The 66,096-nt window shown below is 49.5% G+C and overlaps 1 protein-coding gene and 1 pseudogene across 5 annotated transcripts; one reads left to right on the forward strand and one right to left on the reverse strand.

Moving 5' to 3' along the window:
- Positions 1 to 17,632: 17,632 nt before the first annotated feature.
- LOC103349363 (adenomatous polyposis coli protein 2-like) lies at positions 17,633 to 21,788 on the forward strand (annotated as a pseudogene).
- Positions 21,789 to 29,422: 7,634 nt separating this feature from the next.
- Positions 29,423 to 60,233, reverse strand: LOC127486470 (neuroblastoma breakpoint family member 6-like). Of its 5 annotated transcripts, XR_011379432.1 has the most exons (14): positions 53,724 to 53,892; positions 53,416 to 53,622; positions 51,258 to 51,357; positions 49,198 to 49,412; positions 48,115 to 48,163; positions 47,067 to 47,281; positions 45,812 to 45,866; positions 45,391 to 45,557; positions 44,553 to 44,610; positions 43,367 to 43,422; positions 40,515 to 40,569; positions 33,712 to 33,767; positions 32,148 to 32,539; positions 29,423 to 31,189 (listed from the first exon to the last, which is right to left on the reverse strand). XR_011379432.1 is itself a non-coding variant. In XM_070050460.1 (11 exons), the coding sequence occupies exons 3-11, from the start codon at positions 53,588 to 53,590 to the stop codon at positions 43,170 to 43,172; spliced, it is 1,287 nt and encodes a 428-aa protein (XP_069906561.1). In that variant the 5' UTR covers positions 53,591 to 53,622; positions 57,927 to 58,028; positions 58,161 to 60,233; the 3' UTR covers positions 40,186 to 43,169. The 5 variants fall into 5 exon arrangements, 4 of the variants coding, with proteins under 4 accessions (XP_069906561.1, XP_069906564.1, XP_069906563.1 ...); XM_070050460.1 differs by lacking the exons at positions 29,423 to 31,189; positions 32,148 to 32,539; positions 33,712 to 33,767; positions 53,724 to 53,892 and adding exons at positions 57,927 to 58,028; positions 58,161 to 60,233 and having other exon boundaries at positions 40,186 to 43,422; XM_070050463.1 differs by lacking the exons at positions 29,423 to 31,189; positions 32,148 to 32,539; positions 33,712 to 33,767 and having other exon boundaries at positions 40,186 to 40,569.
- Between the last annotated feature and the right edge of the window lie 5,863 nt (positions 60,234 to 66,096).

Here is a 66,096-nt window from a genome sequence, read left to right on the forward strand (position 1 = left end):
TTAATGATTTGGATATATATTTCATAAAATTCTAAACACATGCAAACCTTTCAAAAATCTGTACCTCTCCGTGGAAGAGTGCATTATTCGTACACACGTCTCCATCTCATGGCCAGTCTCACATTCCTTCCTTCACTCCATTCTTCCCGTTCTTTCTGGTGCTTTCTCCTTCTTCAAGTGGCATGTACTTAAATGAGCCAGCAAAATACTTTCAGGTGGGGCCAGCACTACGGCGTTCAGGTAAAGCCTCCACCTGCGATGCCAGCATCCCAGTGTGTGTCCCAGCTGTTCCACTTCCAACCCAGCTCCCTGCTGGATTTCCCTGCCTGGGAAAAGCAGTGGAGGACGGCCCAAGCGTTTGGACCCCTGCACCCACGTGAAGGACCTGGATAAAGCTCCCGGTTCCAGGTTTTGGCCTGGCCTATTCCTGGCTGTAGCAGTCACCTGGGGAGTGTACTAGCAGATGGATGGTCTTCCCCCCAACACCCTGCCACCTCTCTGTAACTCTGCCTTTCAAATAAGTAAGTCAAGCTTTAAAAAAAAATAGCCCTGTGAGTAGCAGGTACTATTTCCAAAACTTCAGCTGAGTTAATGGGAGCTTTAAAAGGCTTCAGAAGGTCACCCTTGGCCGCCTAGCAGTTAGGCCACTGGTTGAGACACCTGCCACCTGGCTCTGTTTCCCCAATTCTAGCTTCCTGCTGGTGCTCCCTCTGGGATGCAAAAGGTGATGGCTCCTTGCTACCCTCATTGGAGACCCGAACGAAGTTTCTGGCTCCTCGGAATTTTGGGGGTTGGAGATTTTATTTCCCATCTGTTGTATTGCCATTCACCTTTCTTTCAGAGTCACTAGGGAATAGGAGGTGGGGAGGGCCAATTCTCCTGGCACAGCAGGTTCTCAGCCCAACTCTGAAGTCCCTAGCCAGGAGGAAAGAGACGCCTCTGACAGCTCCTCCCTGCGAATGCGGGGGTGGGGGTGGGGGGGCTGGAGCGAGGTGAGAGAGCAGGCAACTCCAGGTAGAAGATCCTCAGTAATAATGAAGAGAGGGGGGCCGGCACTGTGGCATAGCAGGCAAAGCTGCCACCTGCGAGGCAGGCATCTCATATGGGCGCCGGTTCTAGTCCCAGCTGCTGCCCTTCCGATCCAGCTCCCCGCTAATGCGCCTGGGGAAAAAGTGGAGGGTGGCCTGAGTTCTTGGGCCCCTGCACCCACGTGGGAGACCTGGAAGAAGTTCCTGGCTCCCCCACCGCCAACCCCACCCCCGCAGCATCCGACAGGACCCAGACTGCGCCCAGGGACCTCCCGACGCCCCCTTCTGGACGTCCTAGTGATGGCACCAAAGAGAGAATTTTTTACGCGATCTGCGTCCCGGCCTCGCTGGTGGCGCTCTCGGCCACAGACCCGGTGCGGGGAGCCGCTGAGGCGCGGGGCAGTGCTGAGTGCGCCAGCCGGCGAGGGCCCCGTCCCTTTGCTCCCCTGAGCCTGGAGAGGGGCTGAAGCTGGCGATGGATGCTGCGGCGGCGCAGGCGCTAGGCGGCCTGCCGGGCCGGCGCCTGGTGACGGCCGCTCTGCGGGAGTCCGGGCTGCGCAGGAGACCGCGGGCTGCAGGATGAGGGAGAGGGGGCGGCGGGAGCCTGTGTCTGTCCCCGTGGGCGCCGGGACCTTGGCCTCGCCCCTCCGCGGGGCCCCGGGCAGCTGTGGCCGGGGAGCGGGTTCCTGTCAGATCCCGTCCCGGCCGCTTCGCCGGCCGCTGTCGGGAGAGGCGGAGGCGGGCGAACGCAGCGAACCGAGGGCGCCCGAGGTAAATCCCGTTTCTTGAGGCAGAGCGAGCGCTTCGGGAGCTGCGGGGCCGGGGCTGCGGACACAGGAGCGGCTGGGGCCTGGGTTCGCCTGTACGATGAGGTGACCCAGAGCCGTTCTCGGGATCAGAATCGTCCTGGGAAATCCTGTGTGGCGAAGGGTGCCCGGAGAGGACGCTCGGGGCGCCTGTCCTTTGGGATTGGGAAGGGGCATGCGGCAGATCACACGCGCCCTGATGCCTTCTGGGCTCCTGGAACCTTCCTAGGAGCAGAGGAAGGAGGGTTCCAAGAAACCCGAGTCCCAGGTCTGTTCTACAAAACGTAGGTGGGGGTGGGGGTGGGGGTGGGGGTGGAGGTCACTGCCCTAATGTCTGTTTTATGTCCTGTGGTTCCCAAGGAGGATTGTCATGGAGAAAAAGAGGCTTCTTTTATCCTGTGGTCAGAACACTAAAAGCTTTTTAACAGATATAATCACTTCGCTGCCTCAAAACAAAACCAAATCAGCATCCATGGATGTAAGAAACCCAAATCTTAATGCCAGACAACCTTGGCCAAGGTCTATTTGTTGGAGTAGCAATAAGACCTAATTACAAAGTAGCTCTTCCTAAGCATACTTTCATAGAGCAGTAACGTGGGAAACAGTAGTAAATGCACACACTTTCTCTGTAAAACACATACTGATAGAAGGGATTCTGTATGGACTGTGATGCCAGAACCATTGGCCAACAGGAGACCACACCATTCCATGTTTTGCTTGGAAGACGTTTAGTTTTCATTTGGAAGCCTACAAAATACAAATAACTTCCAAGACCTTTAAAGTAATTGCAAGATGTGGTATAAAAAATGAGCCAATGCCTTTCATAATTACTCTAAATTTAAGAGAGTTCTTAGGATCCATCAGTGTGGATTTTTTGTTGCTGTTGATAAAGGAAGTATAGTTTGTATTGGAGGAAAAAATACACGAGGCTGAAAATCTGTGACTGTTTGCTTTATACTGTTTGTTAATATTGAAGAGTTAAAATTGTATATGTGCGGGTGTAAAAAGTTAAGCTTAAGCTTACAGGTTTAAACCTTCCTGGTACAGCTGTAAAAATAAGACAGAGTGAAGTAGCACCTTGACAGTAGGGACTCCATTTTGGAGCACTTGAGACTCCATTCTGGGAAAGCAACCCCCCCACCGTGAGACTCTGGTCTGAAACTATGATCTCAAATAGTCGGACAATAGCAGTGCACTACATCACCCTTGGCAGAGCACAAAAACCCCTAGCATGATTGCTCAAGCTTAAAAATAAAAAGGTTACACCTGGGTTACCTGAGCTAATAATGAAAATGTGATTTGTCTATGTCTTAAGATCACAATTGCTGATTGTAAGATATTAGCAACCGCTTAGCAGCCGTGTATTCTCTCCCCCCTCTGGATTTTGCGGTTTTTGCCTTTATAAACCCTAACCTTTGGTTATTCGGGGCTGCTCTGCTCTTGTATGATCAGACAGCCCCAGCATGCTGGATAATCAATAAAGCTTCCCCATGCTGTTTGCATAAGAGACGTGTCTCTTGGTGACATTTTTCGGGCGGTCAACCCTAACAATATAAGACTTGAGGCAACTCTAAGGAAAAAAGTACAATCCAAGAATGACTCAAGTAGTTCTTTGGAATGATTTATTTAGAACATTCTGTGTGCCCAGTATGATGGCTATGTGTTACAGACACTCTGACACCACAGCAAAGTTAGTAAGAGAACTGTTAGGAAAAGAGGAGCAGATTTGAACCAAAAAAAAAAAAAAAATACTGTGTAAGCGAAGCAGCTCCATTTCCTAAAGCACAGATCTTTTCCTTCCTCCTTAGATGAAAGAATTAAGTAAATTGTCAACAGTTGTAAACTCCAGCAAACTATGTGTCAAATTGATAAGGACACAAGTCTTGACTTCTAGAAAATTAAAATCTACACATCTTAAAATCAGTAAACATAACCCAAATATAGTCAAATTCATTTGCACAAACATGAACAGGGCTTCAAACATTTTGCCTAAGATGCATTATCTCGCTATAGGAGGCTGCTGGTGCCAATTTCATTTCTCTTTGCCCCTTACTCTAAGTCTCTAACTTACCTGCAAGGTGGAATGCCACCTGTATCTTACTCGGGCATCCACATTCTCATGTCAGGAGCAAACTGAGCCAATCAATATAAGAACTTGAAGCACCAATCTCTGCCCTGCATGGAGGCGTCTCTCTAAACACACATAGGAATCTGAACAACATTCCCTAAAAGATTTCACTGTGTAGACTCAACATACAATAGGTACATATGTGTGCACATTTACCCACAAAAAGCGGTTAAATCTCATTTGAAAGTTTTTCTTACAGTCTTTCAGCCAAGATAGGAAGAGAAATAAACTTTCAAATTGTGGTTTTGCAATTTACAGCAGCTGCATGGCAACCAGGACACCCGAGAGCCATCCCTTTGCGGAATGAACATTTAGGTTTGCTTGGCTGATGATGACTGAAGATGATGAGAGTTTATTGAAAAATTAATAATGTAAATGAGGAAAAGTAGATAAGCATTTATAAAAGTTAGTGCCAAAGGAGGGAGATTGAGGGAGGAAAGTATAGCTGTCTTTTTAGAATTGCACCAATGAAATACACAAAATCTATTCTCTTTATATTAACAAAAATTCGTAGAACTTACTTTCTCAAATCAAACTGTTATGTATTTTAACAACATTTATGCCTTGATTAAAATCTTGAGTTCAGAACAATAATAAAATAGCTCTTTTTCCAACACAATTTGCCTGCCACATTTCCCAGGAAAAAACAGGAAACCTACAAGTAATCTTTCAAATCCATTTTTTAAAAATGTTTGCCACTGCATTGATGATTAGATAAGCAACCCATACCAGGAAACAAAGATAATTTTGTTAGTAAAATCAAGGTTGCTTGGAGATTTGGTATTCCAGGTAGTCCCAGCTACAGAATAGACATCTTAGAGTTAACAGACTGAAAAAAAGGAGGCAGAGGGAGGGACACTTAGCACAGCAGTGAAGATTCCCTGTGGGATGCCACACCCCTTCCTGCTAATGAGCACCATGGGAGTTGGTGGTGATAATTCAAGTGCTTGAGTCCCTGCCACCCATGTGGGAGACTCACTGAGTTCTGGACTCCTGGCCTTAGCATGGCCCAGTCCCAGTTGCAGTGAACCTGGAGATGAAAGATCTCTCTCTCTCTCTCTCTCTCTCTCTGGCTCGCTCGCTCGCTCTTGGAGCCAGCGCTATGGCACAGAGTTAACGCCTGGCCTGAAGCACTGGCATTCCATATGGGCACCGGTTCTAGTCCTAGCTCCTCCACTTCTGATCCAGCTCTCTGCTATGGCCTGGGATAGTAGTAGAAGATAGCAGTAGAAGATGGCTCAAGTCCTTGGGCCCCTGCACCCATGTGGGAGACCTGGAAGAAGCTCCTGGCTCCTGGCTTCGGATCTGCTCAGCTCTGGCCATTGCAGCCATCTGAGGAGTGAACCAGCAGATAGAAGACTTCTATATCTCTGTCTCTACCTTTCTCTGTAACTCTGTCTTTCAAATAAATAAATCTTTTTTAAAAAATCTCTCCTCTCTCTCTCTCTCTCTCTCTTTCCCTCTTTCCTCTCTCTCCTTTCTCCTCTCTCTCGCTCTTTCCTCCACCATGCTTTTCCAATATATTAAAAAACTAAAGGCAAGGAAAGTAGGGGAAAGAGGCTTGTTTCATACCAAGCTGCTGTGGGACCTGCTTGACCTGAAAGTTTGGTGGACAGACTTTGTAAGAGTACCTTGAAAGACAAATGAAAATCTTAAAACTTGGCCATATGAACACAGCACCTTAACGTCCCATTTTGAGAGGAATATAATTTGGATTTGGCCACTGAGGTTAGCCTAATGCATTTCTCTGTCTCCTGATTATGGTTCTGGAACGGAAGCACTCACCCTCCTGTCCCTCCTGGCCTCAGACTTGCCTAGTTCCTCTTCCATTGTCTTGTCCCACCTGAGTCACCTTTATCGGTGTCTCAGGTGAACAGTCTCCACCTCCATCGCCTCCCCAGCTCCTGGAGCTCAGACTAATTAACAGGAGGGCCAAATCCTCTGGGGCCAACTTCCCAGGCTGACAGTCAGCAAAGGGGCCCTGGACACCTGTCCCCAAGTCTGATGAGGAAAGCACTTGCTCAAGGGAACAGACTGAAAGCCACAGAAGACATCGTGTTGTCGTTGACAATACGTGAGTTACTGGGGATGCTCATAGTATGCATGGCTGACCAGCAGGAGCATGCACAGCTGTGTCTGGTTGCATTTAGTTGCAGCTCTGCTGAGATGTGCAGCTGGTGCCAGGTGGTGTTAGGTTTGGAATAGCTTAGGATTCTGGCCTTTCATACTCCCAGAAGCAAGAGAAGGGAAAAGGAGATGGAGACCGACCTCGATGGAGCCAGGTTGCTTTACTGAAAGCAAAGAGGGGCTTCCCCGGTGAACTTACCTCTTATCTGTCTCACAGCTGCCCTGGGCAGCTTTCTGTTTTGCCATTTGTTCTGCAAGGAGTCTGGAAGGCTCTGGTTTGGCACCAAGGGTCTCAGCAAAAAGGAGGAAATGGGGCGAGGCGGGAGGAGGAGGGAGAAGAGGAGAAAGGTGCAACATGTCCTCTAGGCAGTGCCTAGTGATGGTTCAGACCCGTCCTATATGTCAGATACCAAAGTTGGTGGGCCCATGAGTTCCAAGAGATCCAAAGAAGCAAAAAGTGTCGATCAGAACTCATTTTGGAAGGGAAAATAAAAATGTCAGAATTTGAAGGTGGGCCAGTGCCGCGGCTCAATAGGCTAATCCTCTGCCTGCGGCACCAGCAGCCCAGGTTCTAGTCCCGGTCCGGGCGCTGAATTCTGTTCCGGTTGCCCCTCTTCCAGTCCAAATCTCTGCTGTGGCCTGGGAGTGCAATGAAGGATGGCCCAAGTGCTTGGGCCCTGCACCCGCACGGGAGACCAGGAGAAGCACCTGGCTCCTGGCTTTGGATCAGCATGGTGCGCCGGCCGCAGCAGCCATTGGGGGGTGAACCAACGGTAAAGGAAGACCTTTCTCTCTGTCTCTCTCACTGTCCACTCTGCCTGTCAAAAAGAGAGAGAGAGAGAGAGAGAGAGAGAGAGAGAGAGAGAATTTGAGGGTGGAGTCAGGTTCTCGGTGTCCTCAGAAACCCAGGGGATAGACAAGATGGATATGATAGCAGGTCTACCTAAATGGACCAAAGTCATCTCTCCTGGGGTAAACAGTTTTGAGACTAAAGATATGTAAAGTAAGAAGGGAAGAGCCTTCCAGACAGGCAAGGCAGTGCTGGCAGAGATAACTCGCGTCTAGGACATGAAGCCACAACGACGGAAGACCTTGATAATGATGTGAAGATGAAGGGCAAGGTCAGTGTCAGATCCCATCCATCTGCCAGGAAGGCAGGTGGGGGACAGAGCTTCTCTTCCAGTTTCATGCAGTTACATTAGTTCAAAGGACCAGGAGGGCAAACCAGACTAGAGGAAGAACTGGGCTGAGGGACCTACCAATGTTCCCAGCCATTCAGATGCCTGAATCATGGACAGAGCCATGGCTACAAAGACATAACCAGGAGCCAAGTCTAGTCCTCTCTTTCAGCCAGGAACTGGGTTTGGGCTTGAGAAAATCAGAAAACAAAGCAAAGCAAAAACCTCTTCCCTCTCCCTGCACAGCCACATTCCAATTAGCTGGCAAGACCTAGGGTCAATGACCCATAGGGTACAAAGTTGTGACTCTTATTGGGATTATTTACCATGGGCATCAATCATTCTCACATGTCTTTTTTTAATTACTAAAAATCATATGTTAAAATAATGCAACTTGGGGCTGGTGCTGTGGCTCAGCGGGTTAATGCCCTGGCCTGAAGCGCTGGCATCCCATATGGGTGCCGGTTCAAGACCTGGCTGCTCCACTTCCTATCCAGCTCTCTGCTATGGCCTGGGAAAGCAGTATAAGATGGCCCTAGTCCTTGGGACCCTGCACCCACATGGGAGACCCAGAGGAAGCTCCTGGCTCCCAGCTTCATATTGGCAAAGCTCCGGCCATTGCAGCCAATTGGGGAGTGAACCAATGGATGGAAGACCTCTTTCCCCCTCTCCCTCTCCCTCTCCCTCACCCTCTCCCTCCCTCTCTCTCTCTTCTGTGTGTGTGTGTGTGTGTGTGTGTGTGTGTAACTCTTTCAAATAAATAAATCTTTAAAAAATAATGCAACTCTATACCTTATTTGCTCCAAGGGGAAAAATTACATAAATACCTAACATTTTTCACTCAGACCCATTCAGAACTAATATTAGATAAAAGAGGGGGGTCTTTGGCAGCCATAAAAGTTGAGACATTTTACCTGTTTCCAGGTTCTGAGGAGTCTACAAGAGCCATTTCAGTTGAGCAGCTATGAACACATATATTCTAGATATGTTTCTTCTTAGAATGTGAGATGGTTACAGCTAAACTGTGTCATCAATGTGTTGGTTTTCTGCTGGAAAGCCAAGTGCAAGTGGAATTCATGTGTTACCAGTTGAAATTAGGCACAGGCTGCTCTCTGCTTGAAAACCGATACTGGAGAGACAAGAGTTGAGGCAAGGGAACAGACTAATTCAAGAAGGCAGGATTCTTGGGGGAAGGCAGACTTGTTTAGTTCCAAATATGCTCTTCCCAAATTGCAAGCTATCAAGAAGACTTTTGAAAAGAACAAAAGAGGAGATAAAGAAGGGTCAGGGATAAGGAGCTCCAGGGAGACGGCGAGCTGCATGCTGGCCTCTAGCCGGATGGTAGGGGCTGGTTGGCGTCACATGGTTACTTTTATCCTGCAGTTGTAACTCTGGCCATGTGAACAGTGAGGGCCAGACTACTTTACAGTCCCAGCCAGCTATCCCAAGGGCAGATTCTGGACTTCTCAAGCATTAATTAGTCATTGAATAAAACAGTCACAAAGCTCAGCAATTGGGGTCGGCACTGTGGCATAAAAGGTTAAGCTGCCAGCTGCCGTGCTGGCTTCCCATATAGGCCCTGGTTTGGTTCGAGTCCCTGCTGGTCCACTTTCAATCCAGATCCCTGGGACGGCAGCAGAGGGTGACCCAAGTGCTTGGGCTTCTGCCACCCATGAGGGAGACCTAGAAGAAGCTCCTGGCTGCAGCTTGGCCCAGCCTCAGCTATTGCGACCATTTGGGGAGTGAACCAGCAAATGGAAGATCTCTCTCTCCCTCTGTCTCTGCCTTTTGAATAAATAACTAAATCTTAAAAAAAAAATAGCTAAGCAGGTAGCTTTGGTTCATCAGAACCTGAGAAAGAGGGCCGGCGCCGTGGCTCAATAGGCTAATCCTCCACCTTGTGGCGCCGGCACACCGGGTTCTAGTCCCTGTCAGGGCACTGGATTCTGTCCCGGTTGTCCCTCTTCCAGGCCAGCTCTCTGCTATGGCCAGGGAGTGCAGTGGAGGATGGCCCAAGTGCTTGGGCCCTGCACCCCATGGGAGACCAGGATAAGTACCTGGCTCCTGCCTTCGGATCAGCACGGTGTGCCGGCCACAGCGTGCTGGCCGTGGCGGCCATTGGAGGGTGAACCAACGGCAAAGGAAGACCTTTCTGTCTCTCTATCTCACTGTCCACTCTGCCTGTCAAAAAAAAAAAAAAAAAAAAAAAGAACCCGAGAAAGAGAAGAAAGATGCATCAGCCAGGCCACATGTGACCAGAGAGCAGCAGTGTGACAGCTGGCACTGACATGTTTCATGAGAGCCTTTCAAATAGAAAACCAGTGTAGTTGAATCTACATAAACATAAACAAATTTTATATATAAGTGTGACTTCCTTGTTTCACCATCACAGGTATGTTTGTTTTGTTTAGTTGCAAGGGGATGGGACTCCAATTTGTCCTGCTTAGAATCAATTTCGAGGGCTTGAGAGACACTTCTTCACATCACTGGGTCTTTGCACCTTCCCATCCCCATCCATTAACCAGTTGTCCTTCTCCTCCCAGCAGCACTTCTGAAGCCTGAGCTGTCCCCGCCGGCAAGTCTCTCTGTGGTGCACAGAGTGTAAACAGAGATGTTCATTCATCACGACTTGTTGTCTTCCTTAGTGACCATTTGCTCTCCTTGGGCAGTGGCCACTTTTGCTCACCACTGTACCTTTTGTACTTGGTTCAGTAACTGTTTGCTGTAAGGGTGAATGTGTATTACGCACCTGTCTCTGTATGCTTGTAACACGCTTTCTTCATGAATGCAATATGTGTATTACTGGGTTATACAAATGTCTGTGTGTACATGCCTGCATGTATATCTAACATGCTTGCCTGCACATGCGCGTGTACAATGTGTATGTATCAGTGCATATCAGAGTGCACGTGTGTGATGTGCATGGCTTCCTATGTAATGTGAACATTGGGGTGTGTAGCGTGCATGAATGCATGTGTGTGTGTGCGTGTTCTGTCCAGAGTGGTCCACGGGAGACTGGAACATTAAAGGAGCACTTTGTTGGAAAGCTCTCTAAGGGGACTCATGTAGAGTGCCAGAGCCCTTCCCAGACTCTGTCAAACCCTGGGTGTGGACTGCAGGAGGATACCAGTGAAGGGCAGATGTGATGAGTGGACTCTCATGAGAGCAGGAGGAATCATATCATTTACGGTTTGATGAATGCTTTTGGAAGGGTTTAGAATTTCCTAAAGATGCATGAAGGGTTGCATTATGAATGTTTGAATCTCAAGGGAAGAAAATCAGTGAACTCCAAGGCAAAAGACCAACGCTGGCAATGGGGCACACCGTGGGAAGGTCTTGGTCATTTTCCTTACATGAAATTATGAAACAGTCATGTTAATATGCACTCTCATGCTTTGTTCATCACATCAGTATTCCTCTTAGATGTCTCACGCCTCCAGGTAATATACTACACTTGATCTTAGACAAAAGGCCGAGAAGTGATCCACGTAATATACAATTGCAACTACTTGTCTTTATTTTAGTGGTGCTTTGAGGAAGAGGACTGCAAGCTGATGCAGAAGCCCTGAGGCAGCTGTGGTCCTGCATTTCTTGGAAGCAAATGTTCAAGTGAAAAGAGACCTAGGTGAGCAGAGAGTGAGGGAGAGAAGCATCTACAAAGTTGTGGAGGTAAAGGAGGATCTGGTAGGAGAGAAGCCTTTATTTTCCCAAAACTATGAAAGGAAGTTGATCTTTGCATAGGAAAGGAAGAAGGGGGGCCAGCTCCGAGGCACAGTAGGTTAATCCTCTGCCTCCAGTGCCAGCATCCCATATGGGCACCAGTTCTAGTCCCAGCTGCTCCTCTTCCAATCCAGCTCTCTGCTATGGCCTGGGAAAGCAGTAGAGGATGGCCCAAGTGCTTGGGTCCCTGCACCTGCATGGGAGATTGGGAAGAAGCATCTGGCTCCTGGCTTCAGATCGATGCAGCTCCGGCTGTGCAGCCATCTGGGGAGTGAACCAGTGGAAGGAAGACCTTTCTCTCTGTCTCTCCCTCTCACTGTCTGTAACTCAACCTCTTAAATAAATAAATAAATAAAAATAAAAATAGGCTAATCTTCCACCTTGTGGCGCCGGCACACCGGGTTCTAGTCCCGGTTGGGGCACCAGATTCTGTCCCGGTTGCCCCTCTTCCAGGCCAGCTCTCTGCTATGGCCCGGGAGTGCATTGGCAGTGGAGGATGGCCCAAGTACCTGGGCCCTGCACCCCATGGGAGACCAAGAGAAGCACCTGGCTCCTGCCTTTGGATCAGCATGGTGCGCCGGCCGCAGCGCGCCAGCCACAGAGGCCATTGGAGGGTGAACCAATGAACTAAAAAAAATAAATAAATAAAAATAAAAATAAATAAAAATAAAAAATAAATAAAATAAAATCTATTTTTTTAAAAAAGGCAGAAGGCTGATGCTTGGTAATGGATGGACTATGAGGGGTGAAGGGATCTGAAGTGGATACAAGGAGCTGTGGCAGGACACAGGACCTCATTGATTTGGCAGCATGGACATGGGTGGGAATGGGGTATGTAGGAAGCTTGATGAGGTTTCAGGTCCTCAGGAAAGCACAGTCAGATCTGTAGCTCAGAGAAACCATCAGGTGGCTACAAGGAACTATGGAGAATGATGTGTGTATGAAATAAGCTAACATGACCAGGATATCAACTGTGGGTGATCCTGTACCTGGCTGGGAGACTGCCTGCCTAGCCCATGCAGGAGGTTAAGAGGGCATGGCATACCATGCCTCCCAGGAAAGACCCTGGTTGGTGACTCAGCACACTGAAACCCACACATGACCAGACTGCTGGCAGGTGGCAGGGACCCCAGGCACATTTCCCCACCCTCACTTCCTGTTGAGAGGACTTGTGATTGTCAACTAGGTGAACAACTCCCATGTGTGGCCCAGACCCATAAGACCACCTGGAAAGCTACATAGGCTACATGACCTTCAAACTGATTGGAGAAGCATAGAGGTGCCAGTATCAGCTTTATCCTATAGAATTAGTGTTGCTACCCTGAACTAGGTACTCCCCTTTGCCTGCCTCATAAAATATGGTGCCTGATTGTTAATAGATGGACACGTCACCAAAACTTGTCTCCAGTGCTTCTTGTTGAAGAACACCATTGCCCACCATCCCGACAGTGTGGACCTCGCAGGATGAGCCCACAATCAATCTACTGGGAGAAAGGGAGTAATGTTTTAAAAGGAAAATTACTTTTATGTAACCTGTAAAAATAAAATTAGCTGTGTATCTTCTTGACAAGGGGAAAATGTCATCTGCACAGTGACCCCATGCATCAAGAGTTGCTGAAGGACACTGGCAGCAGTGAGTCCAGCTTCCATGACTGAGGCAAGGGAGATGTCCCTCCCATCATTGCACTGCACAAAACTGGGCAGACCAGAAAAGGGGACAATAAGTGCATTTAGACTAGTAGAGCAGAGAAAAATCAATTAAAGAAATACATATACATCAGCCCTGCCAGACCCATCTCACACATGGCAGGTATGGCAGCAAGAAACTGCATGATTTCAGAGGGCATCATGTCAACAGCTCCACCACAGGACCTGTAAGGTCAGCAGCTGTCTGGAGCACTGGCTGTGTTCATGAGCATGACTGTGGAAGCTGCATTATATAAACTGCACACATTTAGAAAACAGATCTTGTCCTCAAAGAGCCCAGCTGCTTAAGTAGTTCTCAGCTTCTCTGCAGTGTGTAACAAATTATATGTTGTCTCTTTTTCCTACTTGATTTAAGCATAAACAGCCATCACAAAATGCCAGTTGTTTTTATAGGTTTTTAGATTGATGGTGGTAGAACTCATGATATATGCAGATTTTAGTTACCGGCATTTGATGCTCTATTTGGACAGAGTGTTATCTAACTTAGGTATCTATATGACTGCTAGTTGATTTAATCGTATGCCATGTTATGCGTAAGTCCTGGAAGGCTTTGTGTAGGGAAAACTCAGAGAATCACAGTGAAGTGTCCAGAAGTGTACTATGGTGGGATCCACAATGATTCTCCTTATAGAGTCGGGAGAACACATACCAACCCATTTTTCCAATTATGAACAAGATTCTAAAATTTTTTTCATTATTTCAACTCAGGTCATTTGTGTTATTTCTCCTTTTTCATTAGTGATACTGAGTTGAAAGAATCTGAGTATAATTTACATGACTCTAAATGCTTGCAAAGAAATAATATCTATACTATTAAGTACTTTTTAAATGTTTTAAGTGCTTAAATAACATTGTATCCATTAAAATTAATGTTTTGGAAGAATCTTCAATTTTAAAAAGTAAAAAAAAGATGATTTAGGATATATTTTGTTTGAAAATCATTAAATCAATAGGTAATAGGTAAATAGATGATACACAGATAGATAGACGACAAATGATAAATACTCACCATAGTCCAAATATGTATGTCTGTTCCATGTTGCGGCCTACTTTTTTTTAAAGAGATTTATTATTCATTTAAAAAGCAGAGTTAGAGAGAGAGAGATCTTCCATCCACTAGTTCACTCTCCAAATGACTGCAACAGCCAGGGCTGGGCCAGACAGAAACCAGGAACCAGTAGTTCTTCTGGGTCTCTTATGTGGTGCAGGGGCCATCATCTGCTGCTTTCCCAGGTGTATTAGCAGGGAGCTGGATCAGAAGTGGAGCAGCCAAGACTCAAACTGGTACCCAAATGGGATTCTGGCACTGCAGGCCTCGGCTTAATCTACTGTGGCACAACACCTGGGACCTAATTCTTTTAAAACAAGAACTCATTAAAAACTCACTCTGCACCTTATAAGTTTCCTTGGTGCTCTGCTTAACCTATTTTTGTCAATGACCTTAGTATCTGTCTGGTCTCTCAACTATCCATGGTAATGTTGCCTGTTATTAAGTGTCCACAATCCTACATCTACAGCTGCAAATTACAAACCATTCTCAAGCAATGAGGACTTCCGTGATGTCAGAACCAGCCTGGAATGAACTCAGTAAGCAGTGGAGCCTGCCCTGCTGAATAATGCTTGTGGAATCCTTGGGCTCCTTGTGTGAATACTTAGAGGGTCTTCAGAAACTAATGCATGTGATTGTCGCCTGTGATCAGTTTGTCATGGATCACAATGTGACCTTCCTAACACCTGCAACACCCTGAATTCTCTAACACATTATGTACTGGATGGTTTCAGGTCAGATGTTAAGGGGACATGACCTGCCATTCACTGAAAGGTGCTTGTCCAAATAAAGGGTGGTTCTGCCCATATCCCTTATGGCATAGGCTTTGCCTTGCCTGATTTCATGGCAGTTATCATACGTGGATCTGAAATGCACATGTGCACACCATGTTCAAAGGAGTGAGAGTCTGTTATTAAACAGAGGTGTGTGGCTTTTCCTTTGTGGATTACTCAAGAATCTTCGCTTCCTATCAGATTACAGGCAGAGCACTGCCATCAGGGGCTGACACTTATCGCAGGAGCAAGATCCTATCTTCAGTTAAGCCCCATTCATGCAGGTGCATTATTCAGACAAAATCAAACTACACTAGCAGGAAAAAGCAAATGTGTGCAATTGTGTCTCTGTTGTTTGTCCTTATTGTGTAAGGGGGCTCTTGCCTATTAGGACCAGACACTCAGGAGCAGCCCCAGGATACAGGATTGTTCAGCAATCCATTCTCACAACCCAGATCACCCTCCTGGTTCACCCCGAGGGAGGATGCACTGACCTTCTGTTGATTACAACAACAGCAACCTGGCAATCCTCAACAAGTCACCCTTCATGATGTCTCTTTCCACTTATTTCTGTGAAAATCAGAATCCCAACGAAATATCTGCCTCCTTGATTCATTGTGAAAACTCCTCAACCTCATCCTAGCAAACCAGCAGACCCAAATCTAAGTTCATTGCTATTGTTGAGAAGGGAAAGCGGTGGGCTCCCCTGCAGAGCCTTGGAGCTGTCCTTGCATACTGTATCTGCTCCACCAAGCAGACTGGCAGCTGCTCTGGCACAGGGGATAAAAAGCTTCACTTTTAGCTCTGCAGAGGTGCAGCACCAGGCCTAGACCGTGTCTGAAACAGGCAAGTTCACACCCTACTTCCTCCTGAGCTCCTCCTCAGCCCTCATGGTGCTACTGCCCATTTCCTCAGGGCCCTTGGAAGCTGCCCTGGTTTCAGTGCACACACTCTGAAGTGCTTGGAACTCGATCCACGTCTCCCACGGATCACCACCAGGTGCCTCCCACGGTGAGCATTAGCAGTGGAGCTGAGACTCAAACCCAGATGCTGTGTTATGGGATGTGGGCATCTCCAATGATGTCTTAACTGCTGAGTCAAATGCCTGTCCCCACTTCTTTCTTTCTCTCCCTTCTCCTCTCTTTCTCTTTTATGTGGCATGACAATATTGCCACATTCTTAGCAGCTCAATAAAACACACACATATTATCTCACTAGTCATGTGAAAAGTAAACATCTGGGGGGCTGGCACTGTGGTGCAGCGGGTTAACACGCTGGCCTGAAGCACCGGCATCCCTTATGGGCGCCAGTTCGAGTCCTGGCTGCTCCACTTTGATCCAGCTCTCTACCATGGCCTGGGAAAGCAGTAGAAGATGGCTCAAGTCCTTGGGCCCCTGCACCCGTGGAGGAGACGCAGAGGAGGCTCCTGGCTCCTGGCTCTTGGCTTCGGATCGGCACAGCTCTGGCCATTGCAGCCAACTGGGGAGTGAACCATCGGATGGCAGACTTCTCTCTCTCTCTCTCTCTCTGCCTCTCCTTTTCTCTCTGTGTAACTCTGACTTGCAAATAAATAAATAAATAAATAATCTTCAAAAAAAAAGTAAAGTAAACATCTGGTTCATTTTCAAAGCAAGATGTTTAACTGTGAGTAGACAACTGGGTAGCCTAACAGCTAGGTTACATGCACCTCTGAAATTCCTTAGGCAAACAGGATGTTAGTGGTCAAAACAGCTGAAGCAAATATGTGGGGAAGATTTTAGCCCTGTAGTGCTCGGCCAGTGAGGAACTGGGGCAGACACCTGCATGCTAGGCAATAGCTTGCTGTAAACCATCCCAGGTGTGTTAGCCTGATCTTGCAAAATCATTAATAAAGTCTCGCTTTTGCTGCACTTCCTGGCTCTGAGTCCATCCTTTGAGTGGACAGGTGAGGCTGTTCCTCACAGTCAGGGGCACAGACAGAGCTCAACTGGGGTCTGTGCAAGCCTGCAATCAGGGAACTGTTTTGCAGGGCGGGGCTCTCACACAGAGGCTCAGTGGGGAAGGACCCACAACCAAGCTCAATCGCTCATGCATTTGGTTGGCAGCATTCATTGCCTTATAGCTGAGAATTAACCACCCTGCTTTATGCTGTTTGTCAGCCAGAGGCTTATTTCAGCTTCTAGAGGCTACCTGTAGCTCCTTACCCTCTGGCCTTCTGAAAATAGTGTTAGTAAAATTACAGGAACAGTTCTTTTGGATGGAGCTTCTACACTGGGCCCAACATGAGACTAAAAATCATCATGGAGTCATTCCTGCTGACGTTCTCCACAACCAAAGTGAAATTGAGCTGCCATCTGACCTTGCAAAGAGATTAGGCTGGCCATTTGGGGAGTGAACCAGCAGCACTCTGCTTCTCTCTATATATTCATCTATCTCACTCAAATAAAATGAAAATCAACAAATATTTTAGAAAATGTTTATATATGAATCAGAAATTGTGAGGTATGTGTTTTAAATGCACTTCAGAAATGATTAGGAAAAATCTAGTTTGATTTGAATATTCACTTTTTTGAAAAAAAATCACTCTCCTTTTTTTGTGAGTCTACCAGTGAGCATGTTGAGTACTTGTAGTAATGAACACACATTTTGGTCTAGGAATGATCAAGTGCTTCATTGCAATCATCAATTAGTAGAGAGCAAAGAGCTAAGTGGTCCGTAAGTCAGAGAGGCACAGAATGAGCAAATACATCTACATCTGAAGACATTAGAGACTCAAAACTAACAATCAAAATGCTCTTGACAGTTGGAGTCTCTATCATCCAGAGGTAGCCCTGCAAATTAATCACATTCTTTCTTCTGCCAAGGAACTTGATGTTGAATGCGGCACCAAAAGATGGCCCAGTAAAATGGTCTGTATTCACATTAGGGTAAAATACATGCATTTCTGAAAAACACAGAATTGGAAGACTAAACTACAAAAAATTTCTGACTCAAAGCAAACCCCAAGTGTTATCGTATCATCATCAGCGTGAGCAGTAGTCCCTCGTGACCAGTGTCCCTGGAATGATTCTGGATCCCCAGTGTCACCATCCCCGGCATGAGCAGTGTGACCAATGTCCCAGTATGACCCACGTCACCATGCCCAGTATGAGCAGCCTCTCCGGGGTGACCATCTCTAGCATCCCAGGTCACCAGTGTGTCCAGCATCACGAGGAAGGTGAGTCTGCAGAGGGGAGAATTCAGTCAGAATTATTGTTCTAAGTCATCTTTGGACAACGGGGAAAACTGCCCTCCCTGGTGTTCTTTTGAGGCTTTAAGGAAATTGGTGGCTGCCTTCGTCTGTTTTCTGTTACTGTAATCCAATACCACAGACTGGATAATTTATTAAGAAAAGAAATTCATTTCTTGGAGACTGGGAAGCCCAAAGTTGGGGGCTGCACCTGATGGGAGCTTTCTGGTTGGAAAGGAACTCTGCAGAGTCCTGAAGTTGTGCAGGGCAGCTCATGTTGAGATAGAGAAAGTGTATGAGCTTGGGTCTCTCTTTTCTTATAAAGGCACTAATGCAAACCCAGGAACCCCACTCCCATACCTCATCTAATCCTAATGACCTCCCAAAGACCCTCACCTCAAATACCATATAACATTGAGGATTTTTTTTTTTTTTTTGGACAGGCAGAGTTAGTGAGAGAGACAGAGAGAGAGAGAGAGAGAGAGAGAGAGAGAGAAAGGTCTCCCTTCCGTTGGTTCACCCCCCAAATGGCCGTCGTGGCCTGTGCACTGCGGGGATCCGAAGCCAGGAGCCAGGCACTTCCTCCTGGTCTCCCATGTGGGTGCAGGGCCCAAGCACTTGGGCCATCCTCCACTGTCTTCCCAGGCCACAGCAGAGAGCTTGACTGGAAGAGGAGCAACCAGGACAGAATCCGGCACCCCAACCGGGACTAGAACCTGGAGTACTGGTGCCGCAGGTGGAGGATTAGCCTAATGAGCCACAGCACCGGCCTTTTTTTTTTTTTTTTTTTTTTTTTTTTTTTTTTGAGAAACACAGAGACACCCCACCACCACCACCCTTCCCACCTGCTGGTCCACGCCCCCAAATGCCCACAATGGCCTCCCAATCCCCTGAGGGCGGGTCAGGGCCGTCTGTTCCGGCCACACCTGACCCCGCCCCCACCCTCCCCCAAGCAAGGCGAGTGCTCCGGAACCACAACTGCCTGAGAGGCTGCTAGCAGCAGCTCCTGGCCACGCACAGCCTGACCATCGTGCGCAACGCGTGCGGCACACACTGGAACCTGTGGGCCTGCAGCGCGCGGGACCAGGAGCTGCTGTGGGACCTGGCATCATGGGCATGCTGCGCAACCTGGTGCACTCCAGGCACAAGATGATCACCATGGGTAGCGCCGCTGCCTTGCGTGACCTGCTGGCCCACAGGCCCGCCAAGCACCAGCGGCTGCCATGGCCATGTCCCCGGCACCTGCGTGCCCAGCCTCTACGTGCGCAAGCAGCGGGCGCTGGAGGCGGAGCTTGACGCCCGGTACCTGGCGCAGGCACTGGGCCACCTGGAGAAGCAGGCCCTGCCCGAGGGCGAGGCCGCGGCCGCCCCTGCGGCACCTGGACAGGCTGGCTCGGGACTACACCTCCAACTCGGGCTGCTTTGAGGACAACGACGCGCTGTCCCTGGCCGCCACCACCGCCGAGCCCACCAGCCCAGCCGTGCTGTTCTTCCTGGGCAGCCCCTTCCTGCAGGGCCAGGCGCTGGCCCGCACCCCACCAGCCCGCCGGGCCTGGAGCCCGAGAAGGAGGCCAGCGGTGAGGCGGCCTTGGTGGCCAAGGCCAAGGCTGAGCTGGCGTTGATGGTGGCGGGGATCGACCATCTGGTGGAGGACATCTCGGCTTCAGCCTCAGCTCCGGGGACCCCGGGCAGGAGGCGCTGAGGGAGGGCCGGGCGCAGTGCTACTTGCTCTGCTGCTGCCCCGAGGGCGGCCGGCCGTAGGGGGGAGGGTGGGGGGGAGGGGGGGACGGGCGCACCCCCTGCTCCGGTTCAAGGCGGTCCACGCCACCCTGTCCAACGACAGCCTGTCCAACGATAGCTTCAACAGCGGCAGCACCAGCGACGGCTACTGCCCGCGGGAGCATATGCGGCCCGCTCTGCTGGACCTTGACCTTGACGTGCCGCTGCTGGAGGCCACGGGCAGGGCAGGCGCGGGGGCCCAGGCGGCCCCCCCCCCCGCGGCCCGGAAGCAGGCCTGGCTGCCGGCAGAGGGCCTGAGCCAGGTGCCTGAGAAGCTGGGGGCCGGCCGGCCGCCAGTGGCCAGCAGGGCACTGCAGAGGCTGGTGGCGCAGGGGGGCCCCTCTCGCTGTCCTCGCTATTCTCTGCCGGACGCCCAGGCCCCAGCGAGACCGGAGACCTGGACAGCGACTCCTCCTTCAAGGGCCTGGAGGAGGCCGGCCCCGAAGAGGCGGAGCTGGACGGGGCTTGGCGGGGGCCGGGGAGCCGCCTCCCTGCCCGTGGCCGTCCAGGCGCCCCTGCGGGGCCGCGGCCGGGGCCTGGGCGTGGAGGACGCCACAGCGTCCAGCTAGTCGAGAACTGTGTGCAGGAGACGCCGCTGGTGCTGAGCCGCTGCAGCTCCATGAGCTCCTTGGGCAGCTTCGAGAGCCCGTCCATCGCCAGCTCCATCCCCAGCGACCCCTGCAGCGGGCTGGGCAGCGGCACAGTGAGCCCCAGCGAGCTGCCCAACAGTCCCGGGCAGACTATGCCGCCCAGCCGCAGCAAGATGCCGCCGGCCGCGCCTGCCGGCCAGCCTGAGAGCAGCCAGTTCAGGCTGCAGTGGGAGAGCTACGGGAAGCGCTCCCTGGACATCGCCGCCTGCCGCGAGCGCTGCCCCCTGCCGTCGGAGCTGCACGCCAGCAACGTCGCTTCACCAAGGGGAAGCTAGAGAACTTCTGTGCCTCCAGCCTCAGCGCGCTGGCCCTGGACGAGCACTCCCTGCAGCAGGTCATGGAGCTGCGGCTGCTGCCGCCCACCTGCCCCGACCGCGGCACCGGCGGGGGTGGCGGTGGCGCCGGGCACCGCCGGCGAGAAGAAGCCGCCGGACGCCAGGAGGGGCCGGCGCCCGCAGGCTCCCTCACCCGCACGGCTGCGGACCAGGAGCTGGAGATGCTTCGCGAGTGCCTGAGGGCGGTCGTGGCCGCGCGGCTCCGCAAGGTGGCCTCAGCGCTGGTGCCCGGCCGCCGGGCGCTGGCCGTCCGCGTCTATATGCTGGTGCCCGCCCCGGCCCGGGAGGACGACTCGTGCACCGACTCGGCCGAGGGCACGCCGGTCAACTTCTCCTGCGCCGCGCCCCTCAGCGAGGAGACCCTGCAAAGGCCCCCCAGGGAGCAGTCCCGAGGCCGGCTGGACAGGCAGGAGCACCCCCGGCCTCGCCACCCCCTCCAGCCAGGTCTCGGGGCACCGGCTCAAGGCTGGGGGCACCAGCTGGAGCCCGGAGCTGGCCCGAGGCACAGGCAGGAGCCGGGCCGGGTTGGAGCTGCCCCTGGGAAGGCCCCCAAGGGCCCAATGGGACCGGGCTGGAGGGGAAGGAGGGAGGCAGTCCCTGTGCTTCAGGACACCCACCGAGGAGGAGGAGGGCGTGTACTGCTTCTAGGACTCTGATGAGGCGCCCTCCTTGGCCTGGCCGCCCCCGCGGCGTGACCATCCGCCATCCCGCGGGCCCTGAAGCAGGGCGGGAAGGAGGCCCGGGCCCCGGCTGATCGCCGAGGAGACCCCCACCTTGCTACTCCCTGAGCTCCTCGGCCAGCTCGCTTAGCGTGCCCGAGCCCTATCAGGAGCCGGCCAGACACCTGAGAGGCCGGAAGCCCATGGTCCCCCAGGCCCCACACCAGGGAAGTGGACACGACAGCTCCCCCAGCCCGCGGTCCAAGGAGGAGCTCCTGCGGCACTGCATAGGCTCAGCCACGCCCAGGCGCAGCCCCGGCCTGTGGCCCCAGGTGCCACAAAGCCCTGGCTGCCCTGCAGGATGGGCAGCCAGCAGAGGCGCCCCGGGACTGCAGAAGGAGGCTGCCAGCTCGGACAGGGCCTTTAACCTAGAAAGCATCCAGGAGGGCGCCAACTCCGTAGTCACGTGGCTGCACCAGGCAGCTACGGCGGCCCCCCACGAGGCCTCCTCCCACTCCTACTCCCTCCTGTCCTTGGGATCTGCACTGGAGGACTAATTTTCAACATGAGTTTGGAGGCAACACACACACAGAGACAATAGCAATAGCTATAAACAACAGTAAGGCTATCATACTTTTTTTTTCAGGGATAATAAATCTATTTTAATAACTTTATATTTGACAGCGGTTTTTGTCCATGAATTTAAAGATAACTCTCAACACCCCCCCCCCCACTCTCTTACAAACTGGGGATTGGCCTGCCCTCACCAGGGAGTGAGAAAGCTGTGCCTCCCACTTGGAGAAGGGGACTCCACACCGTGTCGGGGAAAAAAGACCTACGTTCAAATTCCTGGTTGTATAACTGTACATTGGTTTCAATTGAATGGCTCAAGTTAAACAAATATAGATTTCATATATATGAATATTCTATCATGTATAGGTATAGTATATCTATTGTAAAAGGATAAAATTTTTAAACTTTTGACTGCATGCACAGCCCAAATCTGGTTCTCACTCCTTAATCCCAAATGTGAACAGGTCCCCCTCGAACCCGCTGTGCCACCTTCCACCGGACCCTGCCCCTCTGTGCACGCCCTGTCCCCCACGCGCTGCCGCTCCTGGGTTCCTCTCCTTAGTGTGACTGCGCCAGCTCCAGAGCCTCTGAGCCCAAGACAGTGCGGGATGACCTGCAGCCACCTTAACCCCACTTCCTTAACTGCACTTTAACCCTCAGAGACTTCTGCCAGCGACAAAGTTATAAACTACAAGCCCGCACGCAGGAGGCAAGGCCTCCTCTCTCTAGAGAAAACACAGCAGGACTCTAGCTCCTGGAGTCTGGTAAGGTTCAAGTCGGTTTCTCTGCACAGCCCCGGAAATGCCGTGGTCCCGGCCTGTGCTGTGGCCTGGTGGGCTAAGCCTCTGGCTGCAGGGCCGGCTTCCCCCATGGGCGCTGGTTCCTGTCCCGGCTGCCCCTCTTCCTTTCTGGCTCACTCCTAATGGGCTGGGGAAGCCATGCAAGATGGCCCGAGGGCTTGGGGCCTGCTCCTGCCTGGGAGACCCCTTGTAGTGGCCATCTGGAGAGCGACCCAGAGCATGGAAGACCTTTCTCTCTGCCTCTCCCCTCTCTGTAATTCTCTCTCTCCAATGAATAAACACAACAGTAAGAATGAAAGGCTTGGAGTTAAAAACACCAGGAGGCTGTGGTCCCGGAGCGCGCCCCCTGCCGCCCGGGCTCCGCAGCCCCGCGGACTCCTCCCAGGGGGGCCCGGCCCTTCCTGCCCTCCCGGGAGCTGTGGGCGCGGCTCCCGCATCCTCCCCCTCCCAAGGAGCAGCGTCCTGAGCCTGGGGCCGGCACCGTCCTCCTGGGAACCCTGTCTGTTGGCGCGGGGTCCGCCCCGCGCCCGCGTTTCCCTTTCTTCTCCTCTGACTCCGGTTCCGGAAGGCGGCCCTCAAGTGACCCCGCACCGCTGTCCCCATTCGGAGCCCTGGCGCTGGGTCCTCGATTGTCCACAGCTGTGTTTTCTGAAGCAGGGTCTGCATCCGGGTTCCTCAGGGGGCGGCAGCCCCCAGGGACCTCGGCGGCCTGCAGGCCAGGCTGAGGGTCATCGATGGCGCCCTCGGGGCGAAGGGGCCTGGGCGGTGTGAGGGCTGAGGGCAAGTGGTGAGTGGGCGGGGCTTGCGGAGGGCGGGAAAGCGCCGGGCCGCGCGGCGGTGGGCGTGGCCTGTGGGAGCCCGAGGTCTAGTGCGGGGTTGTCTAGCACGTCAGCGCCTTCCCAGCTGTGTGGGAGCTGATGGAGGAGCGGGTGCATGGCGCTGTAGCCTGTGGGGTTTCCCTCTGTGGATTTAATGATCGCTCTGCCACCTTCCCTCCTTCTCTCTGGGGATCCCGACCTTTCCTCCCTTGCCGGTGGACCACTCTTCCCGGGTCTCTCTGGCCCGGATCCTGAGGGAGCAGCAGAGTCCAGAAGAGAAACCAGAGTTGACCCTGGCGGAGCTCTTTGTGTCCCCTCTCCATGATCACGTGTGGGGACTTAACCCACTATACCGCACTGCCGGCTCAGTAATAATATTGGTAAAGAAGCAGATACAGGCCGGCGCCCCTGCTCAATAGGCTAATCCTCTGCCTGCGGCCCGGGAACCCGGGGTTCTGGTCCCGATCAGGGCGCCCGATTCTGTCCCCGTTGCCCCTCTTCCAGTCCTGCTCTCTGCTGTGGCCCGGGAGGGCAGTGGAGGATGGCGCAAGTCCTTGGGCCCCACACCCGCTTGGGAGACCCGGGGTAGCACCTGGCTCCTGCTTTGGATCAGTGTGGTGCGCTGGCAGCAGTGGCCATTGGGGCTGAACCAACGGGAAAGGGAGACCTTTCTCTCTGTCTCTCTCACTTCCACTCTGCCTGTGGGGAAGCTCAGCTTCCCAGAGTTTCAAGAGTTGCTAGGGCGGGGTGCTTGGAAAATGCAACATCATGTGCTTTTCCTGTTGTTTTCTGTGGCCTCCAGGACTGGGTTAGACCTGGGGCCTGGAGAGGGATGGGGGAGGGGAAAGCCCACTGACAGCAGGCAAGGAGTCCCTGTGTCTCTGTGGCTGTCCTGGAGTGCAGAGGGGGAGGGAGGGGGATGCTCATCAGGAGAATCCTGGAGGCCCGGGAAGAGCCCTCAGCACACAGCTGCCTCAGAGAGAACCGCTGGCTCTTCCCTCTCTGTTTCTTGCTAGGCAGGGAACAGAATTGGAGTCTGGCTGAGCTTGTCTGAAATCTACTGTGTGAAGGCGACAGTCATGTCCAGAGGCTCTTCAGGGACCCAGTGCACCAGGAACTGGAGACAGGAAGAAGACACGAGTGCACTCACACAGACCAGCAGGCACTGCAGCCCCCAATTGGAGGACACTTGAGCCCACCCTGAGTGACAGAGCCTGGGCTGCACAGGTGACACCACTGGCCCTAGGAACTAGACACTGCCCGTGGACAGGGTTCTGCTGTCCCTGGACACTGTGAGGATCTTGAGATGGGCTAGAATTATGTTAAAGGGGCCAGCATGAATTTTCCCAGTGCCTGCTCCTTGGGTCTCTCCTTTCACATCAAGAGCTGGTGTCACTGTTGCTGAATGGCCAGTCCATGGAGATCTTCCTACGTGGTGGAGCCAGGGAACCTGAGAAGGCAGGTGTGGGGCCCTCAGTGTTCCAGAACGTAGGACATTCATCACCCATGGGAAGGGGTTTGGCAACAGCATGTCCTTGGTTGGACAAAGCAGCCTGAGGTGGCCAACTCTGCAGGAGGCCTTCTGCAGACAAGTATAAATACAACCCCAAAGGTGCCCACACTCCCCCCACATATGTCTGTGAACAACCCGTGCCCAGAATATCAAGGACTTGGGGTCCTGCCACCCACAAGGGGAGTCCTGGATTGAATTCCCTGCTCCTGACTCTGGCCTCAGTCCAGCCAGGCAGTTGCACACATTCAAGGACTGAAACAGAGGGTGGCAGGACTCTCTGTGTCTCTCTCTATCAAGCAAAGTTTGTCTGTGATGGAGCAGTGGTTTGCCAGCCTAAGCATTCACCTGCAATGCCGGCATCCTTGTGGCCACCTGTTCGAGTCCTGCTTGCTCCTCCTCTGATCCAGCTCTCTGCTATGGCCTGGGAAAGCAGTGGAAGATGGTCCAAGTCCTTGGGCTCCTGCACTCATGTGGGAGACACAGAGAAAACTACTGGTTTATGGCTTCAGATCGGCCCATCTCCAGCCATGGTTTCCAACTGGGAAGTGAACCAGTGAATGGAAGGCCTTCTCTCTGTCTCTGCCTCTCCATGATAATTCTCTTTGGTTCAAACTCTGCCAGCTGGGCCCAGGAGGGTGGCAGCATTATCCCAAACATTTCTGGAGCCTCTACTGCTGGTCAGTGCAGTGTCCCACAGCCTCTGTCTTGCCTGTCAGCCTGGGGGAACAGATGCAGGAGCCCTGATTATCTTGGAATCCCCTTCAGGGTCACCTTCATTCTTCCTGACAAAAGCTGCATATTTTCAACTGACGCCCTGCATTACTCCATCCTTTCCATCCAGGAAGGCCGTCAGCCGGCTTTCATTTCAACACCATTCCCCTCACCCTTGGTTAAACCTGCAGATTCTGTCCATGTCATACAAGCATCTTCTTCAAGGCACAGTCTAGCCACACCCTGGTGTTCTCTTCCAGAACACATTTCATTTGTAATATGGATAGACCCAACTTTCCAAATCTTCAAATTCTAGTTTCTTTTTATCAGAATTCCCAGAAATTAAATTCTCTCTTTGGGCGTTACTATAAAGAGTCAGAGGGCCATTGGCCAGTGCTGTGACGTAGAACCCTAAGTTCCCACCTGCAGTGTCGGCATCACGTATAGGCACCAGTTCAAGTCCAAGCTGCTCCACTTCTTATCCAACTCCATGCTAAGGTGCCTGGAAATTAAGCAGAAGTTGGCCCACCTACTTAGGCCCCCACACACATCTGGAAGGAGCTCCTGGCTCCTGGCTTTCCTGACCCTTCCGTAGCTATTGAGGATTGACCCAGCAGATAAAAATCTCTTTCCCAGTATGTCTGTATCTCTCCCTTTCAAATAAATTCTTTTGAAACACTGCCAGAAGGCAAGCCCCTGAATCAGCACTTTGCTGAGAATTCACTTCCATTTAATGTCTGGTTTCCTTCCTGGCAAGTTATACCTTCTAGAAAACATGCCAGACACCAAGTTCCCTGCCTCTTACAAACAAGGTTCACCTTGTTCCTGGTCTTCCATCACATCTATTCCTCATTTCCACTGCAGACCTCACCAGAATCCCCATTCCCATCCATAGCTCAGTGTGCATCTGAAAATGCCTCCAGTGGGGACCTGTTCCCCAGGGTCAAAGCTGCTTCTGTCCTTGCAGGAATTCATTAGACCTGCACCTCAAGTCTCAGGACGCTAATCTGTGTCTGGTGAGACCCTGCAAGGACTTAAGGAATATGGACAGTTGTCCATGAAGCTCTGTGTCAGATGGGGTCTGGGATCACTTGCAGGCACTAAAGTCGCCGTTGCTAACGTCCTGTACATGAATGCGGTAGCATTTGCATTGGACCAAATATTCTCCCAAATGTTTTCAGTTGTCCCTAGAGATCTTATAATATCTAAAGAGACTATGATGTAAATGGTATACTGTGTGTAGAATAATTCAAGAGGAAAAAGATGGCATATGGACAGTACAGATGCATTCTTTTTCAATTTTCAAAATCACTGCTAATGGAATCTGCACTTGTGGTCTCATGGATCCCAAGGGCATCATGGGATAAGGCACTGTGTCCTATGGTCATGTAGGCTAGGAAGTCCCAAGACCTGCTGGCAGATGGCTGGCCTTCCAGGAGAGACACTTTGATTCTGGCCTGGAGTCCCAAGTGCAGGAATGGAAATATTCAAGGCAACCAGGAGGTTTTCCTGAATTTGCAGGCGTTTGGGGAGTGAAAGTACATGGAAGGTATTTCTCTCTCTCTCTCCTCCCCAGCACTACCACCTCCCTCTCCCCTTTTTCCCACTGTTCATGCTCTGCCTCTTCACTGTAATGCTGCTTTTCAATAAACTTTTTTTTTTTTTAAAGAAGGCAGGTGCTGCCGGCGCTACGGCTCACTAGGCTAATCCTCCGCCTAGCGGCGCCGGCACACCGGGTTCTAGTCCCGGTTGCCCCTCTTCCAGGCCAGCCCTCTGCTGTGGCCAGGGAGTGCAGTGGAGGATGGCCCAGGTGCTTGGGCCCTGCACCCCATGGGAGACCAGGAAAAGCACCTGGCTCCTGGCTCCTGCCATCGGATCAGCGCGGTGTGCCAGCTGAGGCGCATCAGCCGCGGCGGCCATTGGAGGGTGAACCAACGGCAAAAGGAAGACCTTTCTCTCTGTCTCTCTCTCTCACTGTCCACTTTGCCTGTCAAAAATAAAATAAAATAAAATAAAATAAAATAAAATAAAGAAGAAGGCAGGTGCTGACATCCTGGGACCATGGGTAAAGCCATCAATATGACAGCGGCATCCATGTCAGAGTGCCTGGTTCAAGACCCAGCTGCTTCCAAGCCATATTTCCTGCAGTAATGGGAGGCAGCAGATGGCTCAAGTTGTTGGATTCCTTACTTCAGCCTGGTTTAGCCGTGGCTGCCGCAGGCATTTGAGACGTGAATTAGATGGAACATCTCTGTGTGTGCGTTTCATTCTCTCTAGCTCTCCCTCTCTCTTATGTTTGCCTTGCAGATAAATAAATAAATCTCTTTAAAAATTGGTAAACTTGGTTCTGGCACTGTGGTATAGTGGGCTATGCCTCCACCTACAGTGCCTGCTTCCCACGTGGACTCTGGTTCAAGACCCAACTGTTCCTCTTCTGATCCGGCTCTCTGCTATAGCTTGAGAAAAGCAATCTACTTCATATATAAATAAATAGAGAGAGAGAGAGAGAGAGAGATACAGGGTAAAAATCAGCACACCCAATATGAGATGTAATGTATTATAACACTGAAATTAAAAAATCCAATTGATAGAGAAAAGAATTCAGTGGTATGGGCTAACACGATATTTGCAATAACATTCCACGTTGGGGTGAGAATGCTTTTGAACTACAGAATGCCAGGACCCAGTCTTCAGGAAGAATTCTATCAGAAATCTAGTATGAAACTTGAATACAATCATTGACACAGGTATGAATGGTTAATGCATGGTAAAATTGTTAAAGGAAGGCCATTTTCAAAAAGGGTATTTATACATCTTCCAAGCAGCACTCTCCAAAGTTTTTTATTTCAACTCTGAAATTTTATTATCCAAAGTGATGCATTTTACAGAACAAAAGTAAAAGCAGGTATCAAAATCAGCAAAGAGTTTGTAAACTTTCTGCAGAGTTTCACCTAAGTCAGGGATGGTGAGAGTGGTATCCAAGGTAAAACCTGGATGACTGCTGATTTGTCTCTTGGCATAAATTACCAGGCGGTTTGTTTTGGAGGTACTGAATAACTTGTCACCATCACTGGTCAGTTGTTGAGAACCAATTTGAGTTGTCAAACATAGCAAAAAAAAATTTTACATTTTTTTTGTTGCATTGTGGCATTTTACTGAAGCGGCATTTATTTTGTTTCTTCTTAGTAATTTCTTTTTGTTTGGAAATTTTTTCATTTCTTTTTAGCATTTTCTTATTTAGAAAGATAACTAACTGAAATGGCATTGTACATTGTTTCCTTAGTATTGCTTTTTTTGTTTTAAGTTTTAAATTTTTGCAAAGTTGTTAAATTTTAATTATTTGGCATTTTCTCCATTAAATGCAACAGTGAATAGGAATGACATTTTATACTTGGTCTGAATAACTGTTTTTCTTTTTTGTCATTTGTAAAGTATAATCATTTTTAAATTTAAAATTTTTTAGCATTTTTGTATTTACAAAAACACTGACCTGAAATGGAATTTTATTTTTATTTGCTGAGTTTAACATTTAAAAAAAATTTTAATTTATATATATTTCTAACTTTTTCCTATTTAAAAAGTTACTAAAATGAAGTGGCATTTTAATTTTCCTATTAGTATTTTCCTATTTTTTGTTTTTTATTGTTTTTAAAGTTGTTAAAATTTTTAATTTTAATTTTTTCAGTATTTTACTTTCAAAAACACTTAAATGACATTTTTTCTAATTTTTTCTTTTTAAGTTTTTTAACAGTTTTTAAATTTTTAATTTTTTTAATCTTTTTCCTTTTAAGAAAAACAATGCAGTACCATTTTTCTTTTCTATTTTTACTTTAAAATTTTTTTTTACTTTTTAAATTTTTAATTTTTTTTGGAATTTTTCTTTTTAAAAACACTTAACTAAAACAGAGAACACATATTGGGATCTGAATCAAAATTTTTAAGATTCCACTTACACTCCAGGACACTGGAGGCACTTGTGGGCCTGGACAGCGATATCTTAATGACAAGGTGTAGATTTTAGGATGCCCACGATGTGCTGACAGGATGTCTAAGGCAGCTGTTACACTGAGAGGAGGCACACTCAGGTGGAAACATAATTCCCTCCCTAGGATCCCAATTTGCATGAAAGGAAAACAATTGTCTTTATCACAGGCATGACAGACAGTGGAAGTAACAATGGTAGCTGTGAGAAACAGGTCCACCCCAGGGCAGCGGTGCCATTGGCTCGGTATGTTCTTCGACCAGGAACACCTACTAAGCAGCGGGCATCCAGAATCTGTGAGGACCCGGTTTTCCATGACAGGGTTGGGGGCAGGCATATGGCCCCTGCTCGTCCTGCAGCTGCCTCAGGCCGGCAGGAACACGGCCTTGCTGTTTCCTGGGGCTCTGGACACCTTGGCCCATGTCCTGCAGCAGGAGCCCCCAGTTCTCCTGCAACACTGAGTGGAGTTGGCAGGACCAGCAGCTCTAAGAGACGAGCGTCCTCGTGCTGAGGTCCTGCCCGCATCTGCCCTGCCTGACTCTGGGTGTGGAGAGAGGAGTGTTCAGAGAGGTGTCTGGTTCCTGATGAAGGCTCAGTCCACCTTGCCCACCTGGCCTCTCCCGGCCACACTGCTGCATTCATCACCATGAACTTGCTGTTATCACGCCCATCCATGGCCACCTCCTGGGTTGATGACCAGACCTCCACAAGGGCCGCTGCTCACTCCCTTTTTGCTCAGGCTCTGAGGGGTCACCCTCTCCAAAGTTGTTAGGAACATGTGGAAGGAGCCCATCTTTAGGATGTACAGATCAACAGACAGCTTTCACCAACTGACCGATGCCAGGGTCAATGGACCTGATGGGCACACAAGATGTTCTCTGCCTCCTGCGGGGATGTGGGAGGGAGCACACAGCATCCCCTGCATTGGGTGCTTGGCCAAAGAGTGAGGCTGAGTGTAAAATTGAGGAAAGCACCAGAGATCTCAGGATGCAGAACCTGAGCCAGACACCTGGCCTGCCGCCTTCACACAGTCAGCGTTCCCATCAGGGAAGACAGCAGAAGGGGGAGATGGTTGGGGTTCAAAAGGAGGAAAGAGACCCTTCCTGTCCTTTGGAGCCCCAAAGTCTCTTCCTCCTGCTGTCCTCTATGCGGAACGCTGGCTGTGTGAAGGAGGCAGGCCAGCTGTCTGGGTCAGGCTCCACGTCCTCGGAGTCCGATCCTCTCCTCTGCTCACATGTAGCCTTGTGCGCAGGAGCACTGTGTCTCTGACACTGCCCACACCGAGCTTGCCCCATCCAAAGGCAGTGTGTGCCCAGGGTCCTGTGCTGTTTGCTTCCAGCTCCTCCTGACCTCAGATCTCTGCAGGAGGCAGTTGGAGAGGAGCCAGGTGGTGTTCTCTCTAGAGCAGCTGTGGAGTCAGGCTTGGGTCTCCTTCGGTGTTCACTCAGATTGGAGGTGGAAGACTGTGCCAGCTCTCGGGGAAGCAGCCTAGTGGATAAAAATAGCCAAGGGCAGTTCATGGTGGTGAAACTGCATTCTTGGTGTTCTGGTTGCTGTTGAAGCGGAGCTCCTGTGGTAGATGTTTGGAAGAGGTGGGGGTGTTACGATCAGCAATACTGTTCTGTACTTCCAACTGTATTTGGGATCTGAAAGAGTGAGAGAAGAAAAATCAAAGGAGAGCTGGGTCAGGTCCAGGTGAGAGCTGAGCTTGCATCTGGGCCTCAGTGGGGCAGAGGCCAGGCAAACTCAATTCCAGTGGGGAGACTGGCTGAAGGGGGAGCCCTGGGCTGCTGAGAGGGAAGTGGCAGCCAAATGAGCAGAGTCCTGCCCTGAACTCCAGCCCAGCTCTGCAGTGCTGGGGAACCAGGGCCCTTGACCTCTCCTAACCAGGAGTGAGTGATGTCACCCCACGTCCGCCTGCTCTAGTTGCATTAGAAATGGATTTGTTTTCTGCAGTAAGCAAAGAGAGCCGGGAGTGTAACCACAGCACAACTCATGTCAATAGAACAGACACCAAGTTTCTCTGAAGAGGATTCCACATCTGGTTACACCTAGGACCATTCTGCTGTGTGCCTAATAGCTCACTCGCTCAACTCTGAAGGCAACATTAACTTTAAAACAGGCACTCTTTTGTCACCCTAGAGTTTCCCCATTTTTTTTTTTTTCATTTCCCCTAGGAAATTTTCTTTTTGAGAATATCCTGTTTGTATCCCGGTCAGAGGGAAGGACAAACATGGGAGAATGAGACCTAAGAATCTGCATTGGAAATTGGCCTAGGAATAAAATCAGATAAAATGTGATTTTTCAATGTATATTTCTCAACCCAATAGAGAGAGGACTTGCAATCAAGTGACTGGATGGTGAACAGCATGTTTTAGGGAGAGAAGTTCAACTTTAAACATTCAACTTGATTATGAGGGGAGGGATCCTATTTGGTGGGTCAGGTTTCTACATGACAAGGATTTCTTACTGTATCTTCTATTTCAAGTTATTGATCCAAACAGAGAGCTTACAGTTCTACCCTATCTGAACAAACAGAAATGAGCTATCATCTGTGCGCAGTATAAGAAGGAATAAGTACATCTCACACACACACAGGATTACCTCTGTCTAGGCGTGAAGGCCCAGGAATCTGAATGCCATTGCCCACATGTTGGTCTGTGGTTTTCCCTTCATCTCCTGGCCAGGGAGTCTCCATGCGAGGTGGCACTCCATGGGCTGTGGTTTCCCCTTCATCTTCTGGCCAGGGAATCGGCACGCAATTTTACTAACTGTGGGCTGTGGTTTGCCCTTCATCTCCAGGCCAGGGAAGCTGCAGGCCAGTTCCCATTTGCTGGGCTTCCATTTTCCTTTGATCACATTTTCTTTTGGGGAACTTGGGACATCACTGGGGCTGATGCTATGACTCCCACACATGCTGGTGATGGCATCTTTGTGAGGACCTCCCTCCAGCGGGGAACGGGTCTTCCTCTCAGGGGCAGCAACAAAACTCAGTTCTGAAATAGAACCACAGCCGTCAGGATTGGTATTCATGCTCTCTCTCTGGCAGTCAGGCCTGCAGCAGAGGGACAACAAGTAAGGCAAGGGGCCCTGGACAGTCATGTCCGAAGTGTGGGAGATGACATCTGCACAGACACTAATATGTTTTCAGTCAGGTTGATTTTATACATGTTCACTGATAATTTATCACTAGGCAAAAGCAATAAACATGGCTCAGATGATCACAATAGTCAACAAAGTAGAACTAATAAAACACACAGCTCTGAAGCTTTTAAGGCACAGAACCACACTGGCTCTCTGCTGAAGGTTTGGGGGGATGGAGCAGGATCACCAAACCTGGAGGGCATTGTCATGAGAGACAAGGACAGGGGAACACTGACAGCTGGAATGAACAACACTAGCACAAGAACACATGCATTCATACTTGCACATGCTTTGCTGAACATACACCAAGCACATCGATGCATAGGATACATGCCCCCAGTGCATGTCATATAGACATTAATACATATGATGTGACCATCACTTTTCTGGTCAGGTGAAGTGGGAACCTAGTTACAGGCACCTGAAGAATGGAGAGACAAGCTAAGGTGAAGCACAAAAGTCTGGAGGAAATCCCAGGTGGGAGGGAAGGCATTCCTTTGGCCTAGCACACACATCTCCCTCCTGAGACAGTGTCTGTGCACTTGCCTTCCTCCCCATGACTGCCCAGCCCTGCACTGGGTGTTTCTGAGACAAAGCCACACAACCACTGGTCTGTGGCAAAGCCAAGTGCAAGGCCTCATTGAGACCCTGAGTGCAAAAAGCCCGAGGTGAGAGACCAGGAACTTCAGGCCATGGGGGACTCCTGAGCTGGAGTTCTATCTGCAGCACCTAAGGTTTCCTCCATTTGATGACTATGAAAAGCTCCAACCAAAAGCCACAACCAGACCGAGATAAGTCCCCAGGGCCTGAGTGCACAGTGGTCTGTCTCACCCAACACAGGTGCAGCAACCCAAGAATACAGAGGCCACCTGGCAGACCAGTGGAGTGTTCCCGTTCACAATGGAGCACTCACTGTCTACAACAAGAACAGAGCAGACAGGCTGTTTCTCCAGTGAGGACCAGGTGCTCCTAGAATGGGACCAGTCAGAAGTTTCCAGAAGAAGTGCAGGAGTCAAACACGTACCGTGAGAGTCTTGTGAGACATCTTGATCTTCAATCTCTGGGATCTCCCTGATGAGACTGGAGGGAGGGAAAGGTGGGTGAGAAACAGAAAGGGAAAAGAAAGCCCCTTTCTGTCGCGTCCCTCGACCAGCAAGGAAGACACGACCCGAACTCTTCTTCCAGCAGTTTATTCAGGAACCTCTTTCAAACTTTGAATCCCGCGCCCTTTTTTCTCCCCTCCCTCTTATAGCCATCCGCGCACCAATCAAAAGCGGCCAAGTGGCAAGCATTGATTGGTACAGCAACGCGGAAGCCGGAAGGGAGCTCAAACATCTCCTTATTAGGAGATGTTTGTTTCTCGCCAGTCCTTCCGGGGGAAAGGAGCCGGCGCCATCTTTAGGGCGCCGTGCAATGGCTCCCCACAGTTCCCCCTTTTTGTTTTAGAACTAGGCATCTAAGGATTACAGGAGAAGGTAGGGGTCTGTCCCCCACTGCCAGGCATCCACCTGGAACAGCATCCTTTTCGCGGGGGTGGGATCTGGGATGCCAACCCACATGCAGACAGACTTGCCTTCCAGAGAACGTAATGGCTCGTTCTCTCTGCAGTGCTTTGCCTCGCACCCTGCACCCATGCCTAGCATTCAAGGAAGGCCAGCCATGCTTGCGGCAGTTGTCCAGCCTCAAGGGCATAAAAGGCTTGAGCTATCATGGCCAATTCCCGCCAATGAGCTGTCCTCATCCTGCACAAACACCACAGGCAAAATAACACAAGTAACAGCAACCCCGTCAAAGCTCCAAGTCCCACCCACTCCTTCAGGCTGGAGACAGCTGGATCTGGGATGACAGTCCAGATGCGAAGGAGACATCCACACGCGTGGAGTTGATGGTGACCACGGCAAGGCGCAGTTGCTCCAAGGTGTAGTCAAATTCCACGGACCAATTCGGCATCGGCTTTGGGAATACTGATAGAATCCCCCATCTCTGCTCCGCCAGTGTCTGCTGCATTTGAGGCAGAAGTATCAAAAGCAACAGCAGGATTCTCCTCGTGGCAGACCCGCCTGACCGCTCGCTCCGGAACCCACACCGGGTCATGTTGATCCTGTGGAAAAACACAAACAGCACCTCGTGCCCATGCCAGCACGGGATCAGGGCCACGCCACTGGCCCGTCAAGAGATCTTTCCATTTTACCAACCCTCTACTTGGGTTTCCTTGTTGCTGATGCCTGTCCGCGGCTGAGTGCCCATGCACATCCAAATTTAAAAAATTAATTGTAAATAAGACTAAGGCAATTCTCTCTCTCGGGGTGCGGCTATAGCCAACTCCCCCTTTTTGTTTTAAAAGATATTCTTTCAGTGTGCGGTGTGCTCGCTCAATTATGCCCTGGCCCTGAGGATTGTATGGCAATCCATGGACAAGTTGAACCTCCATTTTTTGGCAATAGGTGGTAAAGGTTTGAGATGTATAGGCCGGGCCATTATCAGTTTTTAGCACCTGGGGTTTCCCCCAGGCGGCCCATGCATCCAGACAATGAGCAATCACCTGACGTGTAGATTCACCACTGAGGGGAGAGGCATACATAATGCCTGAGCACGTGTCCACTGAGACATGAACATATTTCAATTTCCCAAATTCCGATACATGGGTCACATCCATCTGCCATACTCTCCCAGGCAGTAACCCTCTAGGGTTTACGCCAACACTAGGTTGTGCACGAGTAACAGCACAGTCAGCGCAATCAAGTACAATCTGTCTGGCGTCTGCACGGGAAAGATGAAATTTCTGCTGCAAAGCGCGCGCGTTGACATGAAAAGATTGATGGAAAGCTTTAGCAGCCTCTGCGGAAGTAGTAAAAAAGATGAATTCCTGTCTAGTACACAGATCTACTCGCGCATTGCCTTCACATAAAGGACCAGGCATGCCTGTGTGGGCTCTAATATGCTGAGCAAAAAAGGGATTTTTCCGTGACCAAAGCAACTGCTGGGCTATATGTAATAGGGATGCAATTGGGCTAGAAGGTTTAATCGGCCCTGCGGTTTCCAATATCTTTAATGCGTTCACCACATATAAGGAATCTGACAACAAATTAAAGGCAAAAGAGCACTGCTTAAGGACCTCAATAACTATTTTTAACTCCACAACTTGAGGTGAGCCTGGCTGAAACTGATGAGATACCGGGTCATTACCCTCTACCATATAAACCCCACAGCCTGTTTTTGACCCATCCGTAAATATATTTGGAGCACCTAGTAATGGCTCAGCGGCTGTAATTTTTGGAAATACTACTGGATGTTCTTTAAAGAATTGTAACAATGGACTTTTTGGTAAATGATTGTCTATAAAGCCTGGGAACCCACAGCGAAACACTGCCCAATCATCTAAAAGAGCACATAGGACGTTGACTTGTTTGGCATCATAAGGAACAATCACTTCACACGGCAATTTTCCAAAATATTGTAAACATTGTTGCAAACCTTCCAGTGCTAGCTTTGCCACCGCTGCCGGATAATACTCAATAGACTTGGCTGGAGAGCTCCTTGGATGTATCCATAAAAGCGGACCTTCCTGCCATACTAGCCCTGTAGGTTGGCTAAGCGTTGGGAGAATGCATAATGACAATGGCAGATTTTCATTCATTCTGCATAAGAATGCCTCCTGTAATTTCTTTTCTACCTTCTCTAGGGCCTCCCTGGCCTCCGGAGTTAAGCACCGCGGTGAGTCCAATGCCGAATCACCACGCAAAATGACATAAAGTGGCTTAAGTTCATAATTGGGAAGATTCAAATAACCCCTAACCCAATTTATATCTCCTAATAATCTCTGAAAATCATTTAAAGTCTTTAAACTATCTTTGCGCAATTCCACCTTTTGAGGAACAATTTGAGTACTAGTTATGCGGGATCCCAGATAAGTTGCAATGTTTCCTTTTTGAACCTTTTCAGGGGCAATAAATAACTTCTTACTTTCTAACAACTGAATCAAATATGCAAAGCCATCATCTAATACGAATTCGTCTTTTGCTGCTAAGAGGATGTCATCCATGTAATGGATGCATTTTAGGGAAGAAAATCTCTTACGTAAAGGCCCAATCGCTTGACCCACGAATAGCTGACACATTGTGGGGCTGTTAGCCATGCCCTGTGGAAGCACAACCCATTCATACCTCTGGTCAGGCTGCTCATGATTGCACGCCGGCAAGGTAAAGGCAAACCTTTCACAATCCTTTGTATGTAGGGGTATGGAGAAGAAACAGTCTTTAATATCTATTATTATTATGGGCCATCCCTGTGGAAGTGCAGATAGAAGAGGCAGCCCACGTTGCACCAGCCCCATGACCTGCATCTGCATATTAATAACTCTCAAGTCATGTAGCAACCGCCACTTCCCGGATTTCTTTTTTATTACAAAAATAGGAGTATTCCAAGGCGATACAGAGGGTCTAATGTGTCCTAAATTCAATTGTTCTTGAATCAATTGCTGCGCTGCGACCAATTTGTCTGAGGACAGAGGCCACTGAGGAACCCACACTGGGTCCTCGTGCTTCCAAGTAATGGGAATACCTTCCTCAGCGGCCCCTATGAAAAACCCAGCCCTTGGCGAGAAGGCCTCTGCACTACTTCAGTGGGCTCATTTCTTCCTTGTAAGAATTTTCCTATTCCATAATTCGGATGGTGTCCCATATCCTTCATCAATTTTTGAGAAACACGGGAGTATTCATTACTTAATTTATAGTTCATGTCTTTCAAAAGGTCTCGGCCCCATAAAGAGATAGGTAAATCCAAAACATAAGGTTGCACCGTGCCTGAATGTCCCTCTGCATCCTCCCAGCGCAGCATTACTGCGCTCATCTCAGGAGTTTCTGAATATCCCAGTCCCCGAAGGGATTGTGAGGATGCCTGCTTAGGCCACTTTGGAGGCCAATCCTTGGAGGCGATGATACTACAGTCTGCACCTGTGTCTAGTAGGCCGAGAATGTCCTTTCCATTTATTTTTATCTTTAAGGTTGGTCTCTGGTCTAGTTCTAAAGACAAGAAGGTACAATCTACGCCTGTGGATCCAAAGCCTTCACTTCCTCGTTGTTTCTTTGATGCACTGAACTGCAAATGCTTGCTAGGAAGGATTACAAGTTGTGCAATCCTATCTCCTGGATTAATAGCTGTTATACCTCTAGGGGACTCAACCATGATTTTCACCATGCCAGTATAATCCGAATCTATGACTCCTGGATGAATTATGAGACCTTTCAAGGTAGAGGATGAACGTCCCAACAACAATCCCACTGTCCCTTCCTCTAGGGGTCCCTGAAAGTCTGACTCAATGGCTTGCACTCCCATTTTTGGTGTCAGTATGAGTCTGGTGGTGGCACAGAGGTCCAGGCCTGCAGAGCCTGCAGTGGCTCTCCGTGGTCTCTGGGATGTCTGAAGCTGGGCCACTGACTTTGCCTCCCCTGCTGCTGGTCCTGATGGGTGCCCTGCTGCTGACTCTCGAATGCCCCATATATTTGCGGGCCCTGGGGACGAGGGCCCCGCTGCCCGTTTTTTGGACGCGCCCCACCATTGCCAGAAACAAGGACGTTGCCGTCAATGTCCTTTACCGAGCGGCATTCGTTGGCCCAGTGCTTTCCCTTCCTGCATTTTGGACAAATTCCTGGTCCTTCCTGTCTTTGTTCTTTGCCTCTTCCCCTTTGCGGACATTGCCGCTTCATATGTCCCATTTTTCCACAGCTGAAACATGCTCCAGCGTTCCCTGATCCCCTATTGCCCTTCGTGATTTGAAGGACTGCTGCAGCAAGGCCAGTGTTGGATAGCGGCCCTCCTATTTCCCTGCATTGTTTTATCCATACCTGAAGCCCTTTGCTCTTCCATGGTGTTATAGCAGCTCTGCATTCCTTAGTGCACTGCTCAAAAACCAACTGTTCTATCAGCGGCATGGCACGATCTGGATCTCCAAAAATCCTACCCGCAGCTTCCACCATGCGCGCTGCAAAGTCTGAAAACGGCTCGGTGGGTCCCTGTGTAATCTTTGTCAAATTCCCACTTACCTCTCCTCTGTTGGGTATAGACTTCCAAGCCTTGATGGCTATCTTGTTAACTTGTTCATACACTGCATGTGGGTAACCTGTCTGCTGGTTAGCGAATCTCCCTATGCCTAGCAGCATATCTCTGTCCCAATGCTGATTCCCTGCCGCTGCATTTTCTGCCGCTTGTTCATTGGCAAAGTCAATCAGGAAAGCTCTGAAGTCTAAGTATTGTCCTGGTGACAATGCGGCACGAGCCAACCCGCTCCAGTCATTTGGAGTCATGCAGTATCTTTGAAGATTTTCTACTTGAGCCAGCGTGAACGAGCCGCTGATGCCATAGGCTCTTACTGACTCCGCTAGTGATTTGATTATCTTTATGTCGAGGGGTTCCTCGTACCTCTGCCCTTGCGGATCTTGAAAGACAGGATAGGCACTTAACAACTCCGCACCAACCTGTTTCCAGACTCCCGGACAGAAAGTCCGCCCTCTTTCTTGCGCGGATACAGGCTCATACTGAGGAGGAGAGGCTTCAGGCTCCTCCCCTAAGTTCCCCTTGAAAGTACCATGCTTAAGTTCCTTTTTTCCTTTTAATTGCAATTTCCTCATTTGCCGATTTAATTCCCGTACTTGCTTTATATCAGACTCTTTGTTATCGCCACACTCTTCAGACTCACTGCTGCTTTCTGAGCTACTTTCTGCACTAGAACTACTTACTAAGGAGGGGCTGCGCAACTCGGAAAGATCGGGGTACAGTTTTTTCCTAGTTCTTTTCCGACTCTCCTTCAAAGTTTTCCCTTTTTCACTGGCAGCTCTCTCAGAGCGCTCTTCCTGAAGCTCCTCCAAGGCAGCTTGACCGCTCAGAATAGCTTCACTACACTGCTCATCCTCGAGGCATGCTCGCACTAACTTCCATATTGGTCTCACTCCCCCTTCAAGATTACCCTGTTCAAATGCAAAATCCAAATCCCTGCCTAGTTTGTCCCATGAAGGGATAGTAAGGCTTCCCGAAACCCCATACCAGGGTGCAATGGTATCGCAGTTACGTAAAAACCTATGCAACGTACTAGGCTTAAGTTTCAAACCGTTTTCCCGAAGCAGCGCATTCAGCGCCAGAAAAATTTCATGGGACTGTGAATTACCCATGGTCAAAAATTGCGCTCCTTCCCTGGCCACGGGTCAGAGCTCCTTCTGCTTTTGTCGCAGAACTTCCTCTGCTTTAATCGCAGAACTACCCTCCCGCTATTATCGCAGGACTGCCCGCTCTTATCGCGGATCCCCACCTTATTTTCCCGGGGGACTTACCAGCGCTGCCCTGACTGCAGGAAGTTCTGAGTTCGCGTTCGAGATGTTCCCCGTACGGGCCACCAGTTGTCGCGTCCCTCGACCAGCAAGGAAGACACGACCCGAACTCTTCTTCCAGCAGTTTATTCAGGAACCTCTTTCAAACTTTGAATCCCGCGCCCTTTTTTCTCCCCTCCCTCTTATAGCCATCCGCGCACCAATCAAAAGCGGCCAAGTGGCAAGCATTGATTGGTACAGCAACGCGGAAGCCGGAAGGGAGCTCAAACATCTCCTTATTAGGAGATGTTTGTTTCTCGCCAGTCCTTCCGGGGAAAAGGAGCCGGCGCCATCTTTAGGGCGCCGTGCAATGGCTCCCCACACCTTTCCAAGCTGTTCCTAAGAGGAGGCTTCCAGAAGTGGCTGGGCTGAGCAATGCACCACCCACAACTTTGTCCCTATCTGGGGAAGACTGGCTACTAATTCCCTAGTAGTCCATGCCACACTGTCTGCTCTGTCTCCGAGTTACCTGGAAGTGTATGTGGCATTTTGCTCTTGTACCTCCACTTCGTGCTATTGATTTTCTGCAAACAAATTCAGAGAGATTCACCGTGTTAAGCAGGTTTTGGGTCAGATATGGGTATCCAATGGCCACTACTACCAAGGGGACACATTGTTCTCATGTGACAACAGGAGACTGTGACAGAAATCCTCCAGGAGGACTAAGTCAACATCAGGAGATGGGCTTGGGGAGCCATCCTGGGCAAGGGGTCAAATCTCCCTGTTCACAGTGGATCACCATCTCAATAACCTCTGTCCACAACCCTTAGAAACAGCCTGAAATGGTCCTCAGGGATTCTAAGCTCACAGCCCAAGAACTTTCTAGGAGGCAAACTGCAGTCGTCTGGCTGCTCTCACTAAAGGACCCAGGTTGCTGACTGTGGAGAGGAGGTAGAACACTGGGAGAGAGCTATGCATGGAGTCTGCGTGCCCTGGAATGGAAACCTGTTTGATGCCACACAGAAGCTTGGCTATTCTAAGAGTTGCTCATGAATAATCTCCCTCTTGTCTATGGGAACAATACAAGCAATTCAAGAGCATGCATTTCTGGATGAACTCTTCCCTAGTCAATTCATCTTCAAATGGAAATGCCATGGAGAACATGAATGACAGAGATGCCTATATGGATGCTGTGGCCTGGACAAGCATGGATGTCAAAGGGCAGAGCTGAGGTTTGGGATGGAATAAAAAGGAAGCAAGTGGCAACAGTCATCCTCCAAGGTTCCAACCAGGAGGGAGCACACGCCACCTGGGCACATGCTGCCGAGCTTGCTGTGAAATAGTCACCACTCTGTTCCATAACAAATAAACAACAATGAATTCTACTCCTGCTTACAGCTCAATTCAGGATTTGAGTCTACACCCACAAGTCTGTAGGTTTGGCATGTAGCAATGACCAGTCATCCTCAGTGGGGATAGGAGTACAAGGACAGAGCAGTCACCAGGGACAGACATGAAGGTTTACCTACTCTCCAAAGTGATCATTCTGTACATAAACTGCCAACCAAACTGCTCTGGCTTTATGAGCATAAGCAGCTCCTGGACGCTTGCAGTCAGACATCCCAGGCCCAACTGGAGCCTAGAAATGTTCATCCAGGGAACTCTGTTCTGTGAAACAGCAACCATTTTTGACAGAAATGGAGATGGGTATGACTCACTGGGACCCTGAGTGCAAAAAGCCCGAGGTGAGAGACCAGGAACTTTCAGGCCATGGGGCACTCCTGAGCTGGAGTTCTATCTGGAGCACCTCAAAGAGGTGCTGAACCTGCTCAGGGACAAAGCACACCAACGTCTTCCTAGTGGGAGATGTTGTGCAGGGCCTTTAGAAGTTCTTGTTTGCAGACTGGAACTTTTCTACTGATATTTGAAATTCTCTCAACACAATTTCTTACAGAGGAAAAGTTTTAAGTGTGAATACCCATAGCAGCCACATCGCTGGCATGTCTGCGGAAAACAAGTGGACTGAGCCTACAGACAAGGGGAGGCAAAGGAGTGGTCTATGATTGCAATGCACACAAGGTGGGGTGACCTGGGAGAGTGACCTTGTGGAGTCTCAGGATCCTCTCCCCAAGGTGGGGACACAATCTCCACCAGGAGAGGTCCTGTGAGGATTGCATGGATCAGGACAGCACAGGGTCTAGCACAGCACAGATGTCCGTGAGAGTGGCCTTCATAGCTGTGTGTGAATCGCTGTGACCTGGGATGACTCTGCACATCTCTGTACTTCTGTACAGAGGACAAGCACATGGTCTCACCAAGAAAAGGTGCCTGCTGATCTATAGCACTGGGAGACAACTGTCATTGCCAATTCTACTGCAGAACATTGAGAAACAAGGAAGGGCATCAGGATTTCATGATTTTCCTACAGAATGATTTGATGAGTGAAGGTGCCTCAAACCCTAAAGATTCCTCCTGAGAGAAAGTGTAAAAGTTCATCGAAGTTCAGATTCAAGGAAATTGGACTTTTTCTCTGCCCCCACATAGGATGCCATACTCCAGGGCTCCTACTCAACAAGAGACACTCTGCCTGTGATGAGGTGAGGGAAACCTCAGCCTCACTCAGATAGTAAATAGATTCCTGTCCTGGTGCAAGATTATGGAGGCTTTGCATGAGAAAAAAATGCCAAGCTTAGACACTGGATTAAAACTACAGACCTCATATGAGCACACATCAGCGCTGTTAAGCAGACGATGAGAACCACACCAGGGACACAGGTGTGGGACTGGACTGCTGCGCTCAGCACCAAGCTGCTTCAGAGAAAACAGAGTCTGCCGACCAAGCACACCTAGTATCAGATAACTAAGGAAACATTGTACAGACTGCCAAAGCTTTAAGCTTGAGAATTTTGGAGGTTGCTGTTTACAATGGCAACTGTTGTTAAAATTAAGAACATCACAGTGACTTGTTAAAGAAGCCTCTCCAAGAGAGATGGTGTTGGTAGGTGTTTGCCATCATGCCTTCCCATCCCCTCCTTCCCTGTCTTGATGTCAAAAGCTGCACCTTGAAAGTGGGCCTGGTGACGAGCAAGGGTTTCCCCCATTTGATGACTATGAACAAACTCCACCCAAAAGCCACATCCAGACCGAGATAAGTCCCCAGGGCCTGAGTGCACAGTGGTCTGTTTCACCCAACACAGGTGCAGCAACCCAAGAATACAGAGGCCACCTGGCAGACCAGTGGAATGTTCCCGTTCACAATGGAGCACTCACTGTCTACAACAAGAGCGGAGCAGACAGGCTGTTTCTCCAGTGAGGACCAGGTGCTCCTAGAATGGGACCAGTCAGAAGCTTCCAGAAGAAGTGCAGGAGTCAAACACGTACCGTGAGAGTCTTGTGAGACATCTTGATCTTCAATCTCTGGGATCTCCCTGATGAGACTGGAGGGAGGGAAAGGTGGGTGAGAAACAGAAAGGGAACAGAAAGCCCCTTTCCAAGCTGTTCCTAAGAGGAGGCTTCCAGAAGCGGCTGGGCTGAGCAATGGGCCACCCACAACTCTGTCCCTATCTGGGGAAGACTGGCTACTAACAGTGCAGACAGGATGCAATGTCTTCCATTTGAGGAGGTTCCTTGCTGAACCACCTGGAGTAGACGACCTGAACCTTAACACAGGGCAGCTTTCATGTGAGGAAAAATGAAGTGCTCATATGAAGCACGTGGCAAACAGAAAGCAAGGTAAAACAGAAACCCCACTGCCTTCACTGAGAATAGTATGTGTGAGTAGATATATAATATTTACACATGAATCAACTACAGCCAAATATTAAATGTTATAGAATCTATGTGTGCTGGTAATCTTCTTTATGCTTATTTGTACTGCTTGAAGTCATTTTAAAGTAAACAGGCAAACAGAACTCTCATCTTCTTGAAGAAAGTGTATTAGGTTTGAGGTGATAGGTGAGTAGCAGAGCTAGTGGAAGGGCATGGAGACAGAAGCAGAGAGAAACAGAGGATTTCCTCTGTGATGAGGTCATTAGGGACTCAGCCTGGAGAAATGACTCTCAGTTGGTCCACTAGTACCCCTGAGTATTTGGAAAATGAAAACTGGCTTCAACAGATTTATGTAAATTACATGCAGAGTCCATGAATTCCCCTTTTGGGATACTGGGGACCATCACGGCTTTAGCCATCGGTCTTATTCTCAGTGCTGAGGCACTAGTTTCTGTCAGGTGGTTTCACGTGATTAAAGGGGTGCAGAGAAGCTCATGAGAAGAGGAGGCCTGTGAGCAGCACCCTGCCCTTCACTGCACGCCAGAGAGGCAATGATGGCAAGGAATCCCTGGAGAGGCTCCTTCATGGAGTCAGCCTGCTACAGGTCACTACGTGGAAAAGGTAGGGAGAAGTGGAAACCCGGACTAGTACCCTAACGATGGCAGACAGCAGTGCTGATGGGGTGCCGCAGGGTTGGCTCCATGGATGGGAGATGCACAGTGGCACTGCTCTTCTTCTCTGGACCTGGAGTCTCCCCGTGTCAGCAGTAAGCTCACTGCGCAGGGTTCCTAAGACTCACCTGCAGTGTGACAGGGCTTGTGCTTCCTCTTGCACTTCATCATTGTCATTTTCCTTTTCTGCAAATGAATTCAAATAGGCACAGTCACCTAGGATGATCCCTCAAAGCCTGTACAATGCGCTGTCCAGCGCTGCCACAGCACACCAGTAGCCTCAGTGTCACTGCCGACTCCTCAGATAGGAATTGTCTAGAGGGTTGAGGTCATTTCTGAGGGAACTAGCTTGTTCATATTTTTTTTTTCTTGACACATGAGGTAAACCTCCCTATTCCTCCAGTCATCACACCAATCATCGCTGACCTGATTCCCTACACAAATGAAACAAATTTTCCCAAGTGTGGGTGCTGTGGCATAGCAGGTAAAGCTGCTGCCTTTAACCCCAGGATCCCATGTCAATGCCGGTTCAAGTCCTGGCTGTTCTACCTCTGATCCAGATCCCTCTAATGCACCTGGGAACGCAGTAGAAGATGGTCCAGTACTTGGGCCCTGCACCCACATAGGAGACCTGGAGGAAACTCCAAGTTCCTCACTGGGCCTGATCCAGTTGATGCCACTGTGGCCATGTGGGGAGCAGACCAGAGTATGCAAGAATTGCCTCTCTCTCTTTCTCTCTCTCTCTCTTCCCCTTTTTCTCTAATTCTGCCTTTCCTAAGATAAAATCAAATCTAAAATAATATTCTCTGGAGACGCTTGGTTCCTAGTGTGATTCCTTTCCATGAGAGGAAGTGCACTGCCCAAGTCCAGAAGCCCTCTCAGTCAGGTGGGAGTGATGAGTGCAAGGATAGTGCGGGCTCTGTGGCAAGCAGAGGGGGTTGTATCACTTCACAGTGGGGGACTCACCGTCTGCATCTGGAGCAGACAGCACGTCCTGATGCTCCAGGGAGCACCAGCTGCTCCACGTGGAATGGTCAAGCTCAGAAACGACTGGAGAAATAGAGGGAGTGAGGTAGCACTCATCCAGCGGGTCATCTGAGTCTTCCCACTCTTGCTCCTCTGGGAGCTCCCTGCTGAGATGGGAGGGCAGAGACACTGAAGACACACATCACAGGTACAGAAGGGACTTTGTCATCAGACTACAGGTTAAAATATGTGTGGGATTTTCAAAGGGGGAATATAGAGGGAAACAATACAAAAGGGAACGTTATGAACAGAGCCATTTCATCATTGGCTGAATGTTCCAAATGGCTCTAGTCACCAGTCTCTCCAGCATTTGGATTCCCTAGTAGTCCATGCTACACTGTCGACTCTGCCTCCGAGTTACCTGGATGTGTATGTGACATTTTGTCCTTGTACCTCCACATCGTGGTATTGATTTTCTGCAAACAAATTCAGAGAGATTCACCGTGTTAAGCAGGTTTTGAGTCAGATATGGGTACCCAATGGCCACTACTACCAAGGGGACACATTGTTCTCGTGTGAGAACAGGAGACTGAGGGAAATCCTCCAGGAGGACTAAGTCAACATCAGGAGATGGGCTTGGGGAGCCATCCTGGGCAAGGGGTCAAATCTCCCTGTTCACAGTGGATCACCATCTCAATAACCTCTGTCCACAACCCTTAGAAACAGCCTGCAATGGTCCTCAGGGATTCTAAGCTCACAGCCCAAGAACTTTCTAGGAGGCACACTGCAGTCGTCTGGCTGCTCTCACTAAAGGACCCAGGTTGCTGACTGTGGAGAGGAGGTAGAACACTGGGCGAGAGCTATGCATGGAGTCTGCATGCCCTGGAATGGAAACCTGTTTGATGCCACACAGAAGCTTGGCTATTCTAAGAGTTGCTCATGAATAATCTCCCTCTTGTCTATGGGAACAATACAAGCAATTCAAGAGCTCTCTCCCCAGGCCCTTTAGGATTTATTTATCTAAAATCTAGGAGTGTTGCTAAGTACTGACTCACCCTATCAGACTGATCATGGTGAATCAGGGTGGAGGAGTTTCTATAGAAGGCTGAATGAACTCCAGTACACCTCACATAAATAAATCTATGCAGTTATAGAGAAACATTGAACACTGATTTTGTAGGGACGTTCCTGGATTCAGCTATGTTTTTTGAACTGTATAGGAAGTACAGTATAAGAGACTTTATGTCCTAGTTTTGAGATGATTGCACAGCTAAGATAAGCTGTCTTAAAGGAGATAGAGACTAGGGATGGAAGTCGGGAAGCTAGGATCACAACTTGGCCCACACATGGGAAGTGTTACCAAAAGCCTGCATGGGGCTAGAACTCCAGGGATGCAGGAGTAGCACAGAATGATATCACTGCAGGTGACAGCAGGCATTATTTCTAAGTTAGAGGGTCTGAAAGGCACTTCCTACACAGGGCCTAAGTATGTTCCCACAGGCTAGGGTGCAGTGAGACAAACAGCATCTGAGGGGAGGGAAGCTCCTTGACTCTCCTGATGTCTATGTTCAGTGCCACAACCTGGACCTGATGGAAACCAACTGTGTCTGCAGGGCCTGTGCTCAAAAGCAACCCTCAACCTGAGAGTCCCTGTGTACAAAGAAGGGAGAGGCTACCTGGGAGAATGGTGACAGGTTCTTCTTTCTTGTGTGAACAAGCGTGTTCCCCGTCTACACCTGGCACACTGTGGGTGACCTCAGCATCAGGAGACATTTGCACAGTGCCCTCAGGCAGGCAGGAGTCACTGGGCAGGTGGTCAACAGCACCAGTGGTAGATGTTTCCTGCTGTGAACTTGGTGGGGTTTCCATTTCATCCACTTCCAAGAGCTCCCTGAGAAGCCAGGTGGGATAAGGATGACAGAGATTAAACCAAGAAGGAAGAGACACCAGGGAGTGGGCTGGTTTGGATGGGGTGCATAAGGGATCGGTCATAGACAGCATAGAGGCGGTTCCCTCCACTCTGGACACCATGTGGCTGCCTGGGGGAGAGGGCCTGGGAAGAGATCAGCCTCTGCTCATCACACTCCATACACAGCAGCTAATGACAAAGCAGCCTCCACTGTCGCTGCATGGTACAGTCACAGTACAAGCACACATTGACAGCTGCGTGGGCTGACACCCTGTGCTCAGGTTGGGTTGTTGCAGTGTCCTGCAGCCATGTGATCAAGGTCCTAGGGGCTTGGCAGATTCTAGAGATGTGCTACCTTCTGGGTCTTCTCTTAACCAAGTCACAGGACAGCAAACATGGTTTTGTAGAGGTGCTTTTCTGCAGCTGAACTTGGCTGGATTCTTCCTAACTGATCCCTTTGCACATTGCCTCTTTGCTAGTTTTCTCTGATGAGAACTTCAGCTAACTCTCTAGAAAGCAGATGGGCATCTTCCTCGGCTTTTCCAGAGAGCAGAGAACAGGGGTTCCCTTTGTGTGCAGGCAACACCGAAGGCTGTGAGTTCATGATGGATCCTATCAGCAACTAGGAGCAGGACAACAGACAACTACTTTAACAGGGGGATTTCCTAGTTGGCAAGGAAGGACTCAACACAATCTGCAGTTGTGTTTATGTGTGTGTCTCAACTCCATGACTGTCTCGGCCCCTTTTCTGTTCTTTAGGAGACCCTGTGCATCCTTCACCCATTTGTTGCCAGCTCTTAATCATTCACTATTACCTGTCAACAACAGGTCCTTGTGCTGGTGTTTCCTCCTCTTCAATATTTTCTGTAAACAAATTCAGAAATGTCCAATCAGATATTATCAGCCCCCTCCCCCACTACAATCAAGGTGGCCTCTGTGTGCATATGAATATCTACATATGGGCCAATAGTGGACAAAAACTTCAAATGTTCTGTGTTTAAAGAAACACTTTGCCATTCTCTTGTGGTCCATCAGGCTTTGTGTCTCTGCACTTGGAGGTCAGAATCGTGGCAGATTCTGCCTGAAACTAGGCCAACATCCTTTGCTCCCATATCACTGGAAGCTTCTCAAGCTTCCCTGGGACTTCTGCCTGTTATCCCTCAACCTGCCACTAGTGGGAGACCAAGGCATGGGTTCTACATTCCCATGGGTCTCCCAGAGAACCTCCATCTGTCATGAAGAAGCAAAGAACCCGACTTCCATCCCTCCCTCACAGGCCCTCCAAGTTTTCTCTGGCTGTATCATTAGAGGAAATTCTCTCTGTGTTACGAGTTCCCTTCTCAACAGCTTTCCTCACTTAAGTTCTACTAACTCTAGTGCCTGGTCTGACACTCCCAGTGAGAGGAGGGAGGGCCTTTGTCCTATTGGGAAACATACAAGCAACAGCTTCCACCTTTGGTGGTTACATCTGCTCTGCCCCAGATTTTTTCGTCCATTTAGTGAATGAGGAGAGAGAAATCCTGGATGGAGAAAGCAATCACCTGTGTACCACTTGAAAACCACACTGAGCACAGAGCTGGAGGCTTCCATTCAACTTAGCTCAGTGACTTTGTTCAGCCTAACAGCGGCCTCACTTCACAAGGTCTTTCTGGTCTTCATATGAGGATGGACACTGCCTCTTGCCCCAAAGGCCAACCACAATCAGGAAGGGAGGAGACCTTTGGGATACTGCAAACTTGAAAGACTTCTCTGCCCCTATCTGTTTTTCCCAGGCAGTCCTGGCCTTGTCATGGCACACATGTTCAGTAGCAAGAAATGCTGAAGCAATGTCCATGGCAGAGGGATGAATGCATCTGAACCCTTGAGGCTTCTCAAATGACAGCCTGTGCCCAGCTCACCTGCTCCAAGCAGGTCCTCAAGGCACGCTGACAGCCGGACAGCCTCAGTGAGCAGTCGTCGGAAGCCCTGCCCCTTACAGGTCTCAGGGTCATGCACGGTGAGCACGTCCTTCAGGTACTGCTGCAGGGTGTGGGCTAGATTGCGCCCCCTTTGGACCTTTGGACGTAACTGGGAAAGTTCTTGGTCCTGATCTTCAAGGATGCCACGGCAATGCCTAAGGTGCAAGAGTGGAGAAAGTTCTAGATGGGAAGGGATGAGTGCTAAGTTCTCTGTGTTTCAACAGATTTTCATAACAATGCCTTATAGAGCCCTCAACCAGCATCACCACTCAGGTTTGGAGAAGTACCTGTGCCGAGAAAAGCAAAGGGCAAAACAAGGCCTTGCTCCCACTTGTATAGAAAGATCTTGTCACAATTCCTGAGATTCCATTCGGGTCATGTTCCAGCAACAGTGCAAGGAGTTTTCCTTCCTCACCTTCATAAAGGTGCTAATTCAGTTCCTCCTTCCAGCCACAGGCATTTCCATGTAGGAAGACACACAGTGTACAGTGCAGTGACTGGGAATCATGGTGCACGCAGGGGTTACATGGCAAGAAACAAGAAATAAGTCTTCTACATCAGGAGGTGATGGTGAGTAAGGGTAAATGAGGATTGATTGCAAGATGACCAAACAGAGGAGCCCAGCATGCCCTCCACCTCCCCTGAGAAGACCCAATGCAGCTCCATCTCGAGGTGAGTGCCCACAGAAAAGCATCTCCACACTAAGGGAACCATGAGAACACGGGAGGAAGAGAGAACAGACATAGCACCACCTACAGAGGACCAAAGCTTACCGGTGACTGGATTCCCAGAAACACAGCCACGGGGATCTCCTGTTGCAGAAGAGAGAGTAAACAGGAGGGCCCCCTGGGAGCCCATCCAGCTGGACACCTTACTTACAGACTCTCCGCACTTGCAGCTCTGAATTCAGATTCCTCTGCTCCCTCCTTGTTTCATAACATCTGAGACACGGGGCTTTGCTGTAACTCTCTGCCCTTGTTTGGCACAGGCTGGCTCAGTTTTTGATTTGGGCTGCCCACTAGTGAAACACATCCCCACCTGCCTGCCCTACACAGAGAGCCTCACCTGAGCAGCTCAGCAGACCTGGGCTGCTTTGGCAGGGGCTCTCCACATGAGCTTCTTGGTCAACATGGACTCCATGATGTCTTTTTTTTATTATTATTATTATCTATTCATACCATTTTATTTGGGAAATAAACAGTAATTGAGGAGGGAAAACTGTATTTTCATTTTAATTTCTCCTGAAGGGAGAATTTTTTCAAAGTACCTATTCACTTTTACTTTCATTGTAAAATGAATTTTTACCATTTCTTTTAAAAAATTTATTCATTCATTTATTTTAGGGAATATACATTTCATAATACAGCTTTAGGGATATAGTTATTCTTCTCCCCATACCCAGGGTACCACCCACACTCCCAGCCCAGCTCCTCTTCCCTCTCTACTTCTCAATCTCATTCTCCATTATGATGCAGTTTCAATGAACTTTGGACACAGAAGACCAACTCTATATTGAGTAACGATTTCAACAATTCCCACAAACACACCCACACAAGAATAAAAACTGGTTGAGAAATGTTTCACTGTAACTCTCTTTTAATACAACTCATGGAGGACAGAGGTCCTGCATGGGGAGTCAGTGCACAGTGACTCCTGCTGTTAATTTAACAAGTAGCACTCCTCTGTATGTTGTCAGGGACCACACAAGGCTCATGACATGAGCTGACTAGGCTATGGAAGCATTTTGAAAACTCTGTCCGTATTTAGACAAGGCCATCAGCAAAGTGGAAGTTCTCTCCTCCTCCCTTAGAGAAAAGTGCATCCTCCTTTGATGGCCACTTCTTTGTCTGGGGTCCCACAGTGATCCCACATGGAGAACATTGTTTGCCACAGTGCCTTGGCTTTCCATGCCTGAGATGCCTCAGTTCTCCCTTCTGAGCTGCCCCACTGGAGACACCCACACCCCTCCCCACCTGCCTGCCCCACACAGAGACCCTTACCTGAGCAGCTCTGGGACCGTGGGCTTCTCTGCCAATGGATCCTCAAGATGGAGCTTTTTGGTCAGTATGGACTCAATGATGTTTTTAAGCTTCTCACAATCTGGGGAAAGACAGACACGCAGAACTCAGGGAGCTGCTTTTGTAGTCAGTGCCAGTTAAAGACCAAAGAACTCCAGGGCCAGGCTCCAGATTGGGGGTTTCTCATCTTTATTTCATCACCTCAATACATAGCATCTGATATTTCCTATTTTTAAAAGATTTATTTCTGTATTCGAAAGGCAGAGTTACAGAGAGACATAGGCAGAAAGAGAGAGAGAGAGAGAGAGAGAGAGAGAGACTCTATCAGCTGGTTCACTGCCCAAATGGCTGCAAGGTTGGAGCCGCCCCAATCTGAAGCCAGGAGCCAAGAGCTGTTTCTAGGTCTCCCATGTGGATGCCAGGGCCTAAGCACATGGGTTATCTTCTACTGCATTTGAGGCCATAGCAGAGAGTTGGATTGGTAGTGGACCAGCCAGAATTGAACTAGTACCCATATGGGATGCCAGCACTGCAGGCAGTGGCTTTACAAGCTAACCCACAGTGCTGGCCTTGCTCTTTCCCAATAAAATGAGAAAAAAGGACTTCAAAGATACAGAAAGTGACTTGACAAGGTGATGCCACCGGTGTTTACAGAATCAGATTTCCCAGCCCCTGAGCTCAGACTGAATCATGAGCCACTGGACTCAGCAAGCCTTGCAGCCTCTCAGGTCAAACGCGAACCTGGGGCATGAAGTCGTCACCTTTTGTATGATTAGGAGCTTGATAATGGTGTAGGACTGTTTCCTCGAATTGGGAAAGATTTCAAGTGTATGTTATTTCAGACTTAAAGGACCATCTTTCATGGAACTGTGTAGAATACAATGTATAACAAAGTAAGGCCCTGAGGCAATATGGCCCAATAAAAAATATAGTTCCTGCAAATTAGAAACAGTACAATGAGGGCCTCATGGATTCTGTTGATCCTGCGCAAGGAACCATCCTTGGAGTTGTATAGGAAAGAAGGAGCGCATTTGGTTGTGACAATCTACAGAGGCAGGAGTTATGATAGCACCTATGAGTGGAAGAGAAATCGAAGTCACAGAGAAGGTGGGCAATGGGGGGGCATCCAGGTGAGTGGCCCTGATCCCCACCCTACACCCTGTGCTCCCACTCCCAGGTCTCAGGCACCGTCTTCCTCTTCTGGAAGAAGAACTTGTGCTCCAGGAGCAGGACTTTGCTCTCAGCGGGGAGGCTGTGTCCTGAGGGTGTTCCCATGGATACCAGAGTTCCAGTGCACAGGAGACTCTCTGTCTCTCTAGAAGCACATCCTGCTCACTCTGAACACATGTCCACTTCTGGACCTAGGGCAGTGCTTTGCCAATGGGAACTTAACGGAAGCTTGAATTGAGTGAAATGTGTTAGCCCCAGAAATGAGGCCCACAGGGATGGTATAAGGCTGCAGGAGCTGACACAGACAGGATGATCATAAACATGCACTCAGTATGGTAGAGCCTGACCCTGAGGACAACAGGCAGCTTTATGCCTCATCAGGAATCCATGCCAGATTCAGCACTCCTGTCACCCTACACCTCACTGCTAACTTGGAAACCTTGTGAAACCCTGTGTGTCAGCTTGGGAGTGTGGTCAGGAGGAAATTAAGTGCAGCAAAAAGAAGACAAAAATCGGGCTGGCGCTGCAGCTCACTAGGCTAATCCTCCGCCTAGCGGCGCCGGCACACCGGGTTCTAGTCCCGGTTGGGGCGCCGGATTCTGTCCCAGTTGCCCCTCTTCCAGGCCAGCTCTCTGCTGTGGCCCGGGAGTGCAGTGGAGGATGGCCCAGGTGCATGGGCCCTGCACCCCATGGGAGACCAGGAAAAGCACCTGGCTCCTGGCTCCTGGCTCCTGCCATCGGATCAGCGCGGTGCGCCGGCCGCGGCGGCCATTGGAGGGTGAACCAACGGCAAAGGAAGACCTTTCTCTCTGTCTCTCTCTCTCACTGTCCACTCTGCCTGTCAAAAAAATAAAAAATAAAAAAAATAAAAAAATAAAAAGAAGACAAAAATCACGTAGTGAGGCCATCTGGTACCTCAGGAGGAGATACAGGACAGTCATCACTGTGGTGAATGACCCAAGAGACTTACTGTATTTTTTCAGCTCCCTGGCCAGGGCAAAGTTTGTAGCCTCAGCTATGAGAAACTTCTCCTTGAGCTCCCAGTAGTCCTGTTGGCTCTTTGCCAGCTGGGATTGCAATTGCTGGCACTCGAGGTCGTTCAGTTCTGCCACGGGATCTGATGCAGGGCTGTGGGATCCTGCCATGCTGATGGTGTGTCACAGCAGGACAACAGGGGCTGGGGAGAGGAAACCCAAACACAGGCGAGGGTCAAACAAATGACATCCAAGAGTTTCAGGTAGGCTTGAGGGGCAACAATAACTGTCCAGCTTCACTTACTGATGTGAAACACCTGATCCACAGCCCGACAACACTGGGAAGTTCTTCACTGGACAAACAAGGATAAAACTGCCAAAGCCTAGATTGAAGGCACTGCCTGTAGCTCAGTCTCTGCTAGGACTGGCTGTTGTGTGGCAGCTAACGGTCTGCCGTTGCCATCACAGAATTAGAAGGTGGAGGGCGTCACGGAATCTTTGGAACTCTGCCTTCCAGGGGCCTAAGCTAGGTTGAGGCACAAGACCCCCACTGGTGGGGACAACCTACCCATCTGCCAGTCTCATAGTTATAGATCCTGCACTGACACCACAGACCCTGTCCCCAAATCACCTAAGCATGTATTGTTCATATAGTCATGCAGGTGTATGAAAATACCAAGGCAGAAAATGTGTCCCAACAAGCCTTCCTTTCTCAGGGCTGTTAGGAAGTCACCCCACCTGCTGTTTAAGAGATCACAAGGCTTTTCTACCTGTTTGAAATGTTGAGTTTAAAGTTTCCATGATACATGGCTCATTTCATTTTTCTGAATGAAATTTTGAGAGCTCTTTTAGTTCTCTGACAAGAATTGTTATATCAAGTATGTAATTTCAAAATGTTTTCTCCCTATGTTGGCCTGTATAGCTATTCATCTTCTTATCAATGACTTTGAACAGGAAATTTGAACATGTTGGGACATTTATGAATTTATTCTTTTATTACGTGTAGTTTGGGTATAATACCTAAAAAATGTAATCTAATTCAAGTTGAAAGACTTTGTACTATTTTTTCTTCTAAGAGGTTGAAATTGGCACAAGTGTTTGGCACAGCAGTTAAGATGCCACCTGGGATGCCCACACCTGGATCGGAGTGCCTGGGACCGAGTCCTTGCTTTGCTCTCCCCTCCAGCTTCCTGGTAGTGCACACACGGTGAGGCAGCAGTGACGGCTCCAGTACTTGTGTCACTGCAGTCTATGTGGGAGATCCTGATGGACCCAGTCCTAGTTTCAGCCTGGCCAGGCCCAGGTTAGCTCAGGCCTCCTAGGTTCACACCAGTCAATAGGAGATCTCTTTTCTCTGTCTTTTTGCCCTTTGAATAAAACAAGTAACTTAGAAGATGAAACATTTTATGAAAATGAAAATGTTTTTTGTTTAATTATACTTATTTGAGATGTAGAGATCCAGGTGTAGAGAGACATACACACAGAGAAACACAACCAAGGCTATGTGTTCCATCACTATTTCAGTCCCCAAATGCATGCAACAGTCAGGCTTGGATAGGGTGACACTTGGTGTCCATATCTCCAAAATTTGTTCTGCCATTGTGTGGGAAGAACCTAATGCTTTTTTATAGTATATTTATATATAATTATTGCAACTAACTTTATAATGATGGCAAACTTATTTTGAGGCATATGGGTGTTACATACTTGAAGTAGTTTTTAAATTAACTTCTTTATTTAATGTTGTATCTATGGCATAAATGCAATGTTAAGAACACAGTCCTTCTTCACACCTACCTGCCCTCCCACCTGTTCTCCCCCTCTTCCTCCTCCAATTCTCCTGTTTAGTCTGAGAAAGCAAAAAAGACAGAATGGAACAAGAAATCTAAGAGAACTGTTACTCAACAGCCTAGCAAAGGGCTGTCCAAGGTTACTGCTTCTCAAAGGTCATTTCACTTTTTGCCCCTTCTGCTCTTCCCTTCCTTCCTCCCCCTTCTTTCCTTTTAGAAACTTAATTGTCTTCAAAGAAGAACCCACGGGTGATACATCTGCTGTGAGCTCTTAGACAGAACTATAACCTATGAGACATGAGAATATCCTCCATTTAATGCACTAAAAGGAAGTGATTCTGGAGAATAGTTCTACTATTAAGTCCCTTGATACAGCTTTGAGGACAGAGGGCAGTGCACAGTGGCTCTCACTGTGTCTTTAACAAATCACACTCTTATGTCTGACCTCAGTGCTCACCCAGGGCACTTGACAGGAGCTGCCTCGGCTACAGAAGCCTTCTGGATCCACATAGCTCAACAAGGCCATAAGTAAAGAGGAAGCTCTCTCCTCCTTTCAGGGAATGTGCATCCTTCATAGTGGCCACTTCTTTCCACTTCAGTCTCACCCACAGGATAGAATGCTCCACGAATAACTCAGATTCTCGTGCTTTACTTCAGAACCCTAGATTTAGTTCTTCTCTATAACTACTCCTTTGTACTCTTGGGTCAACATCTCTCTATTCTTCCCACCAGACTCCACCACCTTGATGACCTCTCTTTCCTTCTGTATCGACATATTCAACAATTTTCCTTTTTTTCTTTCAGACACCACACATAAGAGACTTCATGCAGTGTTATTATTTCTATATCTGGTTTATTTCACTCACCATAATGTCCTCCAATTTCATCCAGTTTCTCACAAATGACAGGAGTTCCTTTATCTTTGAGTTGAACAGCATTCCATCATATAAATATATATAGTTAAGTATAATCATACATCTATCATGTATAATGCATTGTTACACATTATATGTATATAAATATCTATACACAGAAATGCATAAAAGGGATTCAAACTCTTCGAGTGATTCCAAAGTGTCATGGAAAATCTGTAGTATCCTTTTATTAAAATACACTTTTAAAGCCATATATATAGCCAGCAAGATTTCTTAACCAACCATCTGTTGATGGACATGTAGGCAGTTTGCATCTTGGCCTCAGTGAATAAGGCATCAACTAGGGATTGCAGGTATCTCTACTAAATGCTGATACGGTTTTTTTTCTTTCTTTGCACATATACCCATAAGGAGGATGAATGGGTCATTTGACAGTTCTAGTTTAATGTTTCAAAAATATTTCAATAGTGTTTTCTATAATGGCCATACCACTCAACATTCTCACACATAATGTAAAAGCGTGTTGCTCCCCGTCTTCGTGGAGGAACGACACCAAACCCTGCCTAGGCTTCATATCCGAGTCACGCACCATTATGTCGCTCCCCGTCTTCGTGGAGGAACGACACAGGACCCTGCGCTGTTCTTTTGTCTGCTCGGCCCTTCCCGGGTTTGCTGCTGGTTCTTCCCGGGTTGGCTACCGACCCTTCCACCTCCGTGGAAGGGCGGTTCCCCCTGCCACATTCCCCACTTCCGCGGGGGAGCGGCACACCGCCAGCCAGCTCTCTCGGGGGCTGCACAGGTGTTCCTTCAGATAGATGTTCCCCTTAGATGTTCCTGGTGCATGCCGTCTCTCTCCTCCTTTATAGTCCTCCTCCGCCAATCCTAACTCAGCTGCCCACACGCCGAGTACGCTGCTCTCCTCCAATCAGGAGCAGGTCCTGCAGCTTGTCAAGTTGGTGAGAGGCAGCTGGGTAGAAGCTGTTGCCTCCTCTCCCAGCGCCATATTGTGGAAGAGCAGATGCATAGAATAAGTCTTAATTCCAGTAACTCAGTCCAGTCCGGGTTGCTCCCAACAAAAGTGTTTCCTTTTTGGTACACCCTTGCCCACATTTATTCTCTCTTGTCTTTGTGACAGCAGCTGACCATATGGTTCTGAGGGGATATCCCTCTGGGGTTTGGAATGGTGTTTCCCTGATGAGTACTGATAATGGGCAACTTTTCATAAACTGGTAGCAATGCACATTCCTTTCATGGAGTAATGTCTACTCAGGTCCTTTGCCAATTTCTCAGATGAATGATTAGTTATGTTGGCTACTGAGCTGTGAGTGCTTTCACACTATAGCACAGAGAAAGCAAAAGCATAGTGAATAATGTACACAGGTCTTGGCCCCATGTGGGGATCACGGGGATCCTTACTCTGGGGCCATGGGACTGCACCACTGCCATTTTAGGATTGTGCAGTGTGTTGCATGGCAGAATGGAGCATGGGTGGGAAAATGTACCTAGCTGAAGAGGGCAGGAAGGGTGTGGTTTCTCTCTCTCTCTCTTTTTTCTTTTTTTTTTTTTTTTTTTTTTTTTTGTGGCGACACTGAAGTTACCAGGATCTCTAGTTTGCATGGAAAGCTTTTGTTCAGCATAAGCCTGCTCTGATTCCACCCAGGGATCTCCCTGGCCAGGCGCACAGGTTCACTGTGGAGTCAGTTTCTCTCCTGACCTCAGTGCTCATGGAAGGTGGCTCCTTCAGGGGCTGGACAGTGGAGCAGGCCTTTCTGAGTGTCCCCTGAGGTTTCCGACACAATGTGTCCTTCATCTCACCCACACTTGCTTTCACCCTAACATTACCTTGTCATTCTCTGGGTCATTCTCATGTCCCAGAGAGCTGCTCGTCTGCCTTCATCTGCACCTTCAGTTCTGGGTTCTCCGGATGTGGACTCAGCTCCGGATCTGGGAGGAGACACAGAAGAGGGACCAGGTCAGCTCTCAGCCTCAGTTCCCAGGGCACGTGTGGTTCCCCAGGGACTCCGAGGAACCTAAGCAGCAGGATCTCAGAGAGGAACAATGCACACTTTAACTCACTGATGAGGAACCTGAGGTCCATAGCGACTAAGAGGTTGTCTCAGCACCACAGCACCTGATGGAAGGAGGGCCACCCCATGAGCTGTGACCTCCAGCTTCCCTGTGCTGAGCATGGCTCTTGTCTTCCAAGAATGCATTGTTGGCTTTTGTGGACTTTGGATAAAGCACTGCTATTTCCGCTGCTAAAAACAAACAAACAAACAAAAGTATGAGGGCCATTCCTTGGACATAGCTTTTCCCACATTTCTATTGTCCCATTATTTATTCTCTGTCTGTTTTCAATCACTGGGTGATAGAATGGGAGCAGAGAACACACAAGGTGAACGAGTATTTGACACAGCCCTGCCTGTCCTGTGTGGGTCCTTCCTCCGGAATTCTCCCTCAGGCCTTCTCCTCTGCTGCAATGCTGGAGAGTGTCAGACCTCGTGGAGGTCATTTCCGTATGGAGACCCATGTTCTTCTTTTTGTCTCCTGGAGCCAGAGAGAGTAGAGATTCATTCTGGACCTCTGTGGACCCAGCTTTTCTGCTAGGCAATGCTGCCAGTTTCAAAGACAAAAAATTAAAAACCACAATGACCAATGGAAATCAGGTCAAGAAAGATTTTCCTGAGGTGCCTGAGATTGTGAGAACAGCCCCTCGTAAGGTGGTCTGGTCCAAGTACGGGGCATTGGCAGGCTGACTCAGGTAAGGCAGATGCACAAAACAACCAAGAGAAGGCTGCTGACACCAGGAAGAGGACACACATCAGAGGAGTGTGAGAAGAAAGGACGATTACTGGCTCCAATGAAGATGGAAGTATTGCAGACTGAGTCCCAGAGGCAAGGCCCCACGTCACAGAGGATTAGTCTTCAGCCTTGAACCCCATCCCAGGAAGTCCTTTGGATTTACCAGGAGCCAGGAGCTTCTGCCAGGTCTCCCACGTGGCTCAGGGGCCAAAGGACTAGGGCCATCATCTACTGCGTTCCCAGGCCCCAGCAGAGAGCTGCATAGCCAGTGGAGCAGCCCCCATGGAGGCCGCCTCTGCAGACTGGGGCTCTAACTCGCTGTGCCACCTAGCTGCTGGACCCTGCCCTTCTGTGCACGCCCTGTCCCCCCCATCCCACGCTGCAGCTCCTGGGCTCCTCTCCTTAGTGTGACTGCGCCAGCTCCAGAGCCTCTGAGCCCAAGACAGTGCGGGATGACCTGAGGCCACCTTAACCCCACTTCCTTAACTGCACTTTACCCCTCAGAGACTTCTGCAGGCAACTAAGTTATAAACTACAAGCCTGCACGCAGGAGGCAAGGCCTCCTCTCTCTAGAGAAAAGACACCAGGTTTCTAGCTCCTGGAGTCTGGTAAGGTTCAAGTCGGTTTCTCTGCAAGCACCGGAAACGCCGTGGTCCCGGCCTGTGCTGTGGCCTGGTGGGCTAAGCCTCCGCCTGCAGGGCCGGCTTCCCCCTTGGGCGCTGGTTCCTGTCCCGGCTGCCCCTCTTCCGTTCTGGCTCTCTCCTAATGGGCTGGGGAAGCCATGCAAGATGGCCCGAGGCCTTGGGGCCTGCTCCTGCCTGGGAGACCCCTTTGAGTGGCCATCTGTAGAGCGACCCAGAGCATGGAAGACCTTTCTCTCTGCCTCTCCCCTCTCTGTAATTCTCTCTCTCCAATGAATAAACACAGCAGTAAGAATGAAAGGCCTGGAGTTAAAAACACCAGGAGGCTGTGGTCCCGGAGCGCGCCCCCTGCCGCCCGGGCTCCGCAGCCCCGAGGACTCCTCCCAGGGGGGCCCGGCCCTTCCTGCCCTCCCGGGAGCTGTGGGCGCAGCTCCCGCATCCTCCCCCTCCCGAGGAGCATGGGGCCGGCACCGTCCTCCTGGGAACCCTGTCTGTTGGCGCGGGGTCCGCCCCGCGCCCGCGTTTCCCTTTCTTCTCCTCTGACTCCGGTTCCGGAAGGCGGCCCTCAAGTGACCCCGCACCGCTGTCCCCATTCGGAGCCCTGGCGCGGGGTCCTCGATTGTCCACAGCTGTGTTTTCTGAAGCAGGGTCTGCATCCGGGTTCCCCAGGGCGCGGCAGCCCCCAGGGCCCTCGGCGGCCAGCAGGCCGGGCTGAGGGTCGTCGATGGCGCCCTCGGGGCGCAGGGGCCTGGGCTTTTTGAGGGGCTGAGGGCAACAGGTGGGTGGGCGGGGCTTGCGGAGGGCGGGAAAGCGCCGGGCCGCGCGGCGGTGGGCGTGGCCTGTGGGAGCTAGGCGGCTCCTGAGGCTGAGGGCTGCTGTGAGGCCCTGGGGTGAGAGCTCTGGGCGCTCTGGGGCCCTGGCGAGGAGCGCGCGGTTCTGGCTGAATGGAGCACGGATGGGTGCTTGGCGGAGGGCCTTTGACTCGGGGGAGGGGGTGCCGGGCGCCATGAGTGGAAGGGGAGGAAGGCGGGGCTGTGCCGGGCACGCGGTGACTTCTGTGCTCACGCGCAAGGAAGGACTCTGAGAAGTGCAGGCCGCTGCCCCAAGGTCCGGCTGCAGGGTTGTCACCCGCGTCCGCATCCCTGCCCTTCCCAGCTGTGTGGGAGCTGATGGAGGAGCGGGTGCGTGGCGCTGTAGCCTGTGGGGTTTCCCCTCTGTGGATTTAATGATCGCTCTGCCACCTCGAGCTCCGGCTTCCGTTCTTCTCTCTGGGGATCCCGACCCTTCCTCCCTTGCCGGTGGACCACTCTTCCCGGGTCTCTCTGGCCCGGATCCTGAGGGAGCAGCAGAGTCCAGAGAAGAAGGAACCTTCGTGGTGCGGATGGTCCGTTGTATTCATTGCTCTTTGTTGCTTAACTGCTGTTGGTGTTTGATTGCTTCTGCCTTTTTCCCTCCCTCATGCACTTTCCCAAGCTTGTTTTGTGGATCAACTTTAGGAAGGTATTAAAAAGTGTATGAGATAATCAGCCTGTGAGTTTTATGTCTCTAGCTGCGTCTTCTCTCCATGCTTCCTGGACTCTGTTGATGGCCACCAATAATAGATTTTCCAGTGTCTGAGACACCTGTCACACTCCAGCGTCCCCGCCCTCCAACCTGGGGGCGCTTGGAAATGGTCCTCGCTGCAGTTCTCTGCGTGCTTCCTTTTCGGAAAGGCTCGGGGAGTTAGGAACCACCTCTGCCCCAACAGTAGTTCAGATCCTGGTTCAGGGGCTTGGAATGCCAAGGGGTCCGGGCTCCTCAGAGGTTCTGATGTCAGTGCGGGGACATGCGGTCAGGTCATAGTCTTTGCCCATCAAGAACCATCCAGGCCTAGCACAGTGGCTTGTCTGCTTGGGTCAAGGTTATCTCCTTTACCCTGCCTTCTGCCCTATGTACAAAGTGATCCTCACACCTCTTTGTGTGATGCCGGTCAACATAACCCAACTGCACACTTAGCGCAGTTGGTACCTGGTATAAAATGTATTGAAACAATACCTTTTTTTTAAATTGTGCAAAAGTTTGCAGAAAAGTAGGTAAAGCATAAATATCTACCTTAAAAAATGGCTACAGAATTTACATATCCTACTTATGTCAACTCTAGAATATATGTAGCTTCTAGAAGGTTCCAAGATGCCCTTGCCTGTTATACCTCCTGCCCTGCCCTGCCCTGAGCACTCACCATGATCTTATCTTCATGATGTTCTATTCCTGTTATAGTTTATAATTGTTTCCTCCTTGTATATTCCTGCAGGTTTGGGTTTTAATCTGTTATCTCTTGGGATTTATTCTCCTATATTTGGCCTTTTTTTGCTAAGTATTTTTGATTGAGGAGTCACCTGCATTGCCAAAGAAAAGCAGTTTGTCCATGATTTCAGTGATAGGCATTTGAGTTGTTCCCAGTTTGTGCAGATGTCCTGCAGCTGGGAGCACTCTTTGAGTTATACAACAAGGAACAGAACTCTAGGATCCTGTGTTATGCCAATTCAAGACTTTATGGGTTAAAAACATTCAAAAACACAATCTGCAGATTGTGCAGTTCATGTGAAAAACTCCAAATAAAAGCAGACACAGATGTATTAGATACATACATCCAGGGTTACATGTCAGAGCTCTGATCACTGTATTTTCTGTGAACACCCTCCCTTTCTTTCCAGTTTGACATCTTCATGAATCTCATCTAGAAACCTGGGGCATATGGGTTCTGATGCAGCAGAGGGACCATCCCTACTCGCACCCCCTCACTGCACAAGGAATGCTAGCCTGCACTTCATTTCATTTGGGAGATTCTTGGTCTTTGTGTTACAAAACAAGAGAAAAATTTGGGAATAAAATCCTAGAAAGGTGTGAGGTGAGAGGGTACAGCCTTGCTTCTGCTGAGGGCCTTGAGCCTTAGCCTGGGTGAACCAGTAGAAAGCAGAGTGACTAGCAGTGTGTTCAAGCCTGTTAGGTCCCCTACACGCTGACCCCTTGCTCAGTCACTTACTGAGAGGGGTTTATAAGCCTCTGACCATAATGTGACCTTACTGGTTTTTCTCAGGAGTTTTGAAATTTCTTTAGAAGTGAGGATTGTTTTGTTCCCTTGATGCACTAGTTTCTTTGTTATTATGAAAGAACCCTTTATATCCCTGGTACCGTGGTTTGGTCTGAAATCTGCTCCATCTGCTATCAGTGCAGTCAGTCACTTCAGCTTTCTTTTCACCACTGTTAGCTTAGTTTACATTTTTATTTGCACATTTGTATCTGCATTTTTGACAATGAATTTCTTATAAGCAGCATATAGGTAGGTGTAGTTTCTATCCAACCTAACAAACTCTGTCTTTTAGTTGGTGTATGTAGGCTATTTATATTCAGTATAGATTGTAAAAGAACTATGTTTAAGTCCTTCAGTTTGCTATTAGTTATTGGTTTCTCCATTTGCTCTCATTTGTTGCCTTCTTTTGGATTAAACTACTATTTTTTGTTATCTGATTTTAACTCCTCTTTTACATGTAACTATTTTATTATTATAGTGATTGCTTTAAGGATCTTATTATATATCTTTTATTTAACACACTCCATCTTCTATTGATATCATGCCACTTTCCATGTAGTATAAGAACCTTAGAATATTAGACCTCCATAATTCCCTTCATGGCCATTATGCTATCATTACGTGTACATTATCTTTACATATCATAAACCCTATAATCAACTGTTATTGGTTTCAGCACTTAATTTTCTTTTAAAGAGAAATAATAGGAAGAAAAACAAGTGTCTAAATTTGCCCATGTAGTTACCATTAGTGCTGCTGTGCAATGCTTTGTGGACACCCAGATTTCCATCTGATGTTGTTCTCCTTCTCTCTGAAGAAGGTCCTTTGTTATTTGTTGGAGCACAGGTCTGCTGGATGTGAATCCCTTCACCTTTTGTACATTTGAATATGTCTGTGTTCATCTTTGCTTTTGAAAGATAATACTGCAGGCCGGTGCCGCGGTTCAATAGGCTAATCCTCCACCTTGTGGCGCTGGCACACCGGGTTCTAGTCCCGGTTGGGGCACCGGATTCTGTCCCGGTTGCCCCTCTTCCAGGCCAGCTCTCTGCTGTGGCCCGGGAGTGCAGTGGAGGGTGGCCCAAGTGCGTGGGCCCTGCACCTGCATGGGAGACCAGGAGAAGCACCTGGCTCCTGGCTTCGGATCAGCGCAGTGCGCCGGCCGCAGCGGCCATTGGAGGGTGAACCAACAGCAAAGGAAGACCTTTCTCTCTGTCTCTCTCTCTCTCACTGTCCACTCTGCCTTTCAAAAAAAAAAAAAAAAGATAATATTGCAAGGCATAGCATTCTGTGTGGATTGTGTTGTCTTGGAGCATTTGAAGAAATGGCTCTCCCATCTTCTGGTGAGGAATTCTGTCTTTGTGCCTATGTGGTTCCTCCTCTGGCTGCTCTAAGAGTTTTTCTCTGTCAGTGTTGAGCCATATATGATGTGCCTTGTGTCATTTCTTCCTATTTTGGGGGCTTGAATATTTGGAGCTTCTTGGAACTGTGGACTCACAATTTTTATCACATTTGCTATTTTTCTGGTGATTATTTCTTCAGAGTTCTGCCACTACCCTCTTCCCCCTTGATGGATTCCATGTAGCAGCTGAAGTTGTCACACGTCTCATGGATGCTACTGCTGCTGCTGCTGCTTCCTCTTTTTTTTTTTTTTTTTTTTTGACAGGCAGAGTGGACAGTGAGAGAGAGAGACAGAAAGCTCTTCCTTTGCCGTTGGTTCACCCTCCAATGGCCGCCGCGGCCGGTGTGCTGCGGCCAGCGCACCGCGCTGATCCGATGGCAGGAGCCAGGTGCTTCTCCTGGTCTCCCATGGGGTACAGGGCCCAAGCACTTGGGCCATCCTCCACTGCACTCCTGGGCCACAGCAGAGAGCTGGCCTGGAAGAGGGGCAACCGGGACAGGATCCGGTGCCCCGACCGGGACTAGAACCCGGTGTGCCGGCGCCACAAGGCGGAAGATTAGCCTAGTGAGCCGCGGAGCCGGCCCTCTTCTTCTTTTAAATTAGCTTTCTCTCTGTTTTCCTTTGGAGACTTTTCTTTGCTACCCCTTCGTATTGACTGTTTAGTTTTGTTTTTAATTCTACACTTTCTGGCCAGCACCATGGCTCAATAGGCTAATCCTCCACCTGCGGTGCCGGCACACCAGGTTCTAGTCCCAGTTGGGGCGCCAGATTCTGTCCCGGTTGCCCCTCTTCCAGGCCAGCTCTCTGCTATGGCCAGGGAGTGCAGTGGAGGATGGCCCAAGTCCTTGGGCCCTGCACCTGCATGGGAGACCAGGAGAAGCACCTGGCTCCTGCCTTCAGATCAGCATTGTGCGCCGGCCGTGGCAGCCATTGGAGGGTGAACCAACGGAAAAGGAAGACCTTTCTATCTCTCTCTCTCACTGTCCACTCTGTCTGTCAAAAAAAAAAATTCTACACTTTCTAATTTGTTAGTCCTTATAGTACATTCCTTCTCACACATTGTAGTTTTCATTTCTTTATGTTAGACTGGGTCTTTCATATCTTCCATTTGTCTACTTGATTTTTGGAATTTATGCAATGCTATTGTACAAATGATTTCACTATAATTCCCTGGTAAGTCTAACTTCAGTGCCAGCTGTGAGTCATTTTCATATAACTGCTCCGTTTCTTCATTGTGGACATTCCCCTCTCTGTAAGCATGTCTTGAAATTGGGATGATGTACCCACCATTGTGATTTCTATCCTGTTAGTTAATGCATATTTTTGTGCTCCTCTAAATGTTAGTTTAGCTCAGGGGTGCAGTTAAGGGGCTGGGAAAATGTTTTATTATTGTGGGCCTTGCCTTTATTCATTCGGTGGGCAAAGCAGTGCTGAGTCTAGGGCTAATCAGTTCCCACTACTCAAGCAGAACCTTCCTGATTGTCCTGCTGGATGCCCTGTGAATTGGGAGGTTTTGTTTGTTGGCTTTCTTTCTGCTGTTTTGAAAAAGTCTGTCTTCTGGAAACAATCACTATTCTAGCCCTGAGTGAGTGACAGGCACTCGTCTCTGCTTTTGAAGCAACTTCCCTACACTAGGTGGTTTCCTAGTGTGCACGCCTGGGTCACACTGTGCTGTGTGTTCAGAAGGCACCTAGTGTGACTTCCCCCCACCCTGGGGCTCCCCCTACAGACTCAATGATACTTTGTCTTTCTTGGACTCTCAGCTCAGTGTCCTCCTACCAAAGGGCCCACTGGGCCCATCTTCACCTTCCTCTCCCTCTGTTTATCTTGGAAACTCTCTAATGACAGTGAGTTGGAGCAATGACAGGGCTCACCCGCTTCATTCCTGTCACTGTTCTTTTTTTGTTAGCTGTCAAGGATCTTGAAAATACTTTTTGTCTATCTTGTCTGTTGCTGTGATTGCTGTTATTTTTAGTTCTTTCAGGCAGGAGAGCTAATGCTTGTTGGTGCAGCACCCCTACTTCAAGAATTCAAAGTTGGGGGCTGTTGTTATGGTATAGGGGATAAAGTTGCTGCCTGTGACACCAGCATCCTGTTTGG

This window comes from Oryctolagus cuniculus, chromosome 10 (assembly GCF_964237555.1).
Source record: "Oryctolagus cuniculus chromosome 10, mOryCun1.1, whole genome shotgun sequence".
Classification (NCBI taxonomy): Eukaryota; Metazoa; Chordata; class Mammalia; order Lagomorpha; family Leporidae; genus Oryctolagus; species Oryctolagus cuniculus.

Coding starts and splice junctions, on each gene's coding strand:
- LOC127486470 (XM_070050460.1), bottom strand. CDS start 53,590: ATGGCAGGATCCCACAGCCCTGCATCAGATCCCGTGGCAGAACTGAAC. Junction 48,164..49,197: donor TGAGGACCTGCTTGGAGCAG/GTGAGCTGGGCA, acceptor ATTTGTTTACAG/AAAATATTGAAGAGGAGGAA. Junction 44,611..45,390: donor GTCTGCTCCAGATGCAGACG/GTGAGTCCCCCA, acceptor ATTCATTTGCAG/AAAAGGAAAATGACAATGAT.